The 72,089-nt window shown below is 37.0% G+C and overlaps 2 protein-coding genes across 3 annotated transcripts; one reads left to right on the top strand and one right to left on the bottom strand.

The window, feature by feature from the left end:
• Positions 1-28,466: 28,466 nt before the first annotated feature.
• On the top strand, positions 28,467-43,736 carry LOC127964606 (insulin-like growth factor-binding protein 5). Of its 2 annotated transcripts, none has more exons than XM_052564867.1 (4): positions 28,467-29,195; positions 37,872-38,083; positions 38,178-38,297; positions 39,305-43,736. In XM_052564867.1, exons 1-4 carry the CDS (start codon positions 28,868-28,870, stop codon positions 39,437-39,439), a joined length of 795 nt encoding a protein of 264 aa, XP_052420827.1. In that variant the 5' UTR covers positions 28,467-28,867; the 3' UTR covers positions 39,440-43,736. The 2 variants fall into 2 exon arrangements, with proteins under 2 accessions (XP_052420827.1, XP_052420828.1); XM_052564868.1 differs by having other exon boundaries at positions 28,491-29,195; positions 37,959-38,083.
• A 4,893-nt stretch (positions 43,737-48,629) lies between these two features.
• On the bottom strand, positions 48,630-69,713 carry LOC127964605 (insulin-like growth factor-binding protein 2-B). The gene is made up of 4 exons (XM_052564866.1): positions 69,182-69,713; positions 55,682-55,839; positions 53,050-53,190; positions 48,630-51,830 (listed from the first exon to the last, which is right to left on the bottom strand). The coding sequence occupies exons 1-4, from the start codon at positions 69,522-69,524 to the stop codon at positions 51,672-51,674; spliced, it is 801 nt and encodes a 266-aa protein (XP_052420826.1). The 5' UTR covers positions 69,525-69,713; the 3' UTR covers positions 48,630-51,671.
• Positions 69,714-72,089: the final 2,376 nt, after the last annotated feature.

The raw sequence follows: 72,089 nt of genomic DNA, 5'->3' as shown, positions 1-72,089 counted from the left end.
TATGCTTGAACCCAAATTAAATATATACCAGAGCTGCCAATGACAAGTGAATTTATAAAAAAATATATATATTTTATAACTATACAGTATATACACACATTTCAGACACACTTTAATTCTCGCCAATAACAAACCATTAACTACGACTCAAACTCTTCATTTGGTGCTAATTTAATAAGGTAGCTGTTAAGTTTGAGTGTTGGGTAGGATTATGGATGTAAAATATTGTCATGCAGAATATGTGCTTCATAAATACTAATAAACAGCCAGTATGTTAATAGTAGGCATGCTAATATGCAACTACAATAATTAATAGTAAGAATTGGTCAATACACTAAAGTGTTACCTACAATATATTTCTGATAATAAGCCATGAGGATTTTTCTTTAATGACACCTATTTAAACAAATTTATTTACTTTTGAATGCTTAAAGGGTTACTCCACCCCAAAATGAAAATGTTATCATTAATCAATACCCCTGTGTCATTCCAAACCCATAAAACAATTAGTTCATCTTCAGAACACATTTTTAATGAAAAATGGGAGGCTTGTAACTGTCCAATTGACTGCCTAGTAACTTACACTGTCAAGGTCCAGAAAAGTATAAAAGACAGTCAGAATAGTCAATCTTCCATCAGTGGTTCAACTGTAACATTATGAAGTGAAAAGAATACTTTTTTGTACGCGAAGAAAACAAAAATATCAACTTTTTTTAACAATTTGTCTCCTCTGTGTTTCTCCGCATAACCAAAGTGCCATTTTGGTCAATATCGACTGAACGCAAGCAGCTCATGCTCTTCAAAAATAAAAAATAAATAACACACACACAAAAAAAAACACATTAATCAACATGAATAAATTCAGTTATAGAACCCTACTGTAAAGTGTTACCAATTTTTTTTTATTATTATTTCACAAACGGTTCACATCACTTGCATCTCTGAAGGGCAGACGTAAAGTTGTATTTCCTAATAAAGTTACCAGCCATCGGATAAGTATCTAGCCAATTTTTCCCTCTAATTTGGCGCTTGGCGAGTTTTCATTTTCGACCCCAACTATTCTGTCTGCACGTGTTACCATTTCATAATGGCCAATTTGTGTAAGGAGTAGGTGACTTCATGCCAATTATCCAGCAAAACCAGGATCTTATCTATATATCGTTTCATGATGTAATGTAGAGGAAAATGGCTGGTGAAAAAATAAATCCCCACTGACATGTCAAAGAGGGACAGGGTTTCATTTATGAGAAATTAAGGGGATCCATTATAATTCCTTTCTAGTGATGTATTCCACGTGTCAACTGTTCGTTATCTGCCATTCAAGCATAACAGGAAAACTGGTGTGAAAAAAATTAAAGCATAGATCAAACATGCAGACTGGGAGGAGATAACATCATCTTTCTTGCATCAATGAAAGGTTGACCAAAGAAAACAAACTGTTGTGGAGATGTTGTGGAAACGTGTTCAAATCAACTTAATTGTAACCCGTTCCTGTTTAAACTTATTTACATGTTCATTTACATTCAGTTTGTGTATACATTCACGCTCTGGTCCTGCACTCACATCCAGTCATCTTCTGCAGACTGACAGGTGGAAAATATCACATGGCTTTGTCATGAGACACCCACACAGAGAATATTTCCACTTTCCGAGATAGAGCAGCTTAATTATGGGAAAATATAGACACCTTCAAGCAAATGGCTACTTCTGGGATTGGAGCAAGTGCTTCAGACAAGACTGAACATACAGACGCTGAGTTGGGTTGTTTTTAGCATGGTTGTCTTCACAAGGATTTTCCCTGAAAGGACATTCTTCATTCCGAATACACAGTCTGGTATTTGTTGTGACTCATCTCTCAGAGATGCTGCTCATTCACTCCCATTATCTGTAACTCATGAAAATAGCTGAGGTGCAGTGGGAGAGAAAAACCTTGAGCAAAGTACCAGTTGAGTCTGATACATCTTATCTACGTTATTTTAAGCATGTCGATCATCACTGCTCTTACCTGCATGATACGTGCACCATAGACAGATATTTTATCTAAAGGACATTAATGCTTTCTGTAGTGCTTAATAAGCAGACTTAAACTTATTTCATAATTGATTAACTTTATGGATCTGAACTAAATCATAGCTGAATTGACTGGAGCTGAATAATGACACTACTGTTATTTTAAAGCGGCTTCACAGCAGAAGTTGGATTTGTCTTATATTTCCTGTTTATTAGTGTGAAGCTGCTTCAACAATCTGTATTGTATAAAAGGTCATATAAATAAAGGAGGCTTGACTTAGGAGTCCATTTAATAAATTCGAATGTTGGTTACCTTGTTATCTAAAAGAAAGAATACTGGAGAAAAGAAAACAATTCCAAAATATCTCCAGTGTACAGAAACCTAAAAATGTCATTGGTTTTTAAAATCAGACATGACCTAAGACACTGAGTCAGTGCAAGCCATTAAAGGGATCATAAGTGTATTCCTCACAGACTTGTTAAATTATATATGGCATCCACCCCAACTAGGTCCATTGGGAGACCACGCAATTTTTGTAAGATTCATAGCTAGAGAATATTTTGCAAACCCTGATTAGGTTAAAAGTGAATTGTGTAATTTCTGCAGCATTAAGGACCCGATATACTCAGATTTGATTTATTTATTTATTTTTTCATTATTCGCTTTTTACAGGTGAAAAGTACTTAATATATTAATGCAATCATTGGTATACCTGTAGCAAACATACCAATGCACGAAGCTATGCATCCTATTGTCGCCTTTATTTTTATGCCACTTGCAATTGATTGTATTAAACAAGTTTAATAGTTTAAAAATAATAAAATAATAATAATAATAATAATAATAATAATAATAATAATCCTTCTTAGTGTCATTTTCAATTAGAATTACAGCTTTTCACTTGGAGATGTCTGACAATGTCCAACTAAACCAGCCTTTTCTGGGAACTTGGCTTTGGCCAGCTCTTTCAAACTCCAGAAACTTACTTTGACATTTGTTCGAAATGATGTCACACCAATTCATTGTTTGAGCATCACTTATAACATCAAACAAAACTGCAAAAATAATGACAATTTAAAATAGTTCGCTCAATGGTCAAACAAACAAGTAGGTCCAAACTCACGCTAACTGTAACAAAACTGATGTTTTTACACTTTTCAGGGATAAGTTCATTTACAAATGGCTTAGTTACCATGATATTCACACATTAAACTGGGTTCTAAGGTAATTATGAACATTTAACAAAAAAATTAAACCTTTTTCTGCCTTTGAAGGATGTGCTGAAACATTGACGTTTTTGCAGATTTTGACCAGTGTTTGACCTACCTGTAAAACACATAAATCTGTTTAAAAAAATAGTTCAGTTCATTCTAATTTTAAATTGTCAAAACAAACAAAACCGGTATAGTAACTATTTTTTTCCTCTCCGGAAAGTTCCACATTAATTCTCTCACAGGGACTTTCCAGTTGTTGTTCACTTCCTCTAACTAACTAGGAGGCTGCGTTTCAGTACAGCTCACCTTTTCACAAATTTACAAACTGGTCTGACCTCTTGTCAATTTGAGGAAACTCTGATGCCCTACAGCAATTATCAAATTCTTCTTTCGTCACATTGGAGAATTCCCCTCCTGGTCAGTGGTTTTGCATTTTCAAGTTCATGCCAGGCAGCAGTGATTCAGATGACACCAGGGAAGGATGGGGACTTTTCCAGCTTCATTTGCTCTCATGAAAAGAGCAGCCACCCTGGGCTTATCAGACAAGAACCCAACCTGAAGGACATGGGACAATAACAAGGAACTTGGCAGGAAGGCCATGCAAGAACTGAGAATCGTATTTCATATTCAATCTCTTTGTAATATCATGAACTAAAGCTGTTTCAAACTTGTCATTTGATTTTTCATTTTTCATTTTCATTTTAATTCACATGGTTGCTTGGAAATTAAAGAGAAAATAAATGAAATATATCTCCAAGTAGAATCCAGATGGTGTTGGAATTACTTATTTTACCTGCTGTGTGTGTGTATTCTTTATAGTTTTAGCTCCTGATATTTTCTAAGACGGGTAAAAGTGCCATTTTGTCCTAGAGAAGTCCCACATTTATAAAAAAAAAATATATATATATATAAATAAATAAATAAATAAATCAACATTTGTGATTTGTCCACATGAATTGTCACACTATTTACCGGCTTTCTAATTCTGATCCTTTTCTTGTATCTTGGATGTAAATTGTGACTTTTCAGTTCACATCTCTGACAGGACCTCTATTACAGACTCAACCTCCAAACTAATTATGTATAATAAATGGTACATGTAGACAGAACTGTGCAAATGTGGATTGATATTGAATCTCAAACCCAATTCAGTGTCAGATCTGTGTGCTCAAACTTCTTCATGAAGTGTAACTATGGGACCTTAGTAAAAGTGTTACCAAAAATACTGTGGTGCAATCAATGAGCAAAATTATTGCAAACTTAACAGATAGTTTTTAGGCAACCATAGCTCCTATCCAGTGATTGGTAGTAACTAAATATATATAATCTGGATTACACAATCACATTCCATTTAAATTAAATGATTTACATTTTACAATGACATTTTAAAATGCTCACAATCCAATTACAGTTTACTTTATTACTTTTTTATAGATTACATGATTACATATTATGCACACAATGGTAGTAGTCATAATATGATTTACTCTAATTATCCTTTTTTTTTCTTAAAATGTTCCTTTATAAAATTCTACCAATTTAATGCATTGAAAAGTCAGCTGTAGTTCATTCATAAACACCAGTGAAACAAAATGCACAACAACAACCTTTTTGTGCAATTAAAGTTTGGTTAGTTTTCAGGATATAAAATATATATATATATATATATATATATATATATATATATATATATATATATATATATATATATATATATATATATATATATATATATATATATAAAATATATATATATATATATATATATATATAAAATATATATATATATATATATATATATATATATATATATATATATATATATATATATATATATATTATCCCTCACTTTGAACGCTATCCAATACTAAAAGGCAAGAAGAGAAATATGAACCTTTTCTCTATTTCCAAAAACCAAACAAACCTTTTATAAAGCACAATAAATGCTTTTTTCCCTGAATTCCACAAGTTGACGTACATCAATTAATATTCAAGGCGTCACCAGACTTGTTACACATGGCCACACCATTACACTGATACAATAGAGCAAAACATTCCTCACTCTGAAACAAAGTGTTGACAAGCGCCGTGTGGGAAGTCTGGCTAGATCACCCATGGCTTCCTTACATGTGTTTGCTCATTCCTGATGTCATTATCCTATTCTTCTGACCCCCTTAGAGAAAGAGACACCAGAGACGGTTGCATTCATTATTTTGTCTTAGACAATTGGGCTTGCATTTAGTCACTGTTTGTCCTTGGGTTTAGTCAGAGCTGAGGCTTTAGACCACACCAGGTCAACTGTAAATGAGCAATTCGAAAACTGCTGAAGCGTTCCCTTGATTTGCATCATCCACCTGTGTAAATACCAGTCTGAAATCACAATTGCCTAAACAATGTTTGTGACAAATCAGTGTCCATCGGATATTTAACTCATGGTTATGCATGAATAGAACCACAGACCTATTTACACAATGTGTAAGCATCTATTTTGGGCAATCTATTTGAAACAAGACACTGGTAAATACAAAGATTCATCAACATCATACTATGCACTGTAAACCCTAATAAGTTCACAGAACTCAAAAAAAAAAAAAAATTGTAACCGATTACACAAAAACATTTAAGTGATGTTTTCAAATGTTTTAAGTTTAAATAAAATTAAAAATTACATTTCCAGTTGCCTAAAATTATCTCAGTGTCAATTTCTACATTTATTTTCCTTGTTTTCTGATGCAAAGCATGCTGGGAACTAGAAAACGCAATAATTCTTACGTTCACCATACTACAATTTTTTTTTTGAGTTTACAGAATTTATTTAAATTAAGTCCAATTAACTTTCATTATTATTTGAGTTCAATTAACTAATTTCATTTGATTAATTTGGTGTTACAGTGTGCATCCGAAGATGCAAATACTCCACTAAAACAGCTAAGAATCCTGCTTGAAAACATAATTTGTAGTCATATTAAAATGTCAATGTATTTGGTCAATGTTTTGCTTTTTGCATCATTTATTAAAGGAATAGTTCAACCAAAAAGGGAAATAATCCACAAATAATCCAAGACTCCAGGCCATTAATGAACATCTTTTGGAGGTAAAAGCTGCATGATTGTAGTAAATGAATCCCTAATTATTGCTTCAGTCAATTCCTGTATTTAGTCCTTTATCCACAATGTTGCTTCCGGCAGTGAAAAAGAATCTCATATGAATCAGGAGAGAAATATGCACAGAGCAAGTACTGTTACAAGTGAAAACTGTCCAAACCAGTTCTAAATAAATGTAGATTTTGAGGATTTTGATGTGAGAGGACAACAGGATATAGACATTTGGAGGAAACATTATTATGAATTATGAATTTGCATTTTGGCGAGAAGCAGTGGTTTAAAGTCCAAACACTCTGATGATGGACAAACACACAGCTTTTTGCTTCCCAAGATATTAACTGATGGACTGGATTGGTGTTGAGTGGTGCATTCACTACAGAGGATCAAATGGTGAGCAAGTGATGTAATGCTAAATTTCTCCCAATCTGTTGCACTGAAGAAACAAATTAATCTACAACTTGGATGGATGAGTATGAGGAGATTTTAAACTTTTAATTTCATTTCTGTGTGAACTTTTCCCCATCAATCAACAATACTAAAATGGATAGAACTTAATATCAGATAAGCACAAAAAAAAAAAAAATAATAAAAGTAAATTAAGATGTAAAGGTTTAAACAGGCCCTAGTTTCCATTCTGTCAGTTTGATCTGTAGTGACTTAAAATGCGCTCATCGATGCATAATGCTTTTTTTTTTTTTTTTTACACAACTCTTTGGTGATTAACTGGAAGCTGTCCGGATGATGTAAAAGATTAATTTGCACATGATGTGGTCTGATCTAAATCATTTTAGCAAATTATTTTGATGCTGTGTGGTTTGGCCCTGTGTGACTGAGAACTCTTCCATTACTGATCGTAGTTGGACCACAACGCAAACTGCTTCTCCTTGTAAACGTCTATTCTGGATACCTCTCTCCACCAGGGACAAGCAGTGATGTCATGTGCTTGATCAGAGTGAAGCTGCTCTATCTGCGCTGGCAAATGCTGAGACATGAGGAAGCCCACCATGGTTGTCCACTCATGTCTCCCATAATTTTGCTCATCACAATTGTGCGCCATCAAGTACATTCAATCAGAGAGGTAGAAAAAAGACCTACTAATATGTTCCTAGCACATCATGACTAATGGGTTGACAGGGAGGTTACCTAGTTGCAAAACAGAACTAACTACTCTGGATAATCGCACAAAACCAAACCAAAATTGTGAAGCAGGGGAATTTCTTGTCTGCAATCAGGAGAATTTGCTTCCAAATAAGGAGCTCCTGTCACCTGACCCCGGGCTTATGTAATAACCAAGGGAAAACGTTGAAAATGAATACAAAACATGTATGAAGATGCAGGTAGGCTTAGTCTCAGGCTATGTTCAGAATGGCATACTATAGCTTACTAAGAACACACACACACACACATACATTATATATATATACACATTATATATATATATATATATATATACACATTATATATATATATATATATATATATATATATATATATATATATATATATATATATATATATATATATATATATATTACGAATAAATAAGTAATTCATATTTTTTGTTCTATAAGAAACAAACATGGATATGCACAACCTAACATCCAGTTATCATCTTGGGAAAGGAAAAGTATTATTATTATTATTATTATTATTATTATTATCATTACAGTTTGCCCAATCAAAAAGTGAGTTAGCATCTTTGCACTTACTGTTCCATTATCCCATAGTCAGTGGATTTGTTGAATGGGTTTTTAGTTAAAAACCTAAAATAAGGCATGTGGTTAAAACAAGCTCAAGATATGTTTTATAACATTAAAAATATCAGACTGACTTTTTAGATTTTTAATAAGTTGATTGCTAACAAGAGGCTAAATGGGACTAAAGAAGTTGTTGGGACATTAAATGTCATCACACCAAACAGGTAAACTCATCTCCACACTAGTATTATATACAGCCTTTTTATATTATAATAAAGTGGAAGTGATGTGACATACAGCCAAGCATGGTGACCCATACTCCCATAATTTGTGCTCTGCATTTAACCCATCCAATGTGCAAACACACACACACACACGCACACACACACGCACGCGCGCACACACACACACACACACACCATGATCACACACCCGGAGATGTATACATTATCTGAAAGATTAATAAATAAGCTTTCCATTGATGAATGGTTTGTTATGATAGGACAATATCTGGCATAGATAAAACTATTTGAATATCTGCAATCTGAGGGTGAAAAAAAGAAAGAAAGAAAGAAATCAAGCTAGAAAAAAATTTTAATTAAAGTTGTTCAAATGAAGCAGTTAGCAATGGGGGGGGATTAAAAAAAATAGTTGTTGAGATATATATATATATATATATATACATACATACACAGAAGGAAAATTAAAATTACAAAATCTATTCATGGAACATAATCTTTGCCTAACATTCTAAAATAAAAATCTATAATTTTGACCATTGCTACAAATATACCCATGCTACTGGTACAGGCTGGTTTTGTGGTCCAGGGCCACACACGCAAACACACACATATACATATCTAGCAATCGTAATAACAAATATATTGCTAATATTTCCATACTGTTTAGCAAACTGTATGAATTTGATAGCTTATACCCATCCTGAACAGAAAAGCATGGCTAGTTTGTTTAGCCTGTAAGTTACAGTCTGGCTTTGATTAACTAAAATTGTTTGCTGACTGTATAGCCTGAATCACTCAATATCCACTGAGGGCAAGGTCAGAAAAGGCAAACACTGACTCAGCAGGGTTGTAACATTTGAAACATACAATTTGTAATTTCAAATCGCTAAACATTTACAACAAGAGATGGCTTACTGTTTGGTGTCGGATTGCAACCCTGCTGAGAAAATACAGTGCAAGCTGAAATAATTTGAGCAGGCTTCTACAAAGCTAATGATGCCGCCATTATGAATGACTAATTGTTATTATTTTGAGCTTTATATGAAAGAACCCACAATACTAAAATGTTAGCCTATCCAAATCATTCATAGTTGTCATTGTTCCCCCCTTCTCCTTTTTAGAGGATGTTTTGTGGTTGTTTTTAATGTTAAAAGAAAGGTTGAAATGTTGGCCCTCAAAGTGTGCTCCTCATATGTTGTCTTTGGGGAGGCGAAGGGTGGACCCTTGGTGTGATCATGATTAAATACAACACCATTCAAGCTTTATATCATCACAGTGAACACACTCCCTCTTCTTAAACAATAACAAAGAAGAGTCAGATTGGCTTTCATCCTCAGAGAAAAACACAAGTGTTTTTTTTTTTTTTTTTTTTCAACGACCAGCTACGCCATCAAGACACAGACACACTGATATTTCCATGACTGTTCCCCAGTTTCGTCCATGACTCATTACAGGTCAGGTGTGGGAAGGTTAGTCATGACCCTGGCATCAAATCTAATGCCAAAAACACTGCACTTTTCCCGTATGTCCCCAAAACTCTTTGGTAAACCCATTTATGAACCTCCACAGACATTATGTCTCACTTGGGTCAAGCAGAGCTGACTACCGAAGCCACTCTTTGGGATTATCAAAAGTTTAACGTCTACTTTTCAGTGGAGGTCTGCAGTCTCTAGTAATAAACATTAGCTTGTCAGACGCCTTTAGCAATGACTGGATTTTGTCAAGATTGGAGGAGCTGATATAATATAGCTAGGTGTCTATTTGAGGTGCTTTGGTTTCAAGAAGAATGAAATGGAAGATAAATATGCACCACTCAACTACTGTCTCCAAACCTTCTTGGACACAAAAGGACTAATGTTCTCTGCATTTATAATGTGATTGTGGCATCGTACCATTGACAATGGTTTGTCAGCACAGCCATCTCTGGAAACCCAATCCTGAGGCATCTGAGTTCAGGAAGAAAGAAAATAACAGAAATATCCCCTTGCCTGTCAGGGCAGCATTAGCCAAGGCCAACAAATAAATGCTCGGTAGACATAGCTGACTGACATATAACATGCAGATGCCAAAGCAAACAGAATCACTGCTCCTATCACTCTGGGATTTTGCCTACTCTGCTGAAAAGACCAGCTTAGACTAAATTTTCAGAATGGTTAATGCTAGTTAGTACTGATTTGGCACTGGTTTAGCTATTGTTTAAGTGGTATTCTACTCTGACCAAGTAAGACTTGATGGTTTAGTCAGAAATTTTAAAACCTTTTGGTAGCAAGGTCCCACAAAAACGATTATGCAAAGGAGACCCTTATTAATATATAAAGGTCATTTTATATTTAAAATGCTAAATTATTATTAGTATTTTTTTTTTGGATAATAAAAATTATATATATATATATATACAGTATTGTTCAAAATAATAGCAGTACAATGTGACTAACCAGAATAATCAAGGTTTTTAGTATATTTTTTATTGCTACGTGGCAAACAAGTTACCAGTAGGTTCAGTAGATTGTCAGAAAACAAACAAGACCCAGCATTCATGATATGCACGCTCTTAAGGCTGTGCAACTGGGCAATTAGTTGAATTAGTTGAAAGGGGTGTGTTCAAAAAAATAGCAGTGTCTACCTTTGACTGTACAAACTCAAAACTATTTTGTACAAACACTTTTTTTTCTGGGATTTAGCAATCCTGTGAATCACTAAACTAATATTTAGTTGTATGACCACAGTTTTTTAAAACTGCTTGACATCTGTGTGGCATGGAGTCAACCAACTTGTGGCACCTCTCAGCTGTTATTCCACTCCATGATTCTTTAACAACATTCCACAATTCATTCACATTTCTTGGTTTTGCTTCAGAAACAGCATTTTTGATATCACCCCACAAGTTCTCAATTGGATTAAGGTCTGGAGATTGGGCTGGCCACTCCATAACATTAATTTTGTTGGTTTGGAACCAAGACTTTGCCCGTTTACTAGTGTGTTTTGGGTCATTGTCTTGTTGAAACAACCATTTCAAGGGCATGTCCTCTTCAGCATAGGGCAACATGACCTCTTCAAGTATTTAAACATATGCAAACTGATCCATGATCCCTGGTATGCGATAAATAGGCCCAACACCATAGTAGGAGAAACATGCCCATATCATGATGCTTGCACCTCCATGCTTCACTGTCTTCACTGTGTACTGTGGCTTGAATTCAGAGTTTGGGGGTCGTCTCACAAACTGCCTGTGGCCCTTGGACCCAAAAAGAACAATTTTACTCTCATCAGTCCACAAAATGTTCCTCCATTTCTCTTTAGGCCAGTTGATGTGTTCTTTGGCAAATTGTAACCTCTTCTGCACATGCCTTTTTTTTTAACAGAGGGACTTTGCGGGGGATTCTTGATAATAGATTAGCTTCACACAGACGTCTTCTAACTGTCACAGTACTTACAGGTAACTCCAGACTGTCTTTGATCATCCTGGAGGTGATTATTGGCTGAGCCTTTGCCATTCTGGTTATTCTTCTATCCATTTTGATGGTTGTCTTCCGTTTTCTTCCACGTCTCTCTGGTTTTGCTCTCCATTTTAAGGCATTGGAGATCATTTTAGCTGAACAGCCTATCATTTTTTGCACCTCTTTATAGGTTTTCCCCTCTCTAATCAACTTTTTAATCAAAGTACGCTGTTCTTCTGAACAATGTCTTGAACGACCCATTTTCCTCAGCTTTCAAATGCATGTTCAACAAGTGTTGGCTTCATCCTTAAATAGGGGCCACCTGATTCACACCTGTTTCTTCACAAAATTGATGACCTCAGTGATTGAATGCCACACTGCTATTTTTTTGAACACACCCCTTTCAACTAATTCAACTAATTGCCCAATTGCACAGCCTTAAGAGCGTGCATATCATGAATGCTGGGTCTCATTTGTTTTCTGAGAATCTACTGAACCTACTGGTAACTTGTTTGCCACGTAGCAATAAAAAAATATACGAAAAACCTTGATTATTCTGGTTAGTCACATTGTACTGCTATTATTTTGAACAATACTGTATATATATATATATATATATATATATATATATATATATATAATTACATACACATACATATACAAATATATGCACATATTTGTTTGAAAATAATTGCTGTCAATAGAATAAAATAGTTTTAATATTGTAAATTGTAAAAAAAAAAATTGCTCAGAAGACTCTAAACCACATGCAGCATTTTCTCCTCAACAGAGTATGACAGTTACAAAGACAGATATGGTGCTCACAAAGATATCCATCACAAAGTGCCAAATGCTCTGGAAACGATCAGAAAGATATTCCACCCACTCAATCCCTCTATGCAGCTGTAAAGCACTGCATATTTGATCAATACAATGGGGGAGGGGTCATATTTGATGGTTCCCAAATCAAATGAAAATCAAAAACCCATAGTTCTCAGGCAGCCTTGAATGACACATGAAGAAAGCTGACTTAAAGGTGCAAATTCTTGCTCACCAGCTACATGTCTCAACCCAACGGCCTTATCTGATACATGATTGTCATCACGATCAGCATTCAAATTTCACGTGCTGTACAGTAGTTCTGACACAGGGATGTCTCCCAACTTCAACGGAGGTGGAAAAAAGTACACTTGGCCAGTGTTGTAACTGACGTGTCTGTTTATCTTCACAGCTTCCTTCACCGTGCAGCCAATGCAAGAGATTATATCCTGACGTGTTTTAGCTTGCAGCTTGCCCAAAACCTGGAGAGTGCACCCACATACCCACTACTTGGGTTACAATGAAGGCCTTCGCTCAGACCTACCCACCTTTAATGCTCTCCAACACACTATTTTCTCAGTTTCTCTATCTTCGCTAAAGTTTGTTTTGTTTAGTTCGTACATTTCACTCATCAGAGATATATCAATCAATCAATAAATCTTTTATTACAGATTCAAGGTCCAAATTAAAAAAAACAAACAAACAAAAAACCAAGACAATAAGACAACAAATACAACCCACAACATCTACCACACACAATAAAACGTTACAAAATGCAACAATACCAATGTCTCCACAGCTTTGACTGATACCGTGTAGTACTAACCCTTATATTTGATAGACCCACAATAATCTCATTTTTTTTTTTTTTTGAATCATTTAGCCAGCAGATAAATCTATACACAAGATTTCGTAACAGTGCTTTAAAAGTGATTACTCTAGCACTCACAAACATTTCACTTGCACTATGCCATCTAGGTCTCATTAGTACAGTTCTCATTGCGTCATTCTAAGCTACCTGCAGCTTCTGTAAACTAGAGGTTCTATTGAACCACAGATGAGCAGTATAAAGTGTTGTACAATATGCTTTAAAAAGTGACACCTTCACCTCATCCAAACAGAAACTAAACTTACGTAAAAGTATATTCGCCTGCATATACATCATACGCCATTGTCTTTCAATATCCTCATCATCTGTCATGCATTCTGTGATGAAATGTCCAAGGTATTTTACTTTCACAGTCACAGTAAGACTCTTATTAGACAACTTGAAGACTGGAAATTTAATACTTTTATCCTCCTTAGTTCTGCAAATCATAACCTCACTATTTTTAGGATTATATAAGATATCATGTTGAAGGCCATAATCAGAACACATATTTAAAAGCTGTTGAAGACCAGGACTGCTAGGACTTAACACCACAAGATCATCTGCATACATAATATGATTAACTAGAATATTCCCACTCATACACCCAGTTTTGCAAGCATTCAAACATTCAGATAGATTATCCATGTAAAGATTAAACAAAATTGGGGACAAAATCCCCCCTTGTCTCACGCCATTACTATCCCCAAAAGGGACAGAGACTTTATTGCCCTATTTTACTCGCATCATCTGGTGGGCATTCAATTAGCCAGGATTCTCACAATATATTCTGGAATACCTTTTTGTCTCATTTTAGAAAATAACTTTGCATGTTTAACTCGATCACAGGCTGTAGATGCATCAATGAAGCACAAAGACTGATGAGTTTTTGTCTCAATACTTTTTTTACAATTTCCTTTAATGCATAGATGCAAATATCAGTGCCATGTTTAGCCTTAAATCCAATCTGGTTGTATTTAGAAGTAATAAACACATTTAACCTATCCAGCAAGATTTATTTCTGGCACTTTAGACAAGATACTAGCTAAAGCTATAGGTCTATAATTATCTAAGTTGCCTGCCATTCCAGTTTTGTTCTTAATAACTTAATATAGATCCTGAGCTTATTGAAATGGAGCCCTCTCAGCGAATATGTTAGACAAAGTACTTCTGCACCAGTGGATAGACAGATCAGTGGCACGTGTTTGGGAATGTGTGAGGATTCTTTCTCAAGCAGATGGCAAATGGGCGACTGAATGGGCCAAAGGCAGAATTCAAACCAGCAATCAATGAGATTGTTGGATCAACAAATAACCACAAAAAAGTCTTATTTATGATCTCTCAATAAACCTTTCCTTCTCAAAACGTGCTTAAGCTTATATATGTTTTCTACATCATTGTTCTGGAACAAGAAAATTTGTCCAGTCTTCAGAGGTAACACCAGAACCACTGGCGGTCTTAGGTTTCCTCTGACTAGCATCATAATGGGTGATGGGGTATGTTTCAGTGTTGTCATTTTCTTGGCCTACCTGATTATTATTTCATCCTGTACAAATCAACATCAAGGGGATCCACATCAATAAAAACTCTGGAAGAACTTAAGCTGTGCTTGAGGGCTACAAATAATGACAATGACTCAGTGATGAGCATAACGGATCCTAAAATCAAAACACAAGAACACTTGAAGATTGATGGCAATGGCAAAATTTCCACTCATATATAGATGTGTTTTAGGAGATAAAAAAGGATAATATAATATAATATATAAAATCAATGTTTAATTTAGTTCAGTCTATGCTTTGAAAAGGTCACATTAGCAATTAAAGAAAAACACTTCAAAAAATTACAACTTTTTGATGCTCTCAGACAGTTGGGTAGCACAAAATGATGTGACTACAGCCTCTTGACAAATGAACATCTAACTCTCAGTGAGGCTCTATGGGCCTCATCCACAGAACCCTATGCATACAGTATATTCACATAGATTGAAGTGAATTACAGTAATTGAACAAGTGGTACACTTTTCAACACTAAAATATCAAAATAAACCAAGAGTGATATGTAATATCTACATAAATTATCTATATAAATAAACATGCATTTTTAATTCTAAAATTAACATGGTGTCTTTAAATAATACTGCTGCATTTGCCAAAGCATGGGTTGTTCTGAACCATGTGCCGAGTTTTTTAACTAACTTAACTAGTAAGGCATTATCATGCATCCATAAAAACACTGCAATCAGCTTCATTGGCTAAGCACAGAAACACATGCTGGTTTCAGCTGGTTTCTTCTGCAGTGGGAACAGATCAGATTATGATTGGCCCAAAAACTTTCCTTACCAGGGGAATTGTATCATGACAGAAGCATTTATTATGATTTTAGTGAAATGATTTGGATTGATTTGCTACCATTAGTTATTGCTTCATATTTAAATCAAAGCTTTTGGCAAACCAATGAACTCCCAAATGGCTAATATTCGCAAGTGCAAAGCTGATCACTGAAAAACATTATTTTTTCCCAGTATTCAAAGCTTGCGTTTGCATAAAATAAATGAAAATCACACATAAGATGTGACAGGGAAACATTGCGGTTTAGTTTAATGCTTTGCTGACTCATTTTACAGTCAGAATGATTCTCATCCTTCACACTTTAAAGGCGAAAATGAGGGACTCAGCGCTTTCCTCGGTGACTCATCTCACCGTGTCATGGCCAGTTTCCCATCGGCTCCCTCGAGCGGAGACATCCATCCATAATGCGGCACACTGAATCTGACGAGTGAAGCTTGGCCGAGGATATTCACGAGGCCAGGATGATTTTTCAAGACACTGTGCCCGGCACACATGTGCATCTGGAGCCAGAAGTCCACTTCTGAGGAAAAACGGACATCAATGAACACGGAAGCTGCATCTTATGACCTTCAAGCATTAAACGGTTCCCCTCAAAGAATCATCTGATGATAAACATTACTGAATCTTTAAGCCTCTATTGCATCTCCAGTGATGTTGAAGCTTCTCCAGTCACGAAATACTGAAGCGGTGCAGCTCAACTACCACATTTGCTCTTTTAGTCATGAAGCCAGAGATTGTTTATTGCTGTCAGAGACCGAACCTGCTTTTCATCTCTTTTCAAAAAACAGAGCCAGGCTTCTATGAGCAACAGCTCTTGATATTGTAACAGCCATTGTGTTTATTTTCATGAGAAGCATCTGTATTCAAAATGATGATGACTTGATACACAACACACGTTTAAACATCTGACATGTTAGTGCACACTTTACACAAATAATTGGCGACTAGGTACATCAATTATACGGTCTTTGTCCTTCCCATCTGTAGCTATGATCACAAAATATGTTTGCACACATGAATAGCAACATGAGTTTTAATTCTTTATGACATGAAAAAAAGAAAGGAAGTGTTTACATTTCAGTTGTTAATGTTTTAGGCATTATTTTTATGGAAGCAATTTTTTAATTCAAATTATTCAAATTGTATCAATTTATTTGATGTCAAATCTTTTTTTTTTTTTTTTTTTTTGATCTGAATATTTAAGGTTTACACCACTTTCAATCCACAATTTTATTTGGTTTGACCTCAGTTTAGACGACTGAGATGTTTACATTAAGGCTTTGCAGTTCAATCCAATTATGAACAGATTATTTTGGTAAATGTAAACGTAGCTACTATTTCAAAAAGCATGTTAATGAAAGAGGCACAGAGGCACACAACAAAGAGTGTATTTGATTATTAACTCATTTTCACCCAGTTGTAAAGATGCATGCTACTCACACTAAACCAAAAGTTGCTCAATACTGTACAAGCTCTATTTTGAAAGTTAAACTAGTCACGCTACAAAAAAAAAAAAAAGTAGTTCAAATGATTACCATTTCCACATTTCAGTCAGCCACTCCCCAAACTCTACTGCTCACAATACACAATCAATGCATTCAGCTTCGTTAATGAATTCCAACAGCCTCTTAAAGTCCCCAAAGCTCAAAAGCTATTGACAGCCTTCAGAAGCAGATGTCCCCCAGGTAACCAGCTGCACGGGCCCTAATGTTTATTATAAGACTGAGCAAGTGTTTTGCAAGGTGAGGGGTCAGGAGTGGCAAACGGCATTAGGGGCCCTCTGTCATGACCTTTTAAATAACTGCAAGGTTATGTGACTCTAGGGTTAATGGTCACATGTTGGGGTCAGGCGTGAGGCTCGGCTAACGCTCTATGACATTCAGTGCTGACATGTGGGTACACTGACACCCGTCTAATACAAAAAGACACATGGCTGTTGCACGGGCCGAGTTAATAAGAGAAACTGTGGCAAGAGCTTTGGAATGGCAAGTCATGCTGGTAATATGACAGAGACTTTATGAAAGCCAGATCTTTGAGAAATGTAGTTTTCTGTTCTCTGGTCCAAAATGTATTTGTCAATTCCAAGTGGCCCATGAGAGATGAAGCTATTGCAACAAGGCCTTTCTCAAAGAGGCCGTCCAAGAGTTTAATTAACCATGAAGAATATAGGTCATTAGAACTAAGGTGTTTAGTGTCCATAGCAAATTAGTTAAGGTTCTGAGCTGCTGACAAAACCTTTCATATCAATCATAGTAGGGATAAAGCAAAACCTGCTCTTACTGACAACACAATCCTGCTCTTTGATCAAGGAACTTAAGCCTTAAGTTGACCATCCCTGCAATTAGTGTACTGTTAAAGTAGACAAGCTATTATTTTTGTGTAACAGCAGTAACACCACAAGTTACTCTGATCTGGTGCAATGAATTGCTAAATATTGATAAGGTGGCAGAATTAAATATGAACAGATAATCTTACACTTAGAAGAATACTCCAGCTTAGGAACAAAGCCCAAAATTTGAATTACCTTAAAACTATATAATTGACTCATCACTCATAAAATAAAGAAATTAATACACTCATTGTTGCACGTTAACATTTCTCAATTCTAATTTCTAGCCGTTCTTAGATGATGTGTGTGTGTGTTAATCAACAACATGCAAAATATTACTTATGAACTGAGTTTATCGTTTAAAAACCACTGCACTGCGTCATATTTTCTGAATGAAACCCAATACTGATCCAATATTTTTTCTCACAAAGTATGATGCATTTCTTAGCATTTTTGCTTTCGACAACCACCAAAATCTTGTAATATCCCTTGCCAAAAGACATGATACCTGTCTTCATGTCTGTCAGGCTGGGCCAGGTTAAACTATGCATTCAGTTCACTAGCACTGAGTTTTGCTTGAGGAAACTACACTCACTGTGTATATTTCTTTCAAAACTCCCTCTTTGCCCTTACCACATGTTTCTGCTGTTAAGACAAATTTAAAGCTTAATGTAATGTACAGACCACATTCAAACTTTGCTTTGTTTGAAGGTAATAATTCTCCTTCACAAATTTTAGCCTATAGCGCTGGCGTCGGCATAATATTTACACACAGAAATAAGTGGTCAAAGCTTGGCTGGTTAGAATAGACTGTTTAGCTCTATTCACTTGCTGTCTTGCAAACACCAGTGTTTCCTTTCGGAAATGAAGATCTAGTTAAGCGATTGCTCTGCTTACAGAGAAAATTAATGGCTACTCGTGTGCATTGCTGTGAGAAAGTAAGTGAAAATGACAAAAAGGGAATATGAAGATAAATTGTTCTTGATTTTGGCTTGGCCTTATTGATATCATCGCTGCATGCATACAATTACATGCAATGGACACATTTATTCTGAAGCTCACTTTTAAAAAATGTAGTAATACTTGGAGAGAACACGAGGGCCTACAGTGATTTCACTGTGGACGACATCCATTATCTTACCATATCTGAGGCAAGATGATGTGGAACCACTAATTGGAATCTCCATGGCAACTCATCACAAGCTTAGCTAATGTCAGATCTGCACCATAAATCTTTCACAACAGCTCAGCTCTGAGAGAGAACAGATGCGCTGTAAACAATCCAAGACAATCCAAGCATACTGAAGCAGTCCTGACTCAGTAACATCAACACATGAGCTGTGACCACATGGACCATGTATATTTTCTGGGATGTTTTGATTGCACCCTGTTGCAAATTGAGCCTTTTGTAGGCGATAGTGTTTAGGATTTATAAAGTTTCTTGTGCAATATAGGAATTGCAAGGTCCAGGCGATGCTCGCATGGCCAAGGCTAAATGATAAAGAGTTCTGAAAAGACACGTTAGACAAGATTGTTTAGATTTTTATCCCAAATGAGACATTTATATAAAACAATTGACCCTTCACTGTGCCGCGCCTCAAAAACGTTACTGACCGGCCCAGCCTTAACAACTGTTGCCGTCTGCTTTACTAGCAGACAAACTTTTTGTAATGCTTAGTCTACTGCATAGTTGCAGGGTTGGCTTCGGAAGATGGAATGTGAGTTGGCCACACCCCACAGGAAATGGAGTTGGAATTTGATTGGAATTGGAATGACAGGAAGAGAAACGCCAATCTATCTATCAAAGCTTTTATGATTATTACTACTTTCAAACAAGAAACACATTCAATACTTACAAATTTAGCTTTCGTCATTCTTTGACCACTTAAACTAATTTTTTAAACAATTGTTTATATTAGCTTATCGGAGTTAGCAAAAATGACGATTGCTTAGCGAAGGATCAATTAATCAAAATTAGCTTTTTTAATGAAGAGATCTTTTTTGTGCATTCCCAAAGTCTCATAATTTGTGTCCCAAGACAGAGAAACTGATATGATTATACTATTGGGATGATTTAAATCATTTAAGTGTCATTACATTCAGCTAATAGTCAATATCTTAAGCCAGGGCATTACATTCTATCATGCTTTTCCTTCCAACGTACAACTGACAGACAGATGTTGCTTTCCACTCACAAGAATACTGATCATATGTCAGGTTTTCCAGCACAGCATGCCAATACAGTCTCATTTCTTTCAAGGTGAACGTTACTTCAAATTTAGTTTTCAGTAGGACCGCATAAACAGAAGATGGGAGGAATTATCCTTCACATGCCATAAATCATGCACAATATGCTACTGATGAACTCTCTGAGCTTTGTAAATTTCAGAAGCAGCCCAAAGAGCAGGGATATATAACCTCAAACGATTTGATCTTAGTATTCCAGATGTTTTGGCACCTACTGTAGAAGTAATAACAGAAAAACAGAGCAAATAGAATTTGACATTCTATTTGTTAACAATACCTCCTAAATGTAAAGCACAGCTAAAGCACTTGTGCTATTCGAATGGGCCAAATATATAAATTGTTGCTCAGTTGAACTTCAGAACTGGCACTGACTGTGAGGGAACTAAGCCAGAAAGAATCTGCAGAACCTCTTGCATTTTCTGAGCTGCTTTGGTGGAGAAAATCAATTTAAACAAAAGTAAAACTATATAATATTAAATATTATTTTGCATGCACAAAAATTTTAGAAATGAGTGCAGACTTATCAAAATGTATGCCTGCCTGAATGTAAGTACTTACTATTTTACAGATTTAAGACCAAAAATTGACTAGAATATATATTTCTCCTGATGAATATCTAATTAACAAAATTCTGAGTAAAGATTTGATGACATTAACATTTGCTGATGAAAACGCACCTTTACTGTGCAATATGCATCAGCTGAGAATAAAATTATGCTGCAATTTTAGTAATCATATAAATGACAAGCAATGGCATTGATCACAATAAAGACGTCACTTGAAGATGATGAAAGAGAGGAAAGTGCATTCAGAGTTCGTTTCTCTGCAGCCCATTGGAACCTGATTTGTCAGAAATATATAAATCCTGTCTGCTATTGCCATAGTAACAAAAACTTGTCGCCATGGACACGGATAAATTAATACAAAAGCATGCCAAAATACATTGGCACAAAGACCTCAGTGACAAACACCAGTGACTATGGCTACGGTCACTGATTACAAAAGCTCCCTTCCTACTGTAGGTGGTACCCCTATAGGAGCTTCCCAAAGCTTACACATTCTCCTGGTGGGAAGAGGGCAAAAGCAACCAACAGACATCAACAGGGAAGCCAGATAAAATCTGTGCCTTCGAAATCTCTGAAAGCCCATTCAGGGCCGAGCTAAACGCCTGTTTTCTGAATGGGGCTGTTAGCTGAGCTTTTAACCGTCTCAAGGAGAGATATCTCTGCAGCACATGTTCATTTTGGCTATGTATTTTCCAGGCATTCAAGCTCTTTATCTGCTCACATGAAAGCCTGAATAGCAGTAACTGTTTAAACTGGCTGCAAAATTCACTTAAACTTCTGATAAGATCAAAAAAAAAAAAAAAAAAAAAAGTAAAAGTTTGTTGTGAGGGTGAAACATCTTTTGAAAGTTGCTCTGGATGCCTTAAATCTGTCTGAAGAAGCCATATTAAAACTAACCCAAATTTATATGCAGGTCTTAACTAGTCCCTACCTTGGCCAGGTTGGTTTGCAGTTTGGGAGACTAACTGTAGTTAAACCTACTGAACTGAGGTCTTCTAGTCCATCTTAAAATGGCTTACAACATAATATCTGGTATCACTGATTTCATGTTAACTTAATCACTCAGATGTGAGGTTTAATATCTTGAAACTTGGATAGTCGGGTTGCCATATTGCTTAAGTTGCAAAAACAACAAACAGCTTTGACAGTAGCACTGAGACATCTTCCCCATGATCTGATTTGGAAACCAAAACGTTTCGTTCACCATGCTGAATTTGCACATATATTACCTTGAAGTGCTTCATGATCTCCTTGACTGTATTTCTCTGTTTCCAACCTGGGTGGCAACCCTAACAGCATACTAAAATTGGACAATAAAAATGGTAATGAGAGAAACCATATCCTCTTCCAAATAAAATCTCATGCTAAGTGAACTTTCTCCACGGCTGAGATAGAACCATTGAGAAATGAGTGCATTTAGGTGGCCTTAATGTTAGCTTGCTTATCAGTGCTTTCGCAGAATGATTTGCCTTTATAATTACACATGAGTGTTGCATTAAGACAAGCTAGGCAGAGAAACAGGTCACTGCCAGGTTTATGGTTGACAAAGTTTGGTCAAGAATTTGCCTTAACCCTTTGCAGAGACGGGAGCCTGTAGTATGCGGGTTCGAAAATGAGGGCCCTTGATAAACATCCTTCTTACCACAGGAAAATTTGCAACATAATTATATGCTCTGCAAAGCCTCCATGTCCTCTCCTGAGAGTCTCTGCAGAACCATAGACGCAGTTGGGATCCACGACCAAATCACAATTCTTACCCACCGACCGGTCGTAAACTAAAAAAACCAAGAACCAGACCAGATTCCCCTACGAATGGCTGTCGTGTTCGACCACTGCCGTGGCCTCATTGTGGTCAGCATCCAGCCACCTTTCTGAATGGATAAACGCAAGACTCCAACAATACGTCCATTGTAGCGTGTGCATGGCGCATATCTTTGGTGGAGTATTGTCAGAGAAGACAGATTGCTGGAAGAAGAAAAAGCAATTGCACTTAAATAGTGACGAAATTATGAAGGACAGCAGAGCATGTCAAACATGCATTGGTTTGTGCGGGCCAGGCAGCAGTCTGAAAGGATGGAGGAATGTTGGTTCCTCCTAAGGGAAAGAAAGACTCAAGATGAGCAGAATGTGGCACAAAAAATCTTATTATGATAAAATATACCAATATTCAATGAACAGTTCATTAGACCATATAACTGATGAACCAGTATTAAAATTATTGCCCATATATGGCTAATAATTATATATTATTTTAGAATTCAAAACAATAAATCAATTAATTTATTCCAAATATTACATTTAAGATATTAAATCATTATTGATTCTATAGAATTCTCTAAGATTTTTTTTTTTTTTTGCTTCTTTTTTGTTGAATTACAACAAAATAAATCTAAATATAAAAAGAGAAAATGAGAATACACAATTACAGTAAACATAAAATACTGACCAATGAATTAAATGAGAAAACAAAATCCAATTCGTGCTTAATATTTATTTATTTTTTTTATGGAAAGGGTTGTACAGAAACTCAAAAGAACAGAACTGATTTGGAAAAAAAAGTAACAGTTAATGTCTTTACTGTCATTTTTGCCATATAAAAGTAATATTTTAGTCACCGAAAAAATAAAGAAATAAACCTTACTTACCTGAAACGGTAGTATAATTTTTAGCATATTTAACCAAGTCTAAAACATGTTCTATAGATTTCACAATTTTTTCCAGAAACGTTTGTAAATTCTTTGGGCCTAGTTAGTACTCTCCGTCTTGTAATGTCCCTTAAAAAAAATGTCCTCTCAGGCATTTTATAAGTAGGATAATCTTCAGTCAGGAATGTTTTTAGTCAACCCTCTTCTGTTTTTAAGGTCAGGAAACGTGGGTTAGCTGAGAACAAATTCTACATGCGTTGTCTGGAGGAATATTTTGTGCCAGCAAAAACCACGGTTTTGACCTCCAAGTATGTGCACAATCCCTGCGCCAAACATCCCTGCGGACTTCAGAAATGCAAATGAAAGACAAACAGAGTGTATTATTGATTTTGCATTTAATTGATGATATTTTTCTCATGCCACTTTCAACTTGCATGTACTCTAATATTTTGTCAAATGATGGTTGAGAGAAAAAGATTATGTTGATCAAAATCAATTGTAGGATCCAATGCAAGCTATAAATCAAATCGTTTTAGCCATTTGTCAGCAAGAAGTATTTAATTATATTAAAAACTATTTTCTTTTATACATTTTTAATAAATGCAGGTCAGAATAAGCAGTTTGTTTAATTTCACGTAAATATATCTTACACCGAATGAAAATGGAAGACTGATTCACTCATATTTTGATATTTTATTTCCACAAAAGCTATTTGAAACATTCAACTAGACACTTTGCTTTCATTTACTATACTTTAATACGCTCTTTCACTACACTAGTTGGCTGAACATAAGGGAGAGCTTTAGAAATGAATTAGCTGTGTGTGTTTAAGGCATCCAGAAGCCTCATTGTCTCTCTGATGCTGCTTCTATTCAACAGGCAAGCCATGTAATCCTGGGAATTAGGCTGAGGTGAACTTCAAAAAGATGGATAATTGGGGCCAGTACTACTGGCCAATCCTGACACATCTGGACACAAACTGCCTCATGTCTACAAACAAACATTTTTGTAGAGCTAAACATAAAGACAAACTTAGAACATCTCAACCTGGGGCTGTACTATCTGTTTGACCAACTGAGGGATAATAGAGGACACTGTGCAGAACAAACGTTTTTGCATTTCGGTTTAATGATGCTGGTGGCACAGATATTACTCAATTGAAATGGCTAGATATACCTGAAGGTTTAAGGCAGTTTTCAAGTAATCACACTCACACACAAACAACACTATTGTACAATCTCACAGCCACATATTAACATACATGTATGTTAATGCTTGAAATCATTAGTTTGTGTAAACAGTGCAATACCCACAAGGCTGACTGAATAAAAGACAGATGAAGACATTACATGATGAGAGACATTAATTTACCAATTAAGGCGTTTTTCAGACACGATGGAGAGCGAGAAATTCCTACACTGGTGTTCCCAGACCACATCCTACTCATAATATTTGTACATGGACACCTTTCTTCCTCTGACAGCATTTTTCCATCGATTTTTCACCATGTGGGCGACTGCTTTCACAAACGGAGAAACTTTTTCAAGCGTTGTAAATATTCAAAGGACCGGACAACACAATTAAAATGCGACTGAGATGGCATGACATGCTACTTTTGCTATCACTGACAGAACATTGGAACAGTTCTGGACATTACAGATTACTATGTCACAAATGCAAAAAACAAAATGAAATAAAAAATAAAAAAACACGGCAAAACATATATTAGGAATCCATTAAGCAAAAATAGTATCGATGTTATGGATTTACACTTAAATGTTAGGCAGAAGCATACTTTACCAAGTACACAAACAGAACCTTCAGTACTCTAGGGGGCGATAAAGTTAATCTGTGTCATGTGTTTTGTTTTTGTTGTTTTATCTAGAAATATACACACACATCAACTAACTTGTGCAACAAGATACTCATCAAGTGCAGTACAAACATATAAACTTATTAGATTAACATATAACAATTAACTTATTTACACAATGGCTAGAATTAAAGCATCCAGATAAGAAATTGCTTATTGAGGGATTGAGAGTTTGCATAATTTGAAGTATATTTTGGCATTTTGAAACATTGTCATAAACTTAAACATAATCGAATGTTTTAGAGTGCAACAAACCAATTAAGAGCACAAAATATCCCAGCAAACCATCGCTCATACTCACAGATGTCTGTGCTGGTGCTTTCCCTCCAAAATGTTGTCACTTCCTGGAGGATGATGTCATTAGGGAAGTTGCTGTTGTTAGTTAAAAGAAATTTGAATGTCCAGCTTTCAACTTTTGAAAATGCTTTATTTGGTTTCCTCACTTATGAAACATCTTTTCATAAGGATTAATCTGTTGCTTGTATCAACTAAATTAAGTATACATAAATATAAATGTGGGGGAACCTTTTAATTTTAAAGACAGAAAAAAAAACTAAAATAGTTTGAAAAGTTTGAAAATAAATGTATGTTTATTTTCAATTTTTTCAACTGTATTTCTGTTATACTTCTTTATTTGTATTTTTTAAATAATTAAATAAGAAAACAGCATTTTAAAATCTTGATTAGAGAAAAACACTTTCTTAATATCAATAAAACAAATACGAAATTATATACGTTGTGACACTGTGATAGCATAATACAAAATATATAATTTATATCCTATATCTTTATAAAAAAAATGTTTATAGTTTTACAATTTGTAATAAAATCTTTAAAAAAAGAATCATATTTAATACTAATTTTATATTATATAATTCAATTCAACTGAACATTAATTAATCAAAAAAAAAAAAAAAAAGTAAAAAAAAAAAAATCTCCACATGGTCCTCTGGTTAGTAATGTTCACAACAGTAATTTGCAACCGTTTATCTCCTCATTAGCGAGCGGATTACAGTTCCAGCTCGTTTCCAGTAACTTGCACTCTGCATCCATTAAGTTTGTTTTATATCCAGGGATAAATATGCTGTGAGTGAACTGGGGCAATTTGATAGCTTATACGACTGGAAAACAGTCCCAGTTCAGGTCCAGAATGGTAGATCATAGATGACTCATGAAGAAATTCCGCAACAAATATGAAAACAGGCATAATTCAATGAACAGTAAAACATCTTTGCAAGCTTTCTGGACATTCGAGCCAGAAAGACAGGCGCTGTGGAGCTGTTAGTGTAAAGATGACATCAATCAGACAAGCCAGGCTTACTTTAATGAAATCTAAACATCACAAAGACATATATTAAGCTGTAAAGTTTTTAAAAACATGCATACAGAGGCAACAGGGCCCTAAACTTCATGTATCAAAGCAGCATGTACATTCTTGACGACTGATGTCTGTCTCTTTGCCTCCTGAGTGTGAGATGTGTAAGGCAGCACTGTGTAAATCTCTGGTAATGAAACATTCGGCGTCTGCGGGCCAGCATTCATTCCAAGGTGAGCCTCTTACCATTGCTAACAGCTCCTTCTAGTGGTCAAAATCTCAGAGGTGAGCTAAATCCAGCAGAATAGACCCACACAGACACTCAGGCTTGTACAGCTGGGTAAAACAAGAGACAGCATGTATAAAAAAGCACAGAACAATCAAAATAAATGAAATATTGTATGCAGTTCTTTAAACTTGCTGTCACACATCTGACAAAGCAATTTCAAAGAAAAACAGAGCAACCCATTGATGGGCTTTACATATGGGACATGTGCAAATGCCATTTTGGAGCCCTCTATAAGACAAAACAGGGACATGTAAACAGCAGAGGACCATTTGGACACAGAGCGAACAATACGGTTAAACACTGGTGTCTGTTAAATCTCATCTAAATTGTGGTTTAAGCAGTTCAAAGTTCAGAACAGGTAGGTGTAGATTGCCTATTCTTAAACTGCCACCCGCATGAGAGAAAAGAGATGTTAAGCATTTACCACAGTATTCTCCACACACCTCAGCTGCTTTTAATTGTGTGCTGGAGTGTTACATGCTTCACGGGTGCCATCAGTAGCTGTTGTTGCTTATGTTGCTCAGACATTTCTACAGTTTTGTAGCAAGGGTTGAGCTGTAACACCATGAGTTTAACCATTTAGAAAGAAGTTACATCACTAGATGATTGACACCCTTATGAGAATATAATCTGATTTCGTGATCGTGTTAATGAAGAATACATGACAGAAGTGCTATGATCCGAATCAGCAGCTTCTCCCGTTTAATTTGATATATAGCATTCACTTGTGACACTTTCAAAACTATTGCTTTATAGTAGTTTTCAGTTTCTTTTTTGCTGGAAATATGCCCCACATGTGCGCAATTTCGAACTGAAATGCTTGAAAGCATAACCATTCTTTTGAACAACAAGTAAATTTGATTATCCATGTTTTCTATTAGTGCTACCGGTAGGTTGTATAAGCAGCACACTAATTTAAACGGTTTATGGATAAGTAGTCAATTTCAAAACTACTTTAATTTGCAGAAGACAAACATGGGAATATTATGTCAAAGTTTGAGACACGCAGAGCAAAACAAGACAGAGTTAGACGTTAAAACCAAACACTCCCCATTCTCCCTTACTCATACATGTTCTCTGCGCGCACTAATATACGGGTGGTGCAGAGCGATTCTAATCGTGCTCTTTTGTGTGGATTCTCTATGTATGTGAGCAAGGGTCTTTATCATGTCACATCGATGTTGCCTTTTGACGCGTTTCGTCTTTAATCTGCTGGAAAGCCGCTGAGCTCCGTGCACGAATCTGACGCTATATTCTACCGACCACAAAGTGCACGGAAGATCTCAGTGGAGCATATCTTCGATTTTGCATGGATTTGTGTTGTGCTCTGCGCTCTTGGCATCACTGCGTAAAAGACTGATCCTATTGCCGGGGGGGGGGGGGGGGGCGCTGGCGCTGCGCCACGATCTGGCAAGTGCGCCTCCCTTCACCGCTGTTTGGCTTATTCATAGTTAGGGGTTTGGGTTTGGCTGTTTTTAAAAAGGCAAGCACTGCTGTGAAGTTGATCAGTCTGCTCAGAAAACTTACAGAGGGGAAAGTGTTTTGGAATCGGAAAGTCCAGAATTTCAGTGCGCAACCACTTGCGCACAAACTGGACTACTGGAGAATACCCAAGTGAAACATTTTATATGTATATATTTATATGAAAAATCCACCGGATTCGTCTTCATCGTCTATTTTCTACATCAAAGACTGTTTTTTTTTTCTTCTTCTCATTTTTAAGACACCCCAACCTGTGCTTTCACTTTGCATGCGGAGTTTTCACTCGAATCTGAGCCAAACGTTCACGCGTTCTCATATCTGGTTCTTGCTCTCTTTTTTTATTATTTAAATCGGACCTCTTTCACTTTGAAACGAAGCATGGCTCTTCTTGTGCTGGGTACATTTCTCACGGCGTTGTCCATCAGCGGAGGCTCTTTCGTGCCGTGCGAGCCGTGCGATCAGAAGGCGCTCTCCATGTGTCCTCCGGTCCCGGTGGGCTGTCAGCTGGTGAAGGAGCCCGGCTGCGGCTGCTGCTTGACTTGCGCTCTGGCGGAGGGGCAGGCGTGCGGGGTGTACACCGGTACATGCACGCACGGACTGCGCTGCCTGCCGCGTAACGGCGAGGAGAAGCCGCTTCACGCCCTGCTGCACGGTAGGGGAGTGTGCACGAACGAGAAGGGATACAAACCACCGCACCCACCCATTGGTAAGTTGACTGGAAAGCAGTGCGCCTTTGTTGCACGGAAGCATCGTTGCGTTGAGATCGTGTATCTGGTGGGAACTTTGTGGCTTGCGCTGATCTAGTTTTATGGCGTGCGCATGTTTCTGCATGAGCTTTTCTGTGTTGTGGCCGGGCTGCGCTGCTCAGTGCTGTTTTCCATCATATTCCAGCGCTGTAAATCATTGGGATTAGTGAAGCCTGTTTATGTTTCATCCAAAGCCAATTATTAACAAAACGGTTTCCATCTTCACGCTGCAAAGGCACATATACAAAAATCACCGTGGTGGGACCGGGTTTTCTGGTAATGTACCATAGTATTTTTGGACGCACCTTAGAGTATGATGTAAATGCCAGTACCATTGTATCATCATCAGATACGTTACAGTTTGAGCATTTTATAAAGAGTATGGAATAGTTGTATTTTAGTCAAAATCAAGTGGGTTTTTTTGGAATGGTATCATTGGGACTACCATTGTATTTTGGACATATATCATGGTACTACCGTGTTTCATGCCATTTACCATAATAGCATCTTAGTATTGTTTTGAAAGTTCCAATATAAACCCATCACTGTGCCTAGTCATTGTAACTGTACTTTTTTATAAGGCATATATCAGTGTACCATGATATTGCCTCATACCATCACTGTACCTTTTTTGTACTGAAGCTGCATCTAAAGCATCATATAATGCATTTACATAGAAATTATGTGCAGTGAAATGTATGAAAGTTGTGAATAAAATATTAGCCTATAAATATATGCTTCATTGCATTTCATTGGCACAGAAGCAAAGCAGCATCAGATTCAGCAGAACTGCATAATTTAGTATGCTCCTCAAAACTTAGTAAAGATGCCTGAAGATGCCTAACTCTATATTGCCTTGCTTTGTGCTTAGTAGTGATTTGGCAATGGCGTTTGTTTGTTGCTCTGCTGACATTACGGACTCATCCATTGTTATGATCACACGTCTCATCATTGTACGTTGTACCCACGCCCCATGATACATTCTTGATTGAGATTCTAGGTTGTTCTGAATTTAGGTCTAAGTCTGTGGGTGGTGTTGAGGGTCGGATTACCGTTCAAAGATTAAATCCAAGGGGAGGAGGGTAGCCACAGTGTCTCTACAAGCCAACCTATGTGCAAAAATCACACGTTTACAAAGAGTAATCATGCATGGCATGCATATTTATTTACATTTACGCATTTGCCAGATGCTTTTATTTAATGCACTCAAAGCTTTCCTTGGGAATCAAACCACTAACACTGGCATTGTTGATGCAGTGCTCTACCCGTTGAGCTACATTCAAAAATACAGTGTTGGGTTACAGAACTATATATTTTAGACTTCAGCAATGCTTTATCTAACAAGACAGCACATATTCTTAAAACAGATGAGGTTCAATTCAGTCGTGGGCTTTCACCACGACCGTTTGTACACAAATACAAACCCCTCAACACACAGGTGCACATCAGAAAAACCTGTTTGTCTCTATCTGAAGTCCTCTGATGAGTGTGGTTGCTGGTTTACCCCTTCTGTGATTGCAGTGGGCACACAGTCGAGCCCTTGTGATTCAGCAGAATGTCTGTGGAGCCGATCTATCAAGAGCTGTTCGTCAAGCAAGGGGATGAATTTAGAGGGACGCTTCTAGCCTCCCATGGTATTCGGTTTCAGCCTGGTTTTACTAGCTAGGCAGGACAGACAGAGAGGGAGAGAGAGAGAGAGATGAGAGAGAGAGGGAGGGAAAGAGGGAGAGAGGTCAAGCGCCCTTGCCCGCATTAGGATTCAGAGCCTTTTGGCCCTGTGTCTTCCAGATCCATTTTTATGCTCCAGCACGCCTTAGTTTCACAGTTGTGCAAACATAAAATACAAGTTTAGAATGGAAACATGTCTCACTCACATGAATGGTGTCATACCTTCATGGTCTTTAATGCTGGGGCTCACGGTTTAAAGATTCAGTGTTCAAAGCCAAGTACAATAAACGACGCCAGACTGTCATTTAGCTCCTGGATTGGCAAATACTGCATATACTGCCAACGATCACAAGGGACACTTTCTGTTCGGACATGCCATGTGGAACTTGGATGCAGTTGCCAGCCGATATGACTACAGTCATCTTGCCCAAAAGAACTGTATGCTGCGTTCGCAACAACCACAGGTCTGACTCTAAGAGCATGCAAGTGAACAAACGTAAAGAAATGGGCAAAAAGCACTTGGCTGTTTTATTCGGTTAATTCAGTATCGCTGATTTATGCGCTTTATTTACCCACTAGAGACGTTGCTACAACTAAACAATGATTACAAGGGAATGGAATTCTATTGCCTGTCTGTCATCTAATTTTTATATTGTGCCACAGACAAAACTCACGGAAACATATACTTGCTTGCAACATCAGACTGACATTGAAAGATATACGGCTCGCTTCACTGAATAGCACATGAATAGATCTCTTACACGTTTTGAAAGTGATGCCCAGCTTTTTGAAATCTACATTACAGAATACTTTTGTCTCTTTATTAACCATAATCCCAACAGTGCCTGTATATCAAGTGCCCAGTCATCCTTTCAGAGGTATGCAAGTAGGGAACCTATTTGGCACGCTTAAATGACTTCTTCCAGTAAAGTTTAACAGCAATCGGTCCAGCTTGCATTTGTCATTGGCACCTGGAAAGCTAGAGAGTGAGTAACAGCTGTGAAGAAAATCAGCTCACACAGTAGTCTCGTCTCTGTCAGAAACGTGATTACTGGGCAGCGACATCCTCCCGCTGGGCCCTGCTTAAATAGAAACACATGTCAGGCTGACCAAAACAGTGAATGGACAAAAACAATCTATTTAATCTATGGTTTTACTGCTCACGTTTAGAAAATGTAACCAGACAGCAGGGCTGTAACCATGTGGTTGAGCAGAAGACACCGACCTGTTGAAACCTCCTGTCATGTGCTTCAGGGCGGTGGAGTGGGGCCGCAGTGTCACATTTCTTCAGGGAAAGAGAACAAAAGGTGCCTAATTTCTTGCCTGCAGCACAGGTTCAGATGTGGTTCCAAAGTGCTACCTCAAATTTTGTGCCCTGCAGGATTCTCGGGTGGACAGAAAAGATAGACAGCACAAGACAAAGTCGATAGTTCTTATAGCGTTGTTACATTTAGTTGTCGAGTATCATGGCAAAGGTGGTGTGGTGACCTAATCTGGCCTGCTTAGGGTAGCTGATTTCTTTGAAAACTACTGGTAACGCTCATTCTCTGAGCCACACACATGTTGTGTGCATAACAAGTATACTTCCTTTTGCACTAAAACCGGGTGACATGACGAAAATCGTATTTTATGAGTAACTTTATATAACTTTATATTAAATAAGTGGTTTACATGTTGAAACATAAGTTTGGAAAACCTAGTGAATTAAGTGCAAATAAAAGTTATTTTTGATGCAAACAAAATGATTATTGTCTCACATCAAATAAAACTCAAAATATGTACTATTTAGTGCTTTCAAACGATTCATTGTGATTAATCGCATCCAAAATATAAGTTTTTGTTTATACAATATATAAGTTTGTACTGTTTATATTTATTATGTATATATAAGTACAAACACATGCAGGTATATGTTTAAGAAAAATATGCCATGTTTATTTATTAAATATATTTTTATATAATATTAAATATAATAATGTAAATATATAAATGTAAACACGTAAGTATTTTCAAAATAATTACTGCATGTGTGTTTATTTATATATACATAATAAACACAGTACACATACATATAGGAAACAAAAACCTTTCTTTTGGATGCGATTAATCACGATTAATCGTTTGACAGCACTAGTACTGTTACTTATTAGACTTAGAAAACTTAAAACAAGTAGTTATGACTAAAAAGCTTAAAAAGGTTTGCATATGAAATTATCATGCCGTAATATATATAATATATATTAATATTATTATTTATTTTTGGGGTATAATCTAACAAGTTAAGTGCAAAAATAAAAAAAAGTCTCATTTGATTCTCTTTTTTTTTACTTGTTAACACAAACATAATGAATATTCATAATAAATCAATCAATCTAATCTTATATATATATATATATATATATATATATATATATATATATATATATATATATATATATATATATATATATATAGTCCTCAACTTGTTTATGGACACACTTCGTATTTTCAAATTGCTGCTTGTTTTTCTTCTTCTCATGTGTAAATAATGTAAAGCAGTCCTGCCCACTGATAGCCATGCAAATATATCTTCCATGGTTTAACTCGTACAGTATAACAAAATCTCAGGTTGACACAGTTTTGCCATCGTATTGCCCAAGCCGTATCTCCTATAGTTTAAAATCTTCAATATATCCCATCCTTCCTTTTGAAAATTCCTAATAATGTTTCAGATTAGGGTTTAATTCACTTTCCCTTCATAAATAATTACATACCAACTTCAAAAGATTATATACAATCTTAATAGTAATTATAAAGATTGATGTGGTTTGGATGGCTAAAATTTGCTTGGAAAAAGATCTTGCCTAGTTTAGAAGAGGAAAGATTGTAGCTAGATACCCTTGGTGGAAAGATGCCTTGAGCTAACAGACAGTATCGCTCTCTTGCCATTGTCTGAACTAATTGAAATCAGCAACTGGGAGTGATCCATTGATGTCCTGAAGAGCACCTCCTGAGTTCATGTTTCGAAGTGTTGATGGCATGAGACACGGTCAGGCGATGAATAGGTGCGCACATGTGCTTTCAGCCTGAATTACAGGGGACTTGTTTGAATAGTAAGTTGTATGATGGCTTTCTTGGTCGTAACCGATAGAGTATTGCAACATGGAAACTTTTATCCCAAATCAGTAAGGTCTTGCTCTTAATGTTGCTTTGTAGTTTGTGATTACCCAATTTTTATGGCATTAGTGCTTGGTTGCATTTGTGGTGTTTTCTCCAACAGAGGCCCAAACATGTTGTGGACACGGTCCAGGCTTTAAATATTTAGCAGTGGAACCTTGCCAGGGATGCCATGGTCAGTCTGTGACAATGAATGCAAGACAAAGCAGAAAGGCCTGCTTCAAGAACGACTTTCAAAGGCGAGCTAGTCTGAATATTTAACAATAGCAAGACCTAATTCCAACCGTGCATGCTAATAAGACACTAAAACACATGGTTTGAGGGCCTAGAGTAGCATTTCTCGGCTTGTTTGGCAGCACGTTCTTAAAAAAAGAATCAGACAAGGTGACAACTCAACTGAGAAGGAGATCTGCTTTCATCATTAGCCCCCAAGCTGTAAGAAACTGTGGATATTCATGAAGTATAATTGCCCAGCACATGTGTAAATTATTAAACAGAGCCCTATCAGATGCATCTCCTTTGGCCAAGCTCAGGTCCCTTTATCTTAATGAAAAGTTTTGCAAGACCAAGAGGAGAGACACCAATACCTCTTCTGCATTCTTTCCAAAGCTCATTTGAATAGACAGGCTACACGTGATACGTCTGGTTTGGCCGGGCTCCAGCTTCTTGGCTTTGTGTCAGATGTTAAACACAGACCCGCTAAACCTTTACAAGCTGGGGACCACGAGCATGGAAAAAGTGATTTTGGTCCTCACTCCAAAAAGCCTACAGCAGAAAAGACGAATTTAATGGTTTGTAAACTATAGGTATTGTTGATTTCACAAACACAGTGTGTTTGTGCCACGTACGGCGAGGAAAAATCATGAAAACAGCCATGAAGAATTGTTCAAACCCAGTCGTCCTGTGCACTCCCATTTGAAGAGTACATTTCCAAGCCATGTAAATCTCCCTCTAGGCAAACGCCCCTACGACATTTCCATGAAGCAGTCTCAGATTAGGTGGCTTCAGGAGCCTGAACCTGCAGGGAAATCTGTACAGAAATTTCAGTCTGCCAAGTCATGAGTTGCAGGATTGATTTCAAAGAGACAGCACCATGCTCTGATTGTAACTTCAGAAGCCAGGAAACCAATTCCTGTAATGACCAGGCAGCCAGCCCCGTGCGTCTTCAGGTCAGACAGACTCTTTCACCAACGGGCCGCTCCAGAACACCATGCCCCAGTCCACAGCAATGTGAAGCTCTGAAGCTCAGGGGGACTGTGAGGGCAGTTATCTCAATCATTTCTACTGGCTGCCTCAGCTGTCTGATAATGCCCTCTTGGCTATATGCACAAAAATACTTGGCAACCCAACAGCTTCAATATTCAGGCTTGACTCTGTATGTCCATTTCCATTCTTTCTGATTCTCAAAATCCACTCTAAGATGCAATTGCAATAAATAATATACTATCTACCTTATAATTTAATATCAGTCTATTTAGTATAATAATTACCTTACGCTATGCCGATCCCTTACCCAATTATTTACAAATTGAATACTTTCCAAATGCATGAACAATTTGCTAGGTAATATTTCTTGCAATAATAAACAACATGAACTGTTTTTTGCTGCCAAGCAGTGCTATTTTAGTAATATATATTAATTTTCATTTAAACTTTGAAGTTAAAAGGTCATTTTTAAAGGTTTAAAGGTCAGATTTGTTTTCTTTTTTTCTAGTTTTTAGACAATTTTATTTTAGTTTGTTATGTTAGAACTTTAAGTTAGCTAAGTGAAAACAAGAAAAGTTTCATTGGCAACTAGCTTAAAATAAGTTTCCTTTTCTTTCTGTTGAATTTTATTTTATTTCAAATAACAAAAGTGTTTGTATGGTTTTAGATTTAGTTAACTAATAATTCTGTTGCCATGCAACATGGTGCACTAATATAGAAAGTGCAAAAACAGGTGTGCATTTGTTAGTGTTTCACAATTGTTACACGACTATGTCCCAATTTACAAAATGGATAAAAATTGATTTAATGCATAATGAGTTTCATGCCAGCATTAGATCTGAAAGGAAACAATATTTCATTTAAACTTTTATATTTAAACCTATCCTAAACAAATAAACAAAAGCAATAACTACTATTAAAATGCCATTTTGTATTGCAAATTTGATAAAGAATAATGTATCAGATGATTTTGTTAGTTTGGATGGTGAAATGTCAATGCAATTATATATCCTGACTTTGTATGCTTAGTGTTAATGATCTGTTAATCTCCTCTGGAAGTACTACTATGTTTGGCTTCTCTCTGCATAGTTCAAGTGTTCAGTTTTATGAAGCTCAGCTTTGTCCAAAATTATTTGAATTCAGTGGAAAGACAGTTTATAAGTAGAGACATGTATCCTGTGGAGTTTTACAATCAAACTATATGTGCTTGAATTACTTGTTCTGTAATATCTCCACATTTTCCCCAGACACATGTCGACAGTTACTACCCACCTAGCCTTTGATTCCTGCAGAAGAACATTGTGGTTGTCATGGTGTAAAGGTTATTGTAGACTCGCGTAGCCAGACCTTCAGACTGACGGCTGAAGGTTTGGAATTCATGGCAGCTTTCATTGTCCGAGGCCCGTCCCATGAGGCCGTTTGACCGAAATGTCAAACAACCAATCACAGTTTGTTTCGTTCATTGTCACGTTTCGGGCATGGAAACGTTGCCACAATAACAAACCGGTGTAAAACATACTTTTGAAAATGCAGTGTTTAGTTGATTATGATGAGCACTCGTAATGTGAGGGGATTTGGCATCACAGCATCTTTGTTTCCAGGCGGAACGTTACAGAAAGAGACACACACATCTCCCGGCAATCCTGTATAATTCAACCAATTCGACGACGACTTCGAAACTTCTGTAGTATTTCCACTTGTGTGTACCGTATGCATCAGACCTATAACCAACAGTCCGTGGGTGTAACCTCTGAGGCTGAGACTATGGTTATTGAGACTTCAAGTCCTTCAAGTGTGCCTCTGAGCTGTTAAGGATCTTTAGAAAAATCTGTTTCTATTCAGCAGTATAACACAGAGTATTCAGCAGTATAACACAGAGGTACATTCAACAGTTAGGTTGTATAAAAATCCAAACAAATAGAATGAGATTTTAGATTTTTAACCCAGTTGGATGTTTAGTCATGCATAGCCAAGTGTTTCAACCTGGGATAGGTTGGGTCGGGGGTGGTCATCAGCTGTTGATCCTGCCACCACCCTCTGTAAACAAATGCATAGAAAACATTTGGGGGAAAAACTCATTCGCAACTAGGATGTGTAAATATCTTAAAGCCTTTGGGGAGGTTTTTATAAGATATTTCCCAGGTTTTTGTAAGTCCGTTTTAATTTTGAATTGTTGAAGGCAGACGTAGGACACTGAGATCATCACTGGTGACAATGATCAACCAGTCATCTAATAATGAACTTCAATACGCATCAGTTTGTTTGTTGTTAGGATGACAAAAACATTTTTTATACGTTTTTAGGCTGGTCTGCCTAAAAATCAAATCATACATTGTTGATATTGTATGAATCATACGTCAAAATGTGTGGCTTATTGCTAATACATTCAGTTTTTGCCTGGTGGAGGGAAAAATCTCATGCATTAACTTTAAAGAACCCAAGAAAACTAGACACATGAATATAATAGAGAATAATAGAGATTCAAAACACCATATTAACACCCTGGCAACCACTTTAACATCATGCTGATGATTTTGCACTTGCACTCACATTTCCATGCAGTAAAAATCTAGTTAATGCTTATTATTTGATTCTCTTTGTCTTAGATCGTGAATCAATAGAGCATGATGATACAGTGAAGCCAGACACGCCTGAAGACCAGATTCCTAAAATTCCCCTTTACCCCAAACCAGACGTAATCAACAGCATGAAGAATGCTGCAGTGCGCAAGGACAAGAAGAAACAACTGGAGAAGCATCGGTCACTGGTGTTGATGGACTACTCCCCCCTTCCACTCGACAAGCATGAGCCTGAATTTGTAAGTTGTGTGACGCAACAGCTGGAGTAAAATGATAGCTAGGCGTTAAATACTGAGGTGATGATGCAACTCACCATGTGTTCATCTGACACAGGGTCCCTGCAGAAGGAAACTGGATGGAATCATTCAAAGTATGAAAGACACCTCCCGCGTCATGGCTCTTTCCCTCTACCTGCCTAACTGTGACAGGAAGGGCTTCTTCAAGCGCAAACAGGTAAAACGCTTTTTACTTTTATGGTATAATATTAACATTGACATCTAATATGATTCACTTTTTATCGCTGATTAACAGTCAGTCCACGTTAACTCAAGAAATTAGTTCCAAACAGAACCGTTGCGCAACACACAATGGTTTTACTTTGATGAATGAATCTGCATTTATGATTGCTGAGTGATTCAGTAAGCTACTCACTTTTTGAACAAATCGGTTCAGTCAGTGATTCGAATGACTCACTTAAAAAGACCACCGCTGTCGCCACCTATTGGTGTATTGATGTAATATGCGAATAGAGTCACTTAAAAATCCTATCACTATTACATTGATTGTCAGCCTTTTTGGAACAAACAGCCAAAAAAAGTAAACAATAGAACTAACTTAAAGTAGTTATAACCATGTCCAGAGAACCTGTTACTTTACTATTCAAAGATACATGTTACAAAATACAATTTATGTCAAGATATATCTTATATCCCATTTGATTTATTATTATTATTATTATTTATTTTTTGGTGCTCCACGAACTCAATCCAAGGGGTTGGATTATTGAACACATTTGTAAAATTATGACCATAAATCAATTGATTTTTATATTTATGAACTGATTTCAACACCAGTCATCTAACATCAATTAATTCATTCATTCTTATAGTGAGATTAATTAGCTTGCTGCCAAACATGAATTCAAGTGCACCACTTCAGTTTCAATGGTGAAAGAGTGTGAGGTAAAACTTTTTAAATGTAAAACTGAACTGGTTACACTATATTTCAAGGTGTCAGTTACTGTGTTATTATACATTTGAGTACTGAGTAATATCAAGTAACTACATGCACTTATGGTTCGGGTTAACATTAAGGTTACTTGCATGTAATTATGCATAATTACTTAAAACAAAGTGTTACCAAAATATTTTACGACAGCAAACTATCCGGTAATAGTTGAGACATTACTTTTGAGTTGAGCTTGCAGTTTTATGACCCTTTGTCCCTGGTCCACCCTGCAGTGCAAGCCCTCCCGTGGCCGGAAACGAGGCATCTGCTGGTGCGTGGACAAATATGGCGTGCAGCTGCCCGGCACTGACTACAGCGGCGGTAACATCCAGTGCAAGGATTTGGAGAACAGCAACAACAACGAGTGAGAATCAACCCACCCTGATCACCAGACCTAGGGCCCACCTCCTTGTCCTGTCCCACCAGTCTACCCGCCAGTCACTTTGAGATTTTGATGCAAAACGACAAAGAAACACAACAGCTATAACAAATACGAACAATCAGACTAAAAAGAAAATGTTAATGTGAGATGATCCACAGGAAACATTTTGACTGGGCGCTCATCTCTCTCTCACTGGACTCAGCCAATCAGAGGAGCCCCCTTCTAGAGATGAGTCCCGGCAACAACAATAATAGAAAATGCTAAAAAAAAAAAAAATATATATATATATATATATATATATATATATATATATATATATATATATATATATATATATATATATATATATATATATACATACAATTATATATTTTTATAGAAGCTGGGGTTTGAGCACCATAATGTTTTGTTTAAAGTTAACATAAAACAAACAAAAAAAAAAACAAAAAAAGAAAAGAATATATGGCATGTTGAATATTAACAGGGCTATCTTGGTCTTTTACATCTTTTGCTGTCAAGTTATCAAAGGAGATAGCAGGAACTTTTACTATTTGAAAAAAAAAATGTGTGGTTTTCCCAAAAGAAAAGAAAGAAAGGAAAACACATGGTAGAGATCTGCTGATACAGTCATCTCTATCTGGCTTTTTTTGGTCCTGTCAGAGCACTTATTCATTGGGGTACCTGCTTGGAAATGTGTAACTTCACCAAGTTCAGTGTATGTGTGTATGTACGAGTGTGCGCTTGCGTGCGCACGTGTGAGCAATGAAATATGGCGATAGCTTTCAAAACATGTTTTTTTTTTTTTTTTTTTTTTTTTTGTGGCATACCCCCCCCCCCCCCCAGATCATAGTAAAAACCAAGATCCCATTAGACAAATCTGTTTCAGTGGCTCTAGATTTTGTAGCTTACCTAATATGCCAACCGTGCCTATGTAAACAGACGCTGCCACGCAGAGTTACACTGGGCTCGAACTAAAAAAAATAATAATAATAATTCCACACAGAATTAATCAATGCCCATGCCTAGAAAAGAAAAGGCCACTCTGGAATAGTTTCGTATCAGATATTGTGGCATCTGGGCCAAGTTAGAATCGAGACAGATGCTGTAACCCTTAAACGCTCCCAGCATTTGCGTTTGAACTTTGACGGACGTTCACCGCACAGAGCGGTAGTTTCTTTCTGTCTGTAATGTTTTGTTTTTCTTTTCTGTACAACTTTTGTTTTGTGCTGTTTCCTTTGACTTAATGGAGGTAATGACAGTCCACTTATGAGCCATGTTCCTCGACCATGTGGTTTCACCGAAACCTTGGTATGTTACCTTTAACTCTAGATTATTGAATGTGTTTTCTTTCTTTTTTTTATTTTTATCCTTAACAAACAACCACAACCATCAGGTGCTCAGCATAGGAGTGTTAGCATTATCAATTTGCATATTTCCATCTGACCTGTCACAATGACAACTTGCTCATTTGAATGCAGGTCAGACCACTTTGTAAGCTCCGCCCACTTTGACTGTTCACCAATAGGTAATAGCTCTTTTGGTCAGCACAATGACACATTTCATTTGTATTCCTGTATTTCATTGGTGTTATTAACCACGGTGGAAACAGAAGGTGTGTTTCATTAGTGTCGTTAAGTGTGAGTTTCTGTGTGCGAGTCTCAGTGCCTTCCTACATGCAAATACATTTGAATGGTGACGTGAATGTTACACAATAGCCAAGGGGAACGAAACAACCTTTTTATATTGACGAAGGACCTCAGTTGCTTTCAAATACAGCATCAGATTAGAAATGAAATCCATTACATTACATTGTATGTCAAGCAGCTATCAGATATCGTTCCCTGTGCCGAGGCTAAGATAGGGAGAGACCGTAGTCCAGCTAGCGCTAGCTCATTTACTGTTATTTCTCTTACGAATAAGCTGACGATTGATTTGACAGAGACTGCAAATGTGTGTAATTGCTGACGAGAGTATTTTCAATCAAGCTATACATCACACAGGGATACTCACCGGTTGGCTCTTGAAGTTGAGTGAAGCCATTTCCCTGCCACAATGGGTCCGTTCGGATCTTATTTTAGGGCCCAAATTATAAAAGTTTCACTGCTAGGAGGGGGCTAAAAAAATAGTTGCTAACACCGTACCCTGTAGGGTTGCAACTTTCTAGATCACGCAAGTACCCATCATAACCAGGCCCGGACGGAATCCATGCATCCGCATTTTCTGTATTTTGAATGTGGAGTTTTGAAAAGCAGAAATTTGCGAATGCCAGGCATTCCGATTTGGCGGAATTCCACGCACAAAGATTTCGTGTGGGCCTGGCTGTGATTTGAACTAACCACAGGTCCACAGAATGTAACCATTGCATGTCAAAAAAGAATTGCGAATGACAATTGGCTCTCAAATGGAAGGTGGCATGAAAAAGAAAGAGTGAGTTCAGGGTGTGTGGGTTAACCAGATTTTAGCAGGTGTCTCGAGTACGTCGTGGAGGCCTAGTCTCCTCTGTTATTGCACAATTAGCCTCGTAGGTGTAGGTCACCACAGGGCGAAATCAGTAATTAACATTATCCAGGTCCTGATCCATGCTGAAAGCCCCCTCCCCAATTTAAAAAAGCAGCTTGCACTTAATTCCTTACCTTGCCACAGGTTTATTGCCGTCTCAAAGTGAATCTCAGTTCAGGTATAGGAGCAGGAGCAGGCCTCGGACAAATACCCTGCCTGAATACCTTTGACAGGGGCTTCACAGCCCAAGCCTAAGACCCACATCATCATTCAGTGGGTTAACCATTAACACAAATCTACCAATCACAGTCTATTCTCCATCTACTCTTAATAGACTTTGTGTCTCAGTGATATCCGGGAAGAAGGAGAGCGGGTGAGAGCCTCAAGTGGTGATCTTGTGCTGGGCCTCCTTTCACAACACACAATACGTACTGCAAAAATGTATTTCTGAATCAGTATTTGTGTCTCGTTTTCCAGTAAAGTCATCCAAACGACTTTAATACTAATTGAATTTACTTAAAAAGCAAAGTTGCTTTCAGACCATATCTTGAACAACATTTAAGGACATGTTTGCCTATACGGTTAACAAAAATCAACTTGGCCCAAAGCTAAAATTAATGTACTCAGCTTTATGTTTCAAACCGGGTGGCTTTAATTTCTTCTTTAGAACACCAAAAGAGAACGTTAGTAAAATGTCCAAGCTTCTCACTTCCATAGGGTGGGTCAAGCTCCAAAAGATGCACAATAAAATGCTGTAGGTGAACTTTGTGTGACAAATGTAATTCATTCAAACTTTGCCTTGAAAATCTTGCTTGAAATCCATGGTCTCCATTCACTTTCCATTGTAGGGAAAAGTGCAGCTTGGAAAAACTCTAAATTTGTGTTCCATGGAAGAAAGAACATCAGTGAGTAAACAATGCTAGAATTTTCCTATAATTCAAATTCTTTGAAAACGAGTGTTGTCTAGTGATTTTGTTTTAAGAATGTCTAGATATTTGTACTGAAAAACCAGACAAAAATACTAATTTTTGCAGTGCTTCACACTTCACAGTAGAAAGTTTAGATGGACAGTCTCGGAATCTGATAAGCAGGCATGCAACAAGTCAAAAAAGTGTTTATACGAAAATCATGAATATTGAAAAGACGATGCATTATGCTGAAAACCATTTTACCTTGTTTCCCCAGGTTGTAGAATCCATCTGGGTGTCATTGTGAGAATGGGAAAGAAATGTCATTAATGTGATTTTGATCCATTCTGATTTGCAATTAGTGGAAACAGACTATCGATTGCCAGGACGCAGCATGTTGCTTTTGTGCTTATCTGCTTTCATCAGATTCCGAATCTCATACTTGGGTAGACAGCAGTGTTCATAACTCACACTACAGTAGAAACGACAGGTTTTCTTTCTTTCTCTGAATGCATAACAGTTTTTTTTTTTCTTTATTACTTTTCTTTTTTTTTGTGGATGAGAAAAGACTTGATGATTGACCACCTAAATGTGGCTTAAACTGGCATGTGAGAAAGACCCATTAGTGGCTGGAGGACTCTAAAAATGTTCAGCATTTGGAACTCTTATTAAAAACCAATAAAATGAAAAAAAAAAAAAATTATTAAGAAAGTGAATATCACTGTGTAATATTTATTCAACTTGTAATTTATGTACTCGTTTAACCTTTGTCTTTTTTTTTCTTTTTTTTTTTTTTGTTATGACAAAGCATTTATTTAAATAAAGTTATGTATTCATTTAATCTTGTGCAATAAATTTATTTGTACATTACAGGAATTTGATCTTGTTTATGAGAACAATTTAAATAAAGATTTATCACTAGCCAAGGCAGTAACCACAGGACAGTTTCCCAGATGTCACACCATTATCACACATTGCATGCAAATAAAAAGACAACAGATACTGTGGGATTTTAATGACCCAATAGACACACTATCTTGAATCATGATCATAACTTACCAAGTATACACTGCTTATTAATCCATCAGGTTGGCATATTGTAAAGGAATGTTCCAGGTGCTATCGACAGCAAGAAATTCAGCAATAATCACCTAAGTGTTTAATAAAATGCAACAGTAAAGCACTTACAATGGACATAAACAAAAAACACATTAATTAAAATGTGTTAGCATGAGAAAAGTGATAGAATCACTTGGATCTTATTTGTAAAGCTAGTCAATCTTCTATGACCAATGTCATGAAAATATTAAGTGCTAACTTTAGCATGATATACTTTCCACATTTTATAATAATATTAAAGTCATTAAAACTATAAAATAGCACAAATGGAAGTATTGGAATTATGTATTAAACCAAAATTTCATCCTTTTGAATGCTTTTTAAACAATATTAAAAGGGTTCACAAACATGCTGTTAATACGATTTATACATAATCAGATCATCATACATCTACCAATGTAATATATTAAAAATGACATTTTTACAGATCATACAATAAACATGCTTTTACAGCATAATGCATTCACGTGCTTAAAAAAAGACAATGTTAAAATAATTTTTGCTTTTAAACCCTTACTGTCCCAGGTTACTTCCATGTTAAGTTCTTTACTATTATCATTAAGATAAGGCTTATGTAATATGTGTATGTATGTGTTTATGTAATCACAAACATGACACACACACACACACACACACACACACTATAGTCAAATGGTCAGTCCACTGTGTATTTATGACATGCACACATCGTTCGTCTACTAATTCAATTGTCTTCATTGATGAATCAGGATTTGGGTGATTAACAGAGGAGCCCAGAGGAACTCGGCCTTACAGGATACAGGTTTATTTTGGGTGAAGACTTACTGCATTTAAACTCTGCCCGGAGGCAAGGCACCTGGCTTTCCACAGAAGTCAAAGAGATTGCTGAGGAACAAGGAAATCATTTACAAAAGAGCCCCAACATCAAGGGGGGATCTCTGACCGGCAGAAAGGACCAACATCTCCATTCGAATAAGTCAGGAAAGCAACAGAAAGGATAGATAATGTGGAGCCACATCACAAAGCCCCAGGGCAAGTTAGCTTGTACATTTAATGACTTCTTGGACACAAGCATCAAGCCAAAAAGGCAAAAGTGCCACTGATAAGAGCCTTTATAGCAAAAGATTGATAATAAATAGGTTAAGAGTGCATTTCTTGGGAGTTGAGAGTCAAACCCCTACTAGTAATGCTGCTTCTGCTCTGCTGATTCAATATGTGCATTTTTTTTTTAAATGTGATGTGAAATAGGTTGGACTCTGGCGAGACTTTAGTCGCCTCAAGGTAATCACTAATGCAGACATACAGGTGAAGTTCTTCCTGGGATAACTCAGGTTTACGGACTCCAGATGTGACGGATCAGGGCTTTGTCCACAGTCAAGCAGCATTCATTTGTAAGAGTCAGATCAAGTAAGGGGAAACGAAGCAGACCCGGAGAGGAACACGTGTCGGCGATTTGATTTGTGGGGCAGTGAACATGACAATTACTATAGCCTTCAAAGAAACTGACAACTGCATTTTAGACTTCAAAGCACTCACGTCTCTTTTATCACGTAATTAGCTGAACAACTATAGATGGCTCCATCTTATCACAACATGTGGCTCGCCACAGCACTCTTTCGCCTCAGAACACAATGATTAGAGTTTAGCTTTTCATCCTCAGCCGGTCCCTGCGTGAGGTAGGCTGCTCCTGTAATATTCTTGAGATTTGTTTACATTCTGCTTTCTGTTTTAAGGAAGGAATGCCAAAACAGATGTGATAAGCGCACATCACCTTCTGTACATCATGTAAAGCTTAAAGGGATAGTTCACCCAAAAATCATAATTATGTTATTAATAACTCACCCTCATGTCGTTCCAAACCAGTAAGACCTCCATTTATCTTCCGATCACAGTTTAAGATATTTTAGATTTAGTCCGAGAGCTCTCAGTCCCTCCATTGAAACTGTGTGTATGGTATACTGTCCATGTCCAGAAAGGTAAGAACAACATCTTCTAAGTAGTCCATCTGACATCAGAGGGTCAGTTAGAATATTTTGAAGCGTCGAAAATACATTTTGGTCCAAAAATAGCAAAAACTACTTTATTACGACTTATTCAGCATTGTCTTCTCTTCGGTGTCTGTTGTGAGAGAGTTCAAATAAAAGCAGTTTGTCATATCCTGTTCGCTAATGAATCATTCGATGTAACTGGATCTTTTTGAACCAGTTCACCAAATCGAACTGAATCGTTTTAAACAGTTTCCATCTCCAATACGCATTAATCCACAAATGACTTGAGCTGTTAACTTTTTTAATTTGTCTGACACTCCCTCTGAGTTAAAACAAACCAATATCCTGGAGTAATTCATTTACTCAAACAGTTCACTGACTGACTGAACTGATGTAAAGAGAGAGAGATGAACACCGAGCCGAGCCAGATAATGACACGTTCACGAGTCAAGAACCGGTTGCATCAGTTTTCGGATCACCAGTATTTCTTTCGGACAGTTAGATTCAATAAATCAGTTGAAGAAAACGGTTCACCGGTTCTTTTTTTTTTTTTTTTCGCTCGACGTAATGGCGTCATTGGCGATAATTGCCCTTGATTCAAGCCTTAGGTTTACCTGGGCTCATAACACTAGCACAGAATCAGTTCAGAATCAATCACCAAAAGAATCAGTTCGGTGCAGATGCTCTAGGTGTTTCTCAATGTAAAGGAAGGATCCTCGGAAGCCAGTATTTACAGGATGCTACGTCATCGACATCCGTCGAAGGACTGTTCCAATGTCGAGGATCCTCTGAATTTCAACCAAGGACTGAATCCTTCATTTGAAAAATATGCCATACACAGGAAAGGATGCATATGTGTATCCTTTGCGCTCTTCGCGCTCTCAGATCACCCACAATCCTATGCGCGCAGCTTTGCTATCTTGTTCAAAAATTCAAAAATGTCAAACGTTAGCAGAGTCTGAGCGTTAACGGTTTTTATTTATGTTACCAAACATTTGTTATAACTGTAGTAAATATTAGTAAAGTTGAACGTTTAAATGCCAGTACAAATTAATACTATATTCATATTGTAAATTATACAAATACAAATGGTTGAACCGGACCTGTCATTTTACAATTGTTAACTCGGTTGCGTCATCAGCATTTCTTTTATAAATAACTAGTTAAGTTTTCCAAAGTAATTTAACGATACCATTCACAGCGTTATTCAAACAGACCTTTTCACTGACATAATGACGAAATTACGTGCACTTGCTAGCCTGTTCCATTTACATGTTCTCCGAATGCTGAAGAGGAGTCTCGCCTAGCCTCTGAAGGAAGTGACTTGGAAGGATCAGTCCTGCCAAGGAAGTATCCTTGACATTGAGAAACGCCTGCTCTGTGTGTCGGTCTGCTTCACGCTGAATCACACATGCTCAGTATCATCAGCTCCTCGGTTCTCGAATCGGACGCGTCTGACAGAAACGGTTCTTGACTTGTGAACGAGTCATTATCTGGCTTGGCTCGGTTTTCATCTTCAGTTCTCTCTTCACAGCAGTTCAGTCAGTGTACTGTTTGAGTAAATGAATTACTCTGGTATATTGGTTTGTTTTAACTCAGAGGGAGTGTCAGCCACATTAAACAAGTTAACAGCTTAAGTCATTTGCGGATTAATGCGTATTGGAGATGCGAACCGTTTAAAACGATTCAGTTCGATTTGGTGAACTGGTTCAAAAAGATCCAGTTACATCGAATGATTTGTTCGCGAACCGGATATGACAAACTGCTTTGTTTTGAACTCTCTTTCACAACAGACACGGAAGAGAAGACAATGCTGAATAAAGTCGTAGTTTTAGCTGGACCAAAATGTATTTTCGATGCTTCAAAATATTCTAACTGGCCCTCTGATGTCACATGGACTACTTTGAAGATGTTTTTCTTACCTTTCTGGACATGGACAGTATATCGTTCACACTGTTTCAATGGAGGGACTTAGAGCTCTCGGACTAAATCTAAAATATCTTAAACTGTGTCCCGAAGATAAATGGAGGTCTTACTGGTTTGGAACGACATGAGGGTGAGTTATTAATAACATAATTATGATTTTTGGGTGAACTATCCCTTTTCTATTTACTATTTACTATTTCATCTCTTCTACATATTGAATAAAATCAGAATCATGTGCACTGCCATTGTTGAATAAGAGAGCCAAATGTTTATACAGGCAATATTAAGAGAGAAAAAAAGATAGAGAGCTGATGATCTTGACTCTACAGATAGTAATCCTCTATTGATAGCATAAGTTCTTCTAAGCTTTTCTTTCCTGAAAATGCCAAAAGTTGGTAAATTTTCTTGAAGCTCAAAAGATAAGCTACCGACACCTTTTGGTCAATGAATTTCTATGACTTTCCCATTTGCTTGTAAATATTTTATATATTTTTATTTTTAATAAATATATATTAAAAATATGAATTATAAATGAATTATATTCTTCCATGCTGGGAAAAATACAATTTAAAAATTCCAAAATGTACTGGGATTCCTCATGACCATGGGAAAGCTGAAAAGAGTACATCAAGTTAATCAAAATTTCCATAAGGGCTTATGATTCATGAGCCAATAATGTCATGAACATTATCTAGACAACACAAAACCCAAAAAAGAAATCATAAAAAAAAACGCATTAAAAACAACAACAACTGTATCATGGGTCTGAAAGGTAATACATTTAATCATGCTGGATTTTATTACAAGATTTTAAACCAATGTTGATTTTTTTGCATGCATTTATGGCTTTTTCCATTGCAGTTGTACAGAAAACTCAGTTCATGCACCATTCGCATGACAGTGGACACAAAGAGCATGCTTTGAGTAATGCATGTTATTTAATACCACCGCATCTCGTGACACACAGGATACGCAATGAATTACAGAAGAAAAAAAAAAGGCATGTGAGATGCTGCCATGGAACAAGGCATTTGGATTTGCTCAAGAAATTCCCCCTGTCATTTGTGTGAGACTTTCCAAAAGCAGAGACCGGCTCTGACAGTTTTACACTGCACCAGATGGCAAGCAATCCTTCCCACCGTCACACTGGCTCCAGGCATGGCACAGCATCGAAACATTCACAAAATACACACAAACACACACACATACGTGAACACTTCCATCCCATCGGAACCGCTCTGGCAAATCAATATGCCTGAAAACCACAGGGATTGGTTTCGCACTGTTTTTAAACTAGGCCAAACTCGAGCTACCGTAAAATTTACTGTGCCACCGGAGGGCAGGCAGCAATCTATTTTGGACACAAACCGAAACGGAAAACTCATAGCCCGTGTCTCGGCAAATCTATCCGTGAGGCACCAAAATCACACAAAGCTGCACGATTCTTGAGAGCCAGTCTGTTGCTGTAGTTAGCACAACACTAACTAGATAAACTAAAGTACATATAAGCTACTACTAAGGGCGAGCAAGATGTGGTAATACTGTGAAAGATACTGAAGGTTAATGTGGAAATACATCAAAGGCTAAGCTACAAAAGCAAACGATGGGCTGGACACTGTCTAACACGTTAGGATCAATATTAAAGCTTAATCGACTTCTATTTCTGGATTGAGCTGTTCAATTCAATGCTCACAGAGAAAGAGAGGATGGGAAAGAGAGAGACAGATGGGGAAGAGACATTAAGAGGTAGAGATATGGGTAGTGAATTAAAATATAACTTAATCAAAGGATGTTACAGCTGCTGCCCTTTAACAACCCTGCATTGTTTTTCAGTGGTATGACAATAAGTTCACATACAGTGGCATCCAAAAGGCTACACTGAAAATGCAGGAATCAGAATTTTAAAAGATGAAATTTATGAGCAGCACCTGGATTCTTGTCCCATTTGTGATCAGATTTTCAGAAGCTATGTCCATTTAGACAGGCTACCAATGTCGTCAGAACACAGTAGTAGGAATGCTCAGTAGAATCAGCGATAAAACCTGCTGTGTGTGCATGTGAACAGGGCATTACCTGCTGACAGAACAAGTTAACCCATTAAATCTCACTGGTCTCATCTATTTAGACTATAGAATGCTTGTATTTTGCATTATTTTGGGGTCAATAAGATTTTTTTTTTTTAACAAACCGATACTTTTATTCAGTAAGGATGCATTAAATTTGTCACATTTTTAAAATTATTTTAGCTAAATTATATTCTTTCTATTCATGTAACATTCTATTCATGAAAGATTGAAAAAAAAATCCTATATGTTAAAAGTAGATTTTGAATCCCACTGTATGCTACTTTATTGTTTGTCATTTTCTATTGGATCTTTATGACCAGTTGAGCCAATTTTAACCCAGTAGTAGCTTCAAACTTTTTTTTTTTTTTTTTAATTCTGTTGCATTGGGCTGTTCAAGGTATATAACACATGTTTTCACTCAGCTGGGGGAAAATTGGTAAAAAAAAATTTGGTTAAACAAGCTCACTAAACCCATGCACCACTTCACATTCCTCCACAGGACTCTTAAACTAACCCCATTCAAGCGTTACACTGGGCAAAATCAACCTTGCCAACCCCCAACACATCCCTGCGCAGATGAGAGTAAAGCAGGGTGAGGCAAAGCCCACTGGCACTGCAGGCAAACCTGTGTTTATTTATAGGCACTTAACCCACTTTATATCACATTTGTCAATGTCAGCCCTGTGTCCTAATCTAGCCCTCTGTCAGCACATCATTAGTAAATGCTGATCCCCACTCTACAAACACACACATACACCACCTGCATTCTACCACATGGTAAAGAAGCAGAACGAGAACAGAAGTCTATCAGCTGCCAGGAACAGGGATAGCCAGATCTTGAGTACTTGGAAACAACAGCAATTATTGACTGTAAAAACACACTTGAACTTTAAACAAATTATGCTGATTGGAGGTCAGTATTATGTGCCAAAAAGGGGGCTTGTTTTTAATTTAGCAATTGTTTGGAATTTGGGGCCTTTCGAACCTTGCACTCCAATTGGTTTGATGGGGTGACAATTTTCGGTGACGCCGAATAGCAACTCATGTATGTGGCAGTGGTTTAGAGACATTGGTTTAGAGAATTATCTGTTGAGTAGTCAAGTAGTCAAAATAGACAAAAAGCACATATTCAGCCCCTCTTGCACAGATCCTCTCAAATGAGCCAAAAAAAACCAACAACAAAAAAAACGACCCCTCTGTTTCATATTTTTGGTTTTAAAAATTTGGGATTCATTTTTTAATCAACATCGAGCTTTCTGCTTTTGTGCGTTTGCAGTTTCTGTTTGTTTCTGGCAACCAATGGTGCAGTAAAACACTCCACCATTTTTATTGGGTCTCAAAGACAAAGCGAGAATTAAAGGGACACATCTTCACACCGAACAGCTGCAAATGCTGTATAAGCGACTCTCTGCAACCAGATTCAGTCACAAGATTAAAAGGCACCATACGAACCTATAAATAGGCAAAAAAAAAAAAAAACAATCACTCAATGTTAAATTTGGAGTACAGTTATCTGGATTTGAGAAGGGGGAGGTTTAACTACCTGTCCTTGACTTGCTTTTCTTTGCTGGCATGTGACTTTCCACACTCCTATCAACAATACAGATTGTACTATTGCGAAAAAATACATACACATACACGTACAGAATTACACACATGCACTTCGCTCTTGCACTCGCTTTAACTCTCCTCGTTTGCGACCCGGGGCGTCTCCCTTAAGGGTCAGGGTGCGTCTATTTCTGCTGGCTGGTGGGCGGTTCCAGCTCGGGACCACCGTAGTACTGGCTGCAGTTGGGGTCACCCCGCACTTTGGGGGACGAGGGTATCTGGACACCAGTGTAGGGGTTGACGCACCAACACTCGCCCCTCTGTCCATGGCTGGACATGTTGCACTGGAACACAAGGGAGAGAAGATGATGAGAGACAGGTGGGATAAGGGTGGGTTTTGGGGGCTTAATGAAGCTCTTGGGCGAGTATGGGGTGGAGGCGCTACCCCAAAACAGCCCTCCCGCCTCATTTGGCCCAGCACGTCTCATTGACCCCTACTGAGCACTCCCAAAATTAGGTCATAATTGAACTGGACATAGCTGACGCTGAGACCCAAAATAGGCAAAAAAATGATTCTCAATTTTGTCCTCCAATGGCAAAGAACAAAAACTGACAGTTACAATAATTGCAAAAGGAACAGGGTGATTGCAATACAATTAAGTGTGGTGAGGTACACTGTTTTGAGCCCTGGGAACAGGGTTTTCATGTCAAAACAACATACTAGTTTACTTCTCCGGGACACTTTGTCCTGGTTTAAGCTACATGTTATGCCAGGACACTCCAAATGTACAGTAAGGGAATTATCAAATTAATGCAGATACGAATAATCTGATCATTTAGTCATTAAAGTTTATATTGAGATCTCAGACATCTACATGTAGACATTGGTATCTTTACATATATACAGTTTGAGCCATTATAAGACTTCTTATGAAACTCCTATGCGGACGTGTGACATCAGAACCTGAGGTCCAAAAAGAACTGTAAAAAATTTCCCATTTCATTTCATCAGTATGTAAAAGATGAGTAGGAAAGGCATTGAGATATAAACGATTGAGTTTGTCATTCTCCTTTCCTCTGATGTCTCTAAAAACCAAGGCAAATCTCCCAACAGACAGGTCAGTCGGTCAGCAAAATTTTCATTAGCTTGTAACTCTCAGCTCAGATACGGTCTCCTTGGCTTTGATAAAACGGCCTTCTGTAGAGATTGTGGGAATGTTTTAAACACAGTTTCTCTTTGGCTTCTTTTTTGACTCTTTATTGAACCTTCCACATGGAATTGGATAATAAAACAGTGGGATGCTGCAGATTGAAAGGTTGTGCAATGTCTCATATTCCTATTTCCCTACAGTAAAATTAATACAGTAAAAAAAATCCATCCAAATGCAAGTATTTTTTTGTGCTTATCCCCCGGCCAATGCGGCAAGTGACCAGCACAATTTTGAAATGGAAAAAAAATTGAAAATGGACAAGGCTTCAAAAGCTACTTTCAGCTACCAAAGCTGCTAATTTCCAACTATGATGATGTCTTTGAAAGGCTGAGTCAAATACTGGTCTTTTCACCTGCTTAAGGTTGTACTGTCCTGTCTTGTCACAGTTGGGGAACTTCAGGTCATAAAGATTTTCCAGAGGTCCCTTGTTGTCATGGAACGTCATTTGGGAGATGTTCTCCAAAACTCTGTCCAGCTCCTGTTGACACTGGCTCTATAAGACCAAATACACACACATTGGTTTTTATGGTTTATGTGGAATCTCCATATGCATTATGTTTTTTTTATACTGTACAGATGGTATATTACCCCAACCCTACCCTCACAGGAAACTCGGTGCATGTCTAGATTTTCAAAAAACAAAATTTAGTATGTTTAAGTCTTTTGAATTTTGGGGACACAAGAAGTGTCCTTATGAATCACCTTCATTTTTGTAATACCTCTGTCATCAACATGTCATTATACAAAGGCGTGTCCTCATAAACCACACATATATTTGAGTATTTCTTATTTTGTCAATCTCCTTTGTCTAAATAACTAAATACACACAATTCTGTAATATTTTCAAAAAATTTACATTAAATTCACAAGATTAATGACAGAAATGATGTAAAAAAAAAAATGTTTTGTATGCTATGCTAAGGCTGTTTTAGACATCAGAAACCACCTTTCAATTTAAAAATATGTTGTTGGTAAGTGAGATTTAAAATGCAAAAAAAGTACAGTACAGTGAAATGTAATTTATAGTTTATGATTTAATAAAACCTGTGTTTGAAAAGTCGCAGAAATAAGTGGTGAAGGCATAGCAAAATGTGGTAAAGATAGAGTTAATGTGACCTTCATATGACAAAAAGTTAGTTTTAATAAAACTCCTCAAAGAAACACTCATATAATGAGAGTGAGATAAACAGTAGGCCAGCGGCCTCATGAAACATTTGTGTGGCTGATATAAATCTCGTACTTGAGCTAATTTGCTGGCTTAGTTCTGCCTCCCCACCTCTCCGTAAGGACAGGCATCGGCATCAAAGACCATTCCTGTCTCCCGTTCCTTCTCTTTTTCCCTATATCTCTCGTGATGGCTGCTCCCCGCTTGGCCCAGGATAAGAGGGCACTGGGGGAAGAGGGTCTGCCAGGGATCTTATCCGTATCGTGTGGATGAAAAGTGCTCCATCACAAAGCAATGAATAGTCCCCTGCTGTCATCGAACATGCCGTCACCCTGACATTCTCCTTGAATGTCTGCTTTTCATGGGATATGTGATGGTTACGCTCCTGATTTATGACCCGACAGAAAACTTGTTTATTCAGTTTGGCTTTTTATTACCCTACCATTATCACTGGTTTGAATTTTTATAGCTTTGGCTTCTTCTTTTTATTGCATCTACCTTTTTATGGCACTTTCCAACATCCATTCGTTTTATCAACATATCATTTAGCCGTAGTTACTATTGCTTTCAGGTCGGCCAAACCAGACCCAGTGTGCTTCATAATACAGCTATTGTTGTCTCCGCTGCTGTTTGTTTATGGTCGCATCAATTTTCTTTATCTTGAACTATTTCTTGCCCAATAGCAGCAATAGAATTTGTTCAGTCGTTGTAGGACTGTTTTCCAAATCAATGTGCTTAAAGCGTCCTTTAAATGGTGAGGATATGTGAATATGACAATGTAAAGCAAACAGTCTAAATCAAGCAAAAAAAAAAACTCTACATTTACACTTATTAATTTAGCTGACGCTTTTATCCAAAGCGACTTACAATTGCTATATATGTCACCAAAGGCATGTGTCTTATCCACTGCGCAAACACCACCCCTCTACATCTGAGATACTAAGAAAACTACCAGAACTGCCATTTACTTCAAGTTGTACTTATAAAAAAAAAAAAAAAAGAAAGAAAAATGACTTGCCAACTGAAGTAAATTAGCTAGACAATTTGTCTATTGGCTCAAAACATTAGATGATGCGTGATAGAGATGCTGATTGGGGAGTTGCAGTGGTCACTTGGCTGAGGATTTAAGAGTCCAGGTAAAGCATGGTACAAGTCCAAGAAAAGTTAATTAACTCTCTGTGGATTTGCGTGATGGCCAAATTCGACAAGCACTGGCTCATTCCCCATTTCAGCAGAGACGGCAGCCGTTTGTTCTGCCTTGGCAATCCCACCGCGACTGCATGCTATCACCGGGCAGTGTTTTAGACACCAGAAATCGCTGGTTAATTAGGTAACTAAGGAAATGATCATATGTTTTTGACTGAAAACATGGTGGAAATGGAACCAGAAACAGGCTTAATACGAAAAACACCCAAAAATCAGCTTACAGCAGTTTTTGCACAGATCCAATCACGAAAATAACATACTGAAGCAATAAATTATACACTGACAAACAACCTCAGACCACAGAATTATAGCAACATCAAATATAGAGGGTTGTACAAAGGACATACCGTAAATCTGAACCCCAGAAGACTGTTAGGAAAACTAATGTTTAGCTGATACAGAAAAGAGAGTATCTATGTCATAGTGTGTGTGTGTGTGTGTGTGTGTGTGTGTTGCGTGAGCCTGTGGTTGTGTAAGTGGTGTGTTAGTTTGATAACCAGAAGAGGGCACTGCCGTACTGAACACAATGACATGCAATGTGAATACAGGTTTTTATACTTATAAGTCAATATTCGCTGTGTTGCCCTGTGATTATTCACAGCAAGACACTCACCTGTCTGGGATGAGGTGTTTTGGGATCATCCAGGGTGCTGTACATCTTGGACTTCTTTTTGTCGAGATGCTGCTTCACAGCTATTTCCTTGATGTGCTGGTAATTGTTTTCTTTGCCAGACTTTTTCACTGGAGGGGACCGTGTGCCATTTAATTCTCCTAATGAAGGGAAGGGTAAGTTAAAGGATTTGGGCAAACTTTTATCATTGGCTCTCTTTCAGCTTATGATCTACAGGATGTTAAGGGTAATTTAATGGATTAAAATGACAAGTTCAGCATAACCAAACAGAGGAACTCAATATAGTTTTAAAGCAAAACATAAATAAATCTCTTTTTTTTTCTTCTTTGTAAACTACTACAGATGCTTCCACCATGACCCATGAGTTTAAAGTCAATTATTTGTATAAATAAATAGTACATATGCAAATAAATGTATTGCACTTACAGTTGTTGTATACTTTTGACTGAATTTTGAATTCTGACAACTAAATTCAGTTTAATTCAAATAAAAATTCAAGAACTGAATGGCTTGTTAAAAGCTATAGTCAGCTAAAATTGTGAATGCTGCACAACCCTGTTAGGTTAGATGTTGCATAACAAATTGACATATTATATATAGAAATTTGACAAAGACCGCAAGCTATCTTTTTTGTCAATGAAAGCAAACCCAGGATCAGTGTTCTGGCAGCGCATCAAAGCAAGGCAGAGAGAAAGTTAAAGGCTGGAATTAATGACAGCTCTTGATTCAGATAGTCATAGAGGCCTGTGAAGAGATACGTGCCTTTTAAGTCAAAACGTGTCTGGCAAATCACAAGTGAACTACTAATAACAAAAAGAGACTTATCCGTATTTGAAAGAATTGTTATCTTATTTTGTGTTGCACAGAAGAAAGAAAGTCTTACAGGTTTGAAACAGTGTGAGAGTGCCTAAAGTATTTTGAATGAAAGAATTAGCATTTTTAGGTGAACCATCCCTCTAAGTAAAAAAAACATCTTTATAAATACTAATATTTAAAGTTTTAGTCCTGTTTTGAATAAAATTATATGAAATAGTTTTTTGAGCAAGTAACCAGCCAGGGTTCAAAACTATCTGTACCTTAGCCCATTTCACAATGGTAAGTTTATAATAATGTTTTCTAAGTTGAGTGGTACTGGCAGCTGGAATAATTAAATTTATCATTTTGGTGGCTGATTGTTATCCAAGAAGGTTTATGTGTTTATGAAACACAAGTGACTGAAATTAGATTATATTCCGGTTTTAAACTTGCATCTGATTACAGATTGCCTACATGGGATTACACAAGTTTTGTATTTTAAAAAGAAACAGTTCTAAGAAAGAATTATTTGCTTTTTGGGAAATTTGAATGGTAAGACAATTATAAATTATACTGTACAGAAATTTAAATCTACATGTAACGCTAATACACACTGCAAACTCAGTCACGCAATGCTGATGTTGTTAACATGAAAAATTTTTAGACAAAGTTTAACTGTAATAATAATTTGCTCTGTTTGATGTGATAATGCTGATGTGTAATGGTTTTTTCCTCAGTTGGTCAAAACAAAAGTGTCAGACTTGTTACTAATTCATTCAGATAACACTATCCAGTAAAACTTCGTATTTTTGTCATACTTCCAAGATATAGGCTAGAATCTGTGATCCCGAAGTACAGTGAATATCCACACCAGCGCAATAGGTGACAGCCACACATACTCCTCAAAACATTAGATTAGTCAGTGCTTTAGCCAAGCCGGTGCATGACCAATGTTAAAAAAATTACTCTGCAAATAGAGTAAACTCAGGTTTCAAACAGAGATGGCGACTAAAGCCCCTTTCTCACTGCACGTCGGACCTGGCATATTGCCGGAACATTGGCGGGTCGCCTTCTGTGTGAAAGCAAACACATCCCGGGATTGATTCCGGCATTGAACCCGGGTCAGGGACCTAGTAACATTGCCGGGTTCAACCCGGGACGAACGCTGTGTGAACAAAAGCCAGATCTAATGCCGTGTCGAAGTGATGACGCACGTTATCGCTTGACTCTTTCACCGGCTGTTTTGAAGGAAGATCAACGTTCGCGACGAAAAAATATGTGCAAACTCTAATGAAGCAGAGATCAGTTAGTTCCTCACTTTCCGCGCCGACGCCGAGATCGTTCGCTTGCTTCAGTGAAAGTATAACGTGCCTAACATTTTCGACTCGTACATTAGACGTCACGCCCTGATGTCACGTGTCTTTACGGGATCTTTACGGGTTGTGTTATCACTGGCAGTGTGAAAGTGCAAAATCTAGCGACCCGGAAACAATTGCCGGAACAATTTACCCGTGTATTTCCCGGAATGGCAGTGTGAAAGGGGCTAAAGAGGTAAAACTTACGGGCTGCAGCTTTAATTAACAGTTATTGCTAATCATTTTGAAATATATTTACAACAACATTTCATCAAATTATGCTCAAAAAAGGAACAAACAACAAAGATTCTTCAAAGGCCCTCTGAAAGTAAGACAGCGTATTCTTCTTACCCCTTAAATTCAGGGGCAGCATCAAAGCACAGTGACCGCTAAACAAACCTCTGTGTATTTGACTCCAAATGTACTGTAACAGCAAATATGTACTTCTGGACTTTGTATGGGGCAAATTAGTTGCGTGTCCCTTATGGTAACGTCACATGCACAGAGCGGTCACTTGGACTCTAGCTGGCCCTTTGAAACTCTCGCCTGCATTCAGATCTGCTCTGTGTCTTGTCCATCGACATTAAAAAGCAGAACCCTCAGGCCACGAGCCCAGAACCGCTCGAAATAAGTCAGCATAGGGTGAGCATGAAAGCCTAGAGATCTGAAGGGGGGGTGATCGCTCTGAGCATTGTCCAGCACCAAATACTGCGGTCTAAAGATTGAAGCCCAATTGTCATCAACAGACCTAAGAATAGTGTCTAAAATAGCGGGCGAGTTTGCCTCATTGAAGAGATTATTGGCGGGCGTGCTTCAGCAGACACCTGCCATTACGTCTCCTCGAAAGCATCCCTGTTCCACACTCTCATCCCTGGGCCTACACCAGCCAGCAACACTTCCCACTCACAGTTCCTCTCTCTTTCCAAAGGCTTAGTGTGTGGGCTGTGTGGTTGGGGAGTGGACAGGAACACTTTTCAGGGCCTGGGCCGATTTTTCTCTCACTTCTCCCAAGGAAGTATGACATGCTGTTGAAAAGTCAAGTGCCACTTGTGACGTTACATACAGACTCTGTTCCAAAACCTCAGCATCACAGACATACCTCTGGCACAAAACCTGTTCAAATAATAATATTTGCATTAAGACAGCATTACATCTATCATACATATGAATTAAAAATACAATCCTATAATGAACTGCAACAAGTTCAGTGGGGAAAACAGGTTTATATTTAAATTTCTGGACCAATATTGATTACCAACATTTTCAACTCTTTAAACTAGAACAGCATTTTAAAAAACACCCACTTGACTCAAAACTTTGAATGTGAATTTTGTAATGCATATTATAGACAACCTGACAAACTCTTACCTACCACTTATTTTTCTGACAGATGAGTTTCATTAGATTTTATATGAAATGTGAACATCATCATGATAGGAATGAGCAAAAACATCAGAGATTGAATAACCTTTACATATATCATTGGAAACATCTCATCTAGTAGAGCACAACCAACATATGTTTAATTTACAAACTAGCAAGAATCTCTATATAATGTACATTTAGATGCTATTTACATATAATGCATAAAAAAACAGCAAAACAGGATAATTTTATAATTGTATTATTCTTAGCATAATAAATGGTATATATAGACCTAGTCCGACATGCAAAAAATAAATAAAATAATTAAATTAATTTTAATACGCTTTCTGTATATTACATGTATGCTGTTCAGATGCATTCAAAAGCAAAAAACAACAGGGTATCCCGACTGATTTTTATAACTACTTTTAAAATTAACAGCATATACGGTGTGACGTGCAAAACCAAATAAATAAATTTAATAATACAAATAAATAAATTACATTAAAAAAAAAGAAAAATTTAAAAATACAGGACTTTTAATCACAGTAACTATTATCTGAAAACTGAAAAGGTCAGTTCTGCTCTGGTTGCATGCTACCACCCATAATCAAACACTTTAAATCTTCATGATTTGGTTTAATCTATGCATACTTTTCTAATGAGCTGAAACTGCAGGCTCTCTCCAGAATTTATCAAAATGCAGAGGTCTGACGGCAGGATTATAACCGGTCGTATTGGTTTACAGTACACAGTCTACTGATATATACAAACATGCACTCAGCGACACGCAACATGAAGCTCTTGTAACCATTAAACTCTTGTCGATTTGTGGATAAACTGAGGCCCGCTGCATGCTGGGAAAACTACCCAAAGACACTGTCATTGATTGAAACATGTCCACAGTTTACCCATCCGGTTAAACATTTACAGAAAATACTTTGTCAACACACACGACTAGGAAGAGGGAGCCGAGCGGCCATGTTGTTTTTCCAAACCGGCTGCAGTAAGCAAAATGTGTCAGTATGAAAAAGTAATGCAAGAAAAACATAAGCAGCTGTGATGCCCAAAAAGCCGGCTTGTATCTGGCACTCTTTCTTCCTTACATAACCATGTGGCCTTCCGTGAACGTTGTAACTTCAAGAACCCGCTGTACCACGGCTGCATGAAATAACAGTGTAGAATCTAATTCAATTTCCTTTCCTTTGTGGAACTACACGACTCACAGGAAAGCTATGCCAATGTCCGGCAAAACAGGACCAGGTGTGGGAGGGTTTTGCAAAAGCTAACTGTTGGTTTTGGTGGATGCAGAACGGCTTCCCTTGGGCACGTACAAGAGGTTTTTGGAGCTCAAATTTGATACGGCTTTCACTTAGCCAGGCACATCGTATGATACACTTGCAATATAGTTTAGAAACAACTCTCTGTGATTCTCGAATGACTATGGAAATTAAGCTTTCATTTATATATATATATATATATATATATATATATATATATATATATATATATATATATATATAAAACAACAACATACTGATGTATCTGATAACAAAAATGAAAACTATTAAGGAATATTTTGTTAAATTAAAAAATAAAAATAAATGTAAATATCAGATGAAATATTTAAGCTAAAAAAAATGTTGTGTTCCTTTTATGTAATAAACATACAAACTTAAAATAAAACTAGAATTATAAAAAGAAATGAGAACTATTTAGGAATGAGAACTTTATTTAAAAAAAACTCAAATATTCAAATAAAGCGAATTTCAAAATCTTCATAAAAAACACAAGTTTAAAAACAATCCAAACCACTTCTCCTACTATTCTTTCCTACAGAAACTTGTCCTCTTTGTGTCCTTTACATCATTAAACATCTGTTCAGTGTCTTAGAATTTCACACTCTCCCCGAGTCCACTTAAGAAAATTGTTCTGAGAAGTCATTTGTCACTATCCTCTGGGAGCAGTTCCCCTTTTTTTCTCCCCTATTTGATGAAAAAGCGTTTAAGATTTCATTCAACCTAAACCACCCGCCGTGAGCCTCTTCTCAATACACAGTGGATCGTGCCAGCACTTTTCTCTGTCTTTCTCTTCTACTCGCCCTCTCTCTCTTTTATCTTTTCTGTAATTGCATATGCAAAGACTAAACAGCGATGTTGTACGGTCATAAATCAGAGGCCTGCTGAGGGAGCTTCAATGATTCAGCAGCCACTGTGCACAAAGGAAATGTTCTCTGCAGATGAATGAGACTCAGTCTTCAAGTCTGTGCATGAGTGTGTGTGCTTCTGCTGATAAGTTCTATATGCTAAACACGGATTTAAAAAAAAAAGTAAGGGAGTAAATGAAGGACTGCTACAGGGAATCATGCTGGTTTTCAAAGATGCTTCTCAATAATAATAAAACATTATATGTGAATGCACATTAAATCAGCATCTGGGTTACTTTTTACAACATGCAAATGAACATCAAACTGAAAAGTGCTGTATAGATATCCACTAATGCAAACTAAAAGAAAACTTAATGCATATGAATGACCCTTAAAGTGACAGTAAAAAAATAAAAAATGAAAAAAAGACAATCCTGTCATCATTTACTCATCTTCTTGTCATTCTAAACCTGTATGCATGTATTCTTCTGAAAAATAAAATATTTCGAAGAACAATTTTGGGTGACCTGTGCCTTTAAGGTTGTAATATTCCTTCAACAGCACGCAATTTGATAATCAGTTAGAATTTGACAAATAATAGTGACCTACTTTCAGTGATAAGATTTGAGCCTTTGAGGAAACAGCTTGAAGTCAAAGTTTTCCTCAGGAAATGCCTTGGATTCATTTTGTGAAGTACTGTTGATCTCCATTTGGCACCATAGCAACTACAGCCTCCTGAGTGTCAAGGACTGCCTGAGCTTCAGCTTTTGACAAGCGGTTGAGCAACAAGCTTACAAAACTCAGTGATAACACACTTGGCATGGTGCTAAGTGTGGATCCTATAAAGACACTTTGCTAGCCCCCATTAGTTTACAAAAAGAATGTATTAAATCTCTGGAAATTTTTGCTTTGACAGTGCAAAACATAATAAAACAGTCTTCAAGCTCCCTTGATATTATTAGCAATAGGGGTGTAACGCTACGCAAAAAACACGGTTTGGTACGTACCTCGGTTTTAAAGTCACGGTTCGGTTCATTTTTCGGTACAGTAAGGGAAATAAATGCAAACATTAAACTGCAGGTTGTTTATTACTATAAACTTTTTTTTGAACAATTTGTTTACATTTTTTTAAAATACTTTTTAATAAAATATATATAAAATAAAAAAAGAATAGGAAATAAAATAGTGCGGCAAAGTTCTCCACTAAATAAAATACTCTCAGTCTCAAACCAATATCATATAATAAAATATAATGAAAAATATAAATAAATAACTATGATTACAGTGCAGCATTACCAATACCAATTTTTAGACCTGCTCATATTTCGTTATTGCGTTGGACCGATCGGAATTAAGAACAAAGGTCTGTTTAAATACCGACGGGAGCTGCGTTTGAATTACAATCGTTTTTTTCCTAGTGGTAGTGATGTTCACACTCGCGTGATGCCTTTTGAAAACATTAGGCCGGTGACACACTGGCATATTGCACCTGTCAAACATAGTCTATTTTGCCGTCAATACTGTTGATGGTCTCATTTATCATTAGGCTTTATATTTATGCTCAATATGAAGTGTAGATATTGTTGTCGTGAAGACAAGATCCTCGTCTGTCGGCGGCGTACCTCTATGTCACCTACAGCAGCAGCAGCAGCACGCCAGCACCGCGTCAGGCACGATTCTGATGTGTAAAGACACAGAAAACGTGAAGCAGCCTTCACGCAACTGACACGCAGCAAAAACGCTACGCTCAAGCCACGCAGCCAGTGTGTCACCGGCCTTAGAATCAGCTGCAGGGCGGGATTTGCGCTGAACACGGAGACTTCCACCACTTAATATGTTCGTTTGGAAAAACGAAAATGTATATGTTCCGTACACAAAATATTGCATTCGGTCATTCTGTAAACACATGCACCATACAGAAAGCCCTGTACCGAAACGGTCAGGTACGAATACACGTACTGTTACACCCCTAATTAGCAACATGTTAGATTAGCTCTACCAAAGTTGAAAATGCAGTCCAAATATTTTGACTTTTAAACTGTGTCCTAACCAATATTCAAGTGATGAATGAATGTAAGTGGGCAGGGCTACCTGCTGCAACACAACAGAGACAGATAATATTGTATCTTTTTCACAATTTTTGTATGTATGCAAATTGCATAACAAACTAGGTACGCATTTGTAGTAATTGTGCAATTAATTCTCATATTGCATTTTCAGAAAGTTTTGGAATATTTGTCCTCTCCATAAATTTGTCACTACCGAAACACATCACTATGTAATTTAGTAAGAAGGGTTATATTGACCTATTAAGATCTTCCCTGTAAATATAGTTTCTATTTTAAAAAAAAAAATTCAGAGGTAAATCAATAACAGTTACAGTTTTAACAATACTTCAAGTGTGATTCATGAGATTTGTTGTATTTTAAGTCTAATTTGTCTTTGTAAAAAGTTGATCATACTGATTTCACACTTAGGATTAATTAGTTTGAAATACATTGAACTAAACATTATCATAACATCTTTGTTCATCTTTCAGTTGTGAAGTTCTTTAAAGTTACACACAGATTTTTCATACTTCTGAACACATTTACCGCAAATTAATGCAAACTACTCATCATGTACTGCAGCCATTTGAGAGAGTGACATAAATATTTAAATGAATATAAATATAAATATTTTCTGATCATAAATGTATGGGTGTAGTTAAAATCAGTCTCAGCCATTGGATTAAAACACGTGAAAATGCAGAACATATGTATATATATTATTGTGGGTTTCATAAAAGTACCTTAGTAAACATCTAAGATTTTAATACTTAAATGCCTTTTAAATGTGTTTTTTGGTTTTGGGACAGAACAGCAGTTTGCACCAATTCTGTGGAATGGCCCATATAAATGTTTCTCAATTATAAAATCAAAAGAAGGCTATAACTCAGCTGAAATCATCATGACAGCTAAGATGGCAGCATGCAAGTTACAAATTGTAATTCTTGTCAGTCATAACAAAATAGGCCCGCGGACAGGAATGTAACTGTGTGCCGAGAGGTATTAACACAGCCTCGCTGCTGCTAGACTTGTATTCTTTGCAACCATTCACTAACCATAGTGAATATACCTGTTGCAGTCAATATTGACATTTCATGTCAGGCAGGCAGGCAGCCAGCATTATAGCACACAGAGAAAGACGGCTGGATGTGTCAGACTGTGTATTCTGCTGACGCTCCTTCATCGTCTCTCCAGTCTGTGAGGGGTTAACTAGAATGGCCTTGGAGAGAAAGGACCAAGCGTTTTTTCATGTTATTTCAATTGCTTGTTTGACATCATGACACTCCAGATGCCCTGGAGCAAAAGTAAAGTCATGGCGCCTACAAGGAGCCTCTCTGGTGTCACAGGTCTCGACAAGCAGCCGCCACCCAAGGCATCCCCACTGCAGGCACTGGAAAGGTGTTGAAGAGAGCGTGTCTCAGCACATCAGACCCCGGAGGGATCCAAGAGCAATTACATTACACGCAATACAAGGAGAAAGAGGAAAAGGCTGAAAAACAAACATAAGATACAAACCGCTAGCTTGAATAAACATGAGATATATTTTTAGGATGGTGGTGAGGAGGCTGGATTTTTTTCAGTGATTAGGTGCAAAAGTTTACAGGTGCATCCTTTACCTGACTTTAGCTAATGATACATGGGTGTATTCATTATTGTAGTGTGCATTTTATTTTTAAGTACATTGATCTGTGTAATTTTGACTAATTTTATTAGAAGCAGCTTAATGTACAATGACTGGCTCACTTTGAGAAGTGTTGATACTGTTAATGATTCAAATCATATTCAATAATTGATGAAAAAATATAAATAAGATGAAAATAAGAAAATATATAGAATTATTGATAAAAATAAGGATGACAAAATTATGTATTATAAAAGTATGCTAAAAGTAGTCTAAACAACTCATGCAAGACTTCTGAAGTCATATGATGACTTTTGTATGAAGAACAGACCAAAATTGAAGATGTTCATTATTCTAATCAAAGTTCACAAATATAATTTGCACTATATTCCAAGTCATCTGAATTATTATTAATAATCTCACATTCTGTTATAGCTTTGAAATCTCACATGCAGTTAAATAAATCCAATCCTAATGTAATAGGACAAATGCCATGCAAGAACCAGTGGCTTTTGCCATCAAATCTGATGTGACGTCTAAATACGGCTTTATTCTAATGGAAAAGTTGGAATAAGATCTGTGAACTCTTTAGATAAGCGACTAAGTTGTATTATAAGTTGAGACTTGAAGCTGTATGTATGCACTGCCATCGTTTGGAAATAAAGCATCTTTTTTTTTTTTTTTTGGAACAACACGAAAGTGAATAAATGATGGCAATGTCCATGTTTTTTTTGCATGAATTTTTGCATGAATGTATCCTTTAATTGCCATGCTAAAGTTCATAATGATGACAGAGGCCCTCAGATGTGTGTTCACACATTCTGCATAATAGTTCTTCTCAAAACCCTGGATATGGACAAAACATATTCTAGACTTCTTGAAAATGATCAAAAGTTAAAGCCAAGGGAACATTATGTAAGCCAGCGTCTGTGCACTGGTTGTCATTACTAAAGATGTTCCTCTCATGAGTTCCAAACACATGCTCTACTGTATCTTGTTTGAGGCAGCCGCCTGACATATGAACAATGCTAACTACAGGTGGTGCACTATGCTCACAGTTAAGGCCATGCACAGAGAGGATGCAGATAATTAAGAGAACCTCAGTGTGATGAAACTACAGAATGTAATTCACCAGCCGCAGTGTGGAATGAGCATTCATTTGAGATGCAATGCCTGGGTGCCAAATCACAACATTTAGTTAAAGCTATACCCAGGAGTGGCCACACAGTAAAACACAAAGGCATGCAGCGAACACAAAAAAGAGGATCAGAGGTCCTGGATGTAGCACCTTGTAGTAAATTTCATAATTACATAATTCATTCATTGTTAACTGCATTAATGAGCCTTAATAGATGACATGCTCTGCATTCATTAGATTTGTGTTTTCTGTTAAACAGAAACAGAAGTACTGGACCAGAATGTGGGCACTTGTCTTGAGTTCCACAAGACATTCAGTAATCATACTCGCAGGGCTAACTGGTTTGATGCTGGTTTTGAATTCTTCTCACAGAAAACACTGAGAAAAGAAAGATAAATCTGTATGTTACTGACCACACACCTCACTACTGCCAAGTAATCTGCCAACTGGAGTTTTGATTAAACTGTTAGTTAAATGATTTTGTCATCATTTACTCACTCTCGCGTTTTTCCAAGTCCAACTACTATTTTATTTCTTCCAGAAAACATTAAAGAGATCGAAAGCAGAATATCTGATCTTCTGTTTTCCATGCAATCACAGTGGATGGTGATTTATACTGCTAAGCTGCAACTAACAAAATAAACGTGAAAGTCCATGTGACTTAAAGGTGTAATTTGCCATTGGCAAAATTATGTTTTAATAAAACTAGCTGTCATGTGATTTTTTTTTTTTTTTTTAAATCAGTTCTACATGAATAGAGAAAACAAAGAAAAGAGGCTGTGGAGGAGGAAAAAAAAGACTTACACAGACGTTACAATGTAACAAATGCAAAGTTGTTTGAAAATCCGTAAAATTACCCTTTATCTGTCATATTCAGTGTCTTTGAGAGTCATGCAATTGTTTTGTGTGACAAACAGATAATAAAACAGTAATAACTATTGAAAAATCTCCACTAAAATAATTCGCATTGTGTCTGTATGGAATGCAGAAGCTTTGGCCTTAAGGCTATGTTTTTTTGTTTGTTTGTTTGTTTTTTCACAGAACAAATAAAATTACATAGCGCCAGAATAACATGATGGTGCAACAGTGAACTTTAACTATCTTACATAGCATTATTTTATCTTTATTAGAAACCTTCATTGGAAAGGCTTGGAAATGAGCAAATTAACTGGTGGTGCTGGGCAACCCTGTTGCTTAGTATTTGCTGGTATCCCAAAATACACCATTCAAACGCTGCTCAGATAGCGTAGCGGGGCAGATTCACAAGGGTGCCTGGACGGGCCTCAAAGTTCAGTGTGCAAAAGTCCAATTTGTGCCAGGCGAGATTAGCCTTTCACCCTTGATTTGTTGGAAAATTCAACAGCACAACAGGATAACGGCTGCCAATTTGTTTCAAAGCAGAGGCATTTGGCACCATTTAGTCATCAGTAATTGGAAAATTCTTTATTTTATTAGAAATCTAGGTCACATATTTCAGTTGCGTGGCAAAAGGTTGGAACTGTTCATCCTGGCATTTAGAGCAAAAGAGACAGCCTCTGTTAACACCCACATGGGATTATACAAATATTATCATCAAGGTAACAGGCATTATTGAGCATGATACTCTTTTTTTTCCCCAATTTAGAAAGAACCAACCCCTGAGAAAGTTTCAAAGATGTATTATTCAGGGAAGTCCAAGACAAATAAAATATTGGCAAACATTACCGTGTCAATAGTTCAATGGCAAACATTACCGTGCCAGTAGTTCAACAGGTGATTAGCTTGTTTGCTTACTGAAGGGATCAATGGTCTCATGGTCAACTAAATTTCAACACTGTTCACCCCACTGGTTTCATTGGCCACATTACATTATAGACTATCACAGTGTTATAGATCTCTAATTCCTTCTAAAAAAAAAAAGGGCACAAAAGAAGTTGACTTCAAATGTCTAATGCAGCAGCTAACTGATCTAATCTGCCTGTATCAGCACCCAAGGACTGTAATAATAAAATCATGGTTTGTATGATGCTTTATCCATACAATCTAAGTAAATATATCAGGGTTTACACAGAACTTGACAATGAGTTTTTCCAGTGTTTTTGAGTGTTTGTGACTAGACCAGAAAAGCATAATTTGAAATAAATTTGGACCAGCAGTGACTATAGACATTTCCACGACTTTTCCAGTCATGTATTACCGAATAAAGCCCACGTTCCCATCGGCAGCGACCTGCATTGATAAAACAACCTGAACTCAGTAACCGCTGAGGACAGGATGTGGGCGTGTCCAGCAACTCAAAGCTAAGAAAAGTTAAACTTTTGCCAAATTGGAGCCCCTTATGTAAAATTTATTTTTTATTTTTCATGAACTAGATATTGCTCTATATAATTATACTTTCTAGATAATAAAATAAAATGTATATAAAATTATTATTTCAAAATCTGTTATATGTGTTGTGTGAGTAGCTATAATATAGAGCTATGTTGATTAAAATTTTATTTTTAATTGTCTTTTCATATAGTTTATGCATATGAATTTAATAAATATGAATGCAAGTTCATAAATATATATATATATATATATATATATATATATATATATATATATATATATATATATATATATATATATATATATAACATTTTAAAAGACATTCAATTATTACTTCCCCTTTGTTATTATATATATACACAACTAAAAAAAAGCTCTATAAATGACCATGACTTTTTAATATTGAATTAATTCCCATAAACTTCCCAAAGAAATCTCAATTTTAACACTGACTGACAGTGAAGAGAATCCTGATATAAACCAAACCAAGCCCGTACAAGCAGATGCACCAGAAGCAGTTCAGATAGAAGTTGGTGATCTAACAAAGGGGCTGTATTCAAACAAGATGGTGGAGAAAAGAGTGCCAGAACAAAGACCCTGCACTGATGTTTGACTCAGTGCTGCAACATCATCCGTGCAATATGCACGCATTTAGGCAGCGGCTGTGCATCAATTCATGTTCACAAACAAGTCTTGAGACTCACCACTGTGTCCTGACTCCTGGTTGGTCATGGTGGGCTCCAGGTCCACTTTGTTCTCGCATCGTCCGAGTCCCTGTATCAGCTGCTCCAGCTGTAACTCTGAATTCGCGGTCGGGTAACACCTCAAACCGCTCCCGCATCTCGGCGTGTAGACGCCGCAAAGCTCACCCTTCTGCCGGGCGCAAACCGGACAGCAACCGCAACCCGGTTCCCTGACAATCTCGCAGGAGGTTATGAGCTTGGGACACGCCGCCTGGCGCTCCGCGGTGCAGCTCGGGCAGCGGAACACGATCTCCCCGAGCGAGCCGTGCAGGAGCAACAAACTGCAGAGCAATGCAGAAAACATGTCGTTATCTTAAAGTCTGACAGATGTCGGGATTGTACAGGCGACTTCAGGTGGAAAAGTAAAAGTGCGTTTGGGGACAGGTGAGGTTCGCCGGAGAGCTCTGCTGGGTCCTATTTGCTGTCATGTTACTCCGACATGACATCACGTCAAAAGCCAGTCAAAGTCAGATATAGATAAACAAGTCGATGTGGTGAGACTCACTCCTGGCTATTTCATATGCGAGAGATACGCTGCTTGTTTTGGGGAAATGTTTGGTATGGTTGCTACTACTGTTATGTTTCCCAAGTTGAAATTAGCACATAGTCTGCATCTGTAATAAATCAATTAGAAAATTACAGTCTATATATAGGCTTGACTGGGGTCGATTTTCTGTCAGTTTTCGGCGCGCACAATTATCGAAATCGTATTTTAGGGCTTCTAACACTGCCGCTAATGTCAAGTATGTTAAATGCATTTAAAAAAACGTCCAATGAAATTTCTTATTGATCTCTGTGTCTGTAACAAATAGATAAATACTTTTTTTTTATACTGATTCTAACGCAAACCACTAGAGGGGCCTGCTGTTGGTTACCTCGCCAGGCGATTGTGTGCATTTAGCCCATTCTGATAATTATGTTACGATTTTTTAGACACCCAAACTTTATTTGAAAACTATTACAACTTTACGATGTGAAATCAGGGGGTTCAGATTTGAAACACATTAAGGAATGACAGATCCCAGACAGCAAGCAGTTTCGGCCCATGTCTGGCCCACATCTGGCCCACATGGATTTCACACTATGTTGCTGTCTGGGATTATGTTTACATTCTTTCCTATCTTAATTCATGATGATTTTACAGTAATAACAATAACAGAAATTTTGGCATGTTGGTAAAATCTAAATGTAGCGGTAGGCCACCGGTTTGTTGTCTCTAGAAATATACTTGTATTAGAGATACATGGGTTTTAATGTTTTCTGAAGAGACTATGATTGCTTATAAAAATTGGCCAATCACAGATTGTTGTGGGTGATTGTAATCACATTGCTATGCAGTTGCTGGGTTGTTTTTGAGTCTTTTTAGTATGTTATTTGGTGCTCTGGATGGTCGGTAGAGCATGTATGACTTGGAAAGCAAAGGGGAGCTTTCCTAAACAATCCTTTAAGTTGAATGTTTCTAGGTATGCACCAACACTTTCAATCTGATCAAAGTTTTATTTGGTTATATCCCAGCCGGATGGGTTGAAATGTTTTTATGAAGGCTTTTAAGTCAGATTGAGCCATTAATAAACTGATTATTTGAGTGCATTTAAACGTAGCTACTGTTAAACAAGTCATGCATCGAAGTTTGATACATACTGTACAGTTTGTTCAAAACTTGTTCAAACCTAACCCTGGGCAATAGTAATAGCATTGCTTGCATTAGCATGCACCAATAATTAATTCTTAATAACATTTAAGCTCTTTTGCTGATGAGTGCACTTGTTAATTTGTTTTGGCTACCACTACTATTATTTTTCTGGACTTGGCAGAAAAGCCTGGGCTTGACATTAACAGCTGTAGCCAATTTATTATTTAGTTTATTTCTTTCTGTTCCCAAATCACGCATCTCTCTGTATACGGATCAAGAGCTGTGCTGTTAAACAGGCTTCTGTTACCCCATGTGTCTACCTCTCTTGGTTTCTGTAGAGACTGAATGTTGTTGATCACTGTTGATTTATGAGCACAGAAACAGTCGCTGACTGAGTAACTCTAGCCTGTAGTAACAAGCTGTCAGGCATAAGGATTCTTTGTTTAATGGATTGTCTATGATTCTATGGCTTATTCATGCCTGTGAGGCCTATGGCTTATGAAAGAGACTTTGGAGACTTTAGGCTGAAGTCTAGATTAGCCCTGAATATACAAATCACTGTATATCATCAGGAAAAGAACACATGCAGTCAATTTTGCTTAAACCATTTATCAGATGTAACGCTGAGTTTTTTGTTTGCTTTCTGATGGAACAGAATAGTTGACTGATTTTGCCAATTATTTTGGACTAGCTATACTTCTGTTCTATTAACGTGTTCATGAAACTGATAATATATATATATATATATATATATATATATATATATATATATATATATATATATATATATATATATATATATATATATATATATAGCTCCTTAATCATAGTTTCTTCCTACTTGTGTCATTGTGTCATTCCAAACCTTTACATTATGTATTGTTCTGATGCACCATCAGTGTATAACTAAAAGTCAGCATGAAATGTTAATTCACCCTATTTTGTGCACAAGTTTTATATTAAAAAAAATCAGTCTCATAAATTGTCAATAAAATGTCATAAAATGTCATAACATCTTTAAAAAATGATGAACAAATTTTCATTTTCGAGACAATCATTTCTTTAGGAGAAGATGGAGAGATTAAAAATGTAGAGAGGAAAGGTCTCTTATTTTGGAAAAACAAAAAAATGGCACGAACCTGAGCAGCTGCCATATTACACAATGTCTTTCCAAGGTCACAAACCGGAGTATCATAGAATTCCCACTGCACAGCCAACGAGCCTGGTCTAAGTATA

This window comes from Carassius gibelio, chromosome B9 (assembly GCF_023724105.1).
Source record: "Carassius gibelio isolate Cgi1373 ecotype wild population from Czech Republic chromosome B9, carGib1.2-hapl.c, whole genome shotgun sequence".
Taxonomy (NCBI): domain Eukaryota; kingdom Metazoa; phylum Chordata; class Actinopteri; order Cypriniformes; family Cyprinidae; genus Carassius; species Carassius gibelio.
This window is presented reverse-complemented; position numbering and strand designations above follow the sequence as displayed.

What these genes read in the sequence shown, in the direction of transcription:
- LOC127964606 (XM_052564867.1), top strand. Translation starts at nt 28,868, where the DNA reads ATGGCTCTTCTTGTGCTGGGTACATTTCTCACGGCGTTGTCCATCAGC. An exon ending in ACCACCGCACCCACCCATTG is followed by an intron (nt 29,196 to 37,871) that starts GTAAGTTGACTG and finishes TCTTTGTCTTAG; the next exon opens with ATCGTGAATCAATAGAGCAT. An exon ending in ACAAGCATGAGCCTGAATTT is followed by an intron (nt 38,084 to 38,177) that starts GTAAGTTGTGTG and finishes CATCTGACACAG; the next exon opens with GGTCCCTGCAGAAGGAAACT.
- LOC127964605 (XM_052564866.1), bottom strand. Translation starts at nt 69,524, where the DNA reads ATGTTTTCTGCATTGCTCTGCAGTTTGTTGCTCCTGCACGGCTCGCTC. An exon ending in AAACACCTCATCCCAGACAG is followed by an intron (nt 53,191 to 55,681) that starts GTGAGTGTCTTG and finishes TTGGTCTTATAG; the next exon opens with AGCCAGTGTCAACAGGAGCT. An exon ending in GACAGTACAACCTTAAGCAG is followed by an intron (nt 51,831 to 53,049) that starts GTGAAAAGACCA and finishes CTTGTGTTCCAG; the next exon opens with TGCAACATGTCCAGCCATGG.